At 40.5% G+C, this 61,268-nt stretch overlaps 8 protein-coding genes across 12 annotated transcripts; 2 read left to right on the top strand and 6 right to left on the bottom strand.

Moving 5' to 3' along the window:
- Positions 1–3,118: 3,118 nt before the first annotated feature.
- Positions 3,119–10,687, bottom strand: LOC108889386 (aminoacylase-1). The gene is made up of 15 exons (XM_018685812.2): positions 10,618–10,687; positions 10,085–10,231; positions 9,387–9,451; positions 9,149–9,253; positions 8,960–9,054; positions 8,701–8,777; positions 7,536–7,625; positions 6,810–6,866; positions 6,626–6,699; positions 6,475–6,524; positions 5,350–5,494; positions 4,781–4,849; positions 4,606–4,685; positions 3,868–3,928; positions 3,119–3,752 (listed from the first exon to the last, which is right to left on the bottom strand). The coding sequence occupies exons 2-15, from the start codon at positions 10,209–10,211 to the stop codon at positions 3,588–3,590; spliced, it is 1,260 nt and encodes a 419-aa protein (XP_018541328.1). The 5' UTR covers positions 10,212–10,231; positions 10,618–10,687; the 3' UTR covers positions 3,119–3,587.
- A 740-nt stretch (positions 10,688–11,427) lies between these two features.
- abhd14a (abhydrolase domain containing 14A) lies at positions 11,428–16,461 on the bottom strand. Of its 2 annotated transcripts, none has more exons than XM_018685816.2 (5): positions 16,327–16,461; positions 14,337–14,617; positions 13,962–14,077; positions 13,423–13,658; positions 11,428–12,378 (listed from the first exon to the last, which is right to left on the bottom strand). In XM_018685816.2, exons 2-5 carry the CDS (start codon positions 14,597–14,599, stop codon positions 12,196–12,198), a joined length of 798 nt encoding a protein of 265 aa, XP_018541332.1. In that variant the 5' UTR covers positions 14,600–14,617; positions 16,327–16,461; the 3' UTR covers positions 11,428–12,195. The 2 variants fall into 2 exon arrangements, with proteins under 2 accessions (XP_018541332.1, XP_018541331.1); XM_018685815.2 differs by lacking the exon at positions 16,327–16,461 and adding an exon at positions 15,447–15,805.
- Positions 16,462–16,723: 262 nt separating this feature from the next.
- hyal2b (hyaluronidase 2b) lies at positions 16,724–22,898 on the bottom strand. 2 transcript variants are annotated; one of them, XM_018685809.2, is made up of 4 exons: positions 22,721–22,898; positions 20,285–21,261; positions 19,777–19,866; positions 16,724–19,684 (listed from the first exon to the last, which is right to left on the bottom strand). In XM_018685809.2, the coding sequence occupies exons 2-4, from the start codon at positions 21,230–21,232 to the stop codon at positions 19,295–19,297; spliced, it is 1,428 nt and encodes a 475-aa protein (XP_018541325.1). In that variant the 5' UTR covers positions 21,233–21,261; positions 22,721–22,898; the 3' UTR covers positions 16,724–19,294. The 2 variants fall into 2 exon arrangements, with proteins under 2 accessions (XP_018541325.1, XP_018541326.1); XM_018685810.2 differs by lacking the exon at positions 22,721–22,898 and adding an exon at positions 21,785–21,981 and having other exon boundaries at positions 20,285–21,259.
- Positions 22,899–25,417: 2,519 nt separating this feature from the next.
- Positions 25,418–28,640, bottom strand: tusc2b (tumor suppressor 2, mitochondrial calcium regulator b). The gene is made up of 4 exons (XM_018685729.2): positions 28,491–28,640; positions 27,456–27,701; positions 26,350–26,470; positions 25,418–26,249 (listed from the first exon to the last, which is right to left on the bottom strand). The coding sequence occupies exons 2-4, from the start codon at positions 27,602–27,604 to the stop codon at positions 26,184–26,186; spliced, it is 336 nt and encodes a 111-aa protein (XP_018541245.1). The 5' UTR covers positions 27,605–27,701; positions 28,491–28,640; the 3' UTR covers positions 25,418–26,183.
- Positions 28,641–28,866: 226 nt separating this feature from the next.
- Positions 28,867–35,469, bottom strand: rassf1 (Ras association domain family member 1). Its single transcript, XM_018685732.2, has 7 exons — positions 35,269–35,469; positions 33,478–33,999; positions 31,924–32,048; positions 30,297–30,401; positions 29,865–30,153; positions 29,663–29,778; positions 28,867–29,557 (listed from the first exon to the last, which is right to left on the bottom strand). Exons 2-7 carry the CDS (start codon positions 33,767–33,769, stop codon positions 29,408–29,410), a joined length of 1,077 nt encoding a protein of 358 aa, XP_018541248.1. The 5' UTR covers positions 33,770–33,999; positions 35,269–35,469; the 3' UTR covers positions 28,867–29,407.
- A 2,132-nt stretch (positions 35,470–37,601) lies between these two features.
- Positions 37,602–39,851, top strand: LOC108889375 (transmembrane reductase CYB561D2). 2 transcript variants are annotated; one of them, XM_018685801.2, is made up of 4 exons: positions 37,602–37,753; positions 37,847–38,012; positions 38,107–38,144; positions 38,684–39,851. In XM_018685801.2, the coding sequence occupies exons 2-4, from the start codon at positions 37,877–37,879 to the stop codon at positions 39,185–39,187; spliced, it is 678 nt and encodes a 225-aa protein (XP_018541317.1). In that variant the 5' UTR covers positions 37,602–37,753; positions 37,847–37,876; the 3' UTR covers positions 39,188–39,851. The 2 variants fall into 2 exon arrangements, with proteins under 2 accessions (XP_018541317.1, XP_018541315.1); XM_018685799.2 differs by having other exon boundaries at positions 37,602–38,012.
- rad54l2 (RAD54 like 2) lies at positions 39,852–52,552 on the bottom strand. Its single transcript, XM_018685798.2, is given in 23 exon segments — positions 39,852–43,662; positions 43,869–43,961; positions 44,052–44,141; positions 44,259–44,443; positions 44,878–45,074; positions 45,597–45,772; positions 46,012–46,217; positions 46,313–46,412; positions 46,696–46,814; positions 47,225–47,343; positions 47,458–47,688; positions 47,836–48,013; positions 48,104–48,231; positions 48,233–48,447; positions 48,577–48,773; positions 48,873–49,006; positions 49,122–49,304; positions 49,406–49,638; positions 49,751–49,891; positions 50,019–50,155; positions 50,270–50,558; positions 50,786–50,984; positions 52,401–52,552. Coding segments are annotated over 22 exon segments (4,509 nt in total). The 5' UTR covers positions 50,934–50,984; positions 52,401–52,552; the 3' UTR covers positions 39,852–42,652.
- A 1,364-nt stretch (positions 52,553–53,916) lies between these two features.
- On the top strand, positions 53,917–60,737 carry bap1 (BRCA1 associated protein-1 (ubiquitin carboxy-terminal hydrolase)). Of its 2 annotated transcripts, none has more exons than XM_018685814.1 (17): positions 53,917–54,110; positions 54,421–54,450; positions 54,564–54,618; positions 54,768–54,900; positions 55,182–55,301; positions 55,677–55,738; positions 55,891–56,033; positions 56,219–56,297; positions 56,393–56,516; positions 56,861–56,999; positions 57,112–57,287; positions 57,507–57,640; positions 57,773–58,236; positions 58,489–58,715; positions 58,925–59,017; positions 59,112–59,184; positions 59,729–60,737. In XM_018685814.1, exons 1-17 carry the CDS (start codon positions 54,074–54,076, stop codon positions 59,860–59,862), a joined length of 2,223 nt encoding a protein of 740 aa, XP_018541330.1. In that variant the 5' UTR covers positions 53,917–54,073; the 3' UTR covers positions 59,863–60,737. The 2 variants fall into 2 exon arrangements, with proteins under 2 accessions (XP_018541330.1, XP_018541329.1); XM_018685813.1 differs by having other exon boundaries at positions 58,486–58,715.
- Positions 60,738–61,268: the final 531 nt, after the last annotated feature.

Below are 61,268 nucleotides of genomic sequence, written 5' to 3'. Positions count from 1 at the left end.
TTTCCTTCAATCAATAGACATTTCTCACAGACTTGTTAAGCACAGGTCTAACTACTAAAGTCAATGATGGCTGTCTTACATTAAGGTGTGACAGTGCCTCTGCGTTGGGGATGTGCAGCTTGGCTTGACATCTAAATGGAACAGAGGCATTGTGAATGTTATTTGTCACACTTGTGTGAAATAAGTCTATTAACTGTTTGTTTGTCACATTAGAAGTGTCTAGTGTGTGTCTGTCATGTCCAGTCTGAGCTGTGAATACAGATTAGAGCAACTGCAGAAGAGATGAAGGAAGCAGACAACACTCAGTTACATATTTATATCAAATTATCATAACATCACTGAAATCTATAGGTTAATACCATAATATTACTGTACTACACAGTGGCTCTGACAGTCACACACAATGATCTCTCCGCTGTGCAGGAACAAATGTAAATGCAAGACCTCATAATGATATAATACATGCTGTATTAGCCAAGCATTTTAGACACGCTCTATATAAGCAAAAAGGATTTAGAAATGTTGGGAAATAAATGATAGATTATAAAATGTGTACTGAAAATATGAGAAAACCAAGGAGCTGAAAAATAAAAAGCAAGTAAATATTTCAGGGACGGAGCTTTACGAACAGCTGTGCAGTCATGTAGCCTGACAAGTCATCACTCATCTAACATCAGGCATTTTCCCAGATGGGATTCCTAAAGATAAAATATCTACAAATGGTGGTGTTTCAGATGCAAAGATATAAGAAACCTCCACCACCAACAGCCCTCTTTAATCTACAGTGACGGTGTAGACTGTGGGTTTATCACAAACATTGTGTTTTTACTCCTTACATTTTCAGGTTATCTTTAGTTGAAATAAATATTCTGAGCTACTTAAAATACAATCAAGAAACACAGTGTAACAGAACGACAAAATGTATTGACGGCAGTATTGTGATCACTGAACTGCAGCCTCATATAGACTGCAATTAATTCCCACTAAGAGGAGAAACATGTGATTATTACAAGAGGGTCTGACAGCAATTACCACCAGAGGACAGTTGTAGTTGCAAAGCAGAGAGTAGAGAGACGTGTCATTCAGCTGGAAGATGTACAGTATGTACTGTATGTTCATACACTGCAGCATCTGTGAATATTAACATCTCTCCTCAGAAGCAGAGAGCTGAGACTCAAACACCGAGAAGCTGAAGATGTTAAAAAAAAAAAAAGCCACTTCAAGGACAGTGATATGGAGACTTCCCTGTCTATATATTGTACATTGTGATCTGTTTCATTTCATAGCTCATGAACGTTAGATACATGAGTCAGTTCCCTGTTGTTGTTGTCTTTGAGGGTTGTTTGTTTGAATATTAGAATAATAATCCTGGTAAGACCACAGCAGGGTGTGTGGGTGAGACTGCAGGAGTCAAGTTAAATGTACCCACGTGAGCAAACCCCCTGCTCAGGTCCTTGACTGAGACTTGAATCCCCACCTCACCCCGCCTTCGAATCGCTGTCATTGAATCTGATCCTGACCTCTGACCGAGGGAGCAATCATCGAGGGATCTTTCAATTTCCTGAGAAATAACCTCCATGTAAATGACTGACCCTGGCCTCAGCACAGAAAGACGTGGCTGCAGTGTAAGTATGTAAAATTCATGAAAAGCTTTCCTGAAATACTGGAACTTTTCTTTTAGATACTGTTAAACAGCACCTATGTGTTTCCGCTGCCAGGCGTTCAGATGCTCGACAGCTGACCCGACAGGAAGACTGCACCTATTCCTGCCCCCTCTGGGAGGAAGGATGTGGGTTCAGCTTTTAGTCGTCTCCCTGACGGCCCCATGTGTTAATACTGCTGTCATGTCCTGGGGAGAGAGAAGACTAATTACTGACTGCTCAGTCTCCCTGCCAGCCCCCCTTGGAGAGCCACACACTGTTAATTGGACGACAAATCCAAAGGGAGCTGAGCTGTGGATGAGACCGACCTTTACCTCATGTAAACAGCATTACAAATCAAAAGAATTCTTTTTATTTCTCATTTCCCTTAGTGCACAACATCCTTGTTTATGAATATTCTCCATTTTATAATGTTTTTACAAGCTCTCCTGAATAAATGTAAATAACATCTTGTTTGGGGGATTTGCTATAAGAACACAATTTTATCCAGGCGAGTTATGCAGTGACAGTGGCTTGTTGTGATGGGTTTTAAAATTCTCTATTAAAATGCTGGATATAGACATGACAACAAGATACAGCCATGCTACTAGCTCTGTGGAACTGCTCTTAGGCACAGCAGTGCTTGGAGCTAAATAAACGCTAATGTCAACAGCTCGCTGACAATGACATGTTTAGCAGGTATAGTGTTTTCCACAGTCACCATCTTACTTTGGTGTCTTAGGGTGCAAACATTTGCTAATGAGCATAGCACATATATAAAAGGTCAAGGGATTACTGAAGTTATTACAATTCAAGATAAATCTAGGAACTAAATTCTGTCTGATGTTGAGCCATTCAATAGCCGTTTGAGGAAAAGTCACACAGCATCCAGTAACTGGTCTTTCTGCTGTGGCTGATGAGTGTACATATGTACAAAATCCAGTGGCAATCCATCCCATTTCTGTTTGGATGTTTCAGTCTGGACCAAAGTGGCGGACTGACCGCCTGACACGGCCGTCCCTAGAGCCATGTGTGGCTAAAAATGTATTTTCTGTTGTATTTAGCCTCTTTGCTTCCTTTAGGGCACTTTGAGTAATACTAACTTTAATTCCATCTGGCTCATTGTTAACAGCTGAGACAAAGTGCATTTAGTACATAACAATGAAACTCACTGCAGTGTGTAGGCTGGACTCGCTGTACCAAATGGGGTGCTCTTTGTGATAAATTGAAGGCTGCACTGATGGGTTAAGTGTCTTAACTGATGTTTGGAAATTTTTATTGATGTAGTTATACTAAATTCTATTGCGTGCCCTTGAAGCAGATGGTTGGTTGGAGGTTGAATGCCTTTGCCGTAGGCAGTAAGAAATGTTTTTCCACAGCTCTAATCCTGCTTCTCATTTAAAGGTCTTTTTAATAGCATGTCAATGCGGCATCATACGCATCACAAACTCATGCAAAAGAGAATATGACCATGAAAGTAATGAACAAATATATTTATTCAATTCTAGTTTATTAAATAAAAGTCTATCTCTATAGTTTTAAAATCGAGCTAAATTTAAAAAGTGGCTTTTAACTGACATTTGATCTAAGAGTTTATCAATCAAAGTCATCTTCACATTTTAGTCAACTGATGCTTTCTTATGGAAAACATGGTTAACACTACATGTGATATTTCTTCAAGACTGCATACACACAGGCACACTCAATCAACAATGGTGACATATTATGTTGTTTAAAAAACTGCTGCAATACTGAGTAATGCAAAGCTTACTGCGCCTATATCCTGAGAATCATAAAAAAACAAAAAGATCAATAGTACCAAAGGCTAAGTGCTCAGTTTGGCTTAATGATATCGTTATTCTTTGGTAATCTCAGCAAAAATTTCAAGTTAAATATTCAGATCTTCGGTGAAATATGTTTTAGAGAGGATTAAAAACACGGGCTTGTCTAAGCCTCATCAGGAAAGGCAGGAACGCTGGCAAGAGCCGGGATGAGCCTCTCGTACACGCTGATGCCTTTCAGGAAGACTTGCTCATTCAGGTACTCGTTGTGATCGTGCAGCAGGATTGGTGTCCGGTTCATTGGGGAAAAGCCGATGGCAGGGATACCCACCTAGATTCATCAAACAAATACATCCAGCAATGTCAAATATCCTGACAAATGGATGAATGAAAAGGGAAAAAAAAGAACTGGTTCTACTGTGAACTCATCCTGTACTTATACTCACCGCTCGGATGAAACGGCTATCTGTGGCAGCTGGAAATATCTCTTTTTCCAGAGTCATATTCCTACAGCGGAGATACCAACATGAAACTGAGCTAACACACTGCAAGGACAGACTCAATACAGACCTATAGTAACTTCATTGTTTTATCAGCTGCAGCTATCTGGATAAACATTTCAAAAAATATCCTTAAACTGCTTCAACCTTTGTTAAATACGACCAGAGTCTTATATATTAACAGCACAAAACACAGCAGGTGAAAAAGGAAAAATCAGCTTTTCCTCAGATGCTGATCAGTAACTGTAGATGCAACGGTTCTTTCTGAACAAGAGAAGCGGATTGTGGGAGCTGTGTGAACATTTGCAGCTAAGGTGTGAAGACGCATGGAGTGAATATATTAAAAGGGTTGTGTAAGCAAAAATACAGGGTACAATGATCCACTAACAGAGTAGACAAATGGCCGCTCATCTCCTGTAAACAGATGTGAAGTTTCTATCGGTCAGAGACTAAAATTACTCAGCTAAACTGATCGAGAACATTTGACTTGTGATGAATTAGATACAGTGGTAAACAGAAATTGGGCCAAGATTGAGGTTAAATTTGACATACTCTAGCTATTACTTCCTCTTTAAGTGGATTGTGTCGTATTTGTAAAGCATCTGTTTACAGTTTTGTATTTGCCTCTGGATCTGCCTCTAACATGAAAAGCAGCTTATGTATCAGTGTGCACAGAGCACTCACATCGCCTTGCAGGCTGCACTGAAGGTGCTCCACCAAGGATCATTCTCCTCTGTCGATGTGACATTCTGATTCATGTGTTTCTGCAAAGAATGGCAGCTAATTTAGCCTATTTGACAACAGGAACAAAACAACAGCAGTTACACAACAGAGCACTTAAGTACTTGAGCGTACCGACCTGAGCAAATTCGTAGGTGACATCTTCTCCTGCTTCCTTACACCATTGTTTGATCTGTCTTTCAAACTCCTGGCAGAATAATAATAATTTAGAAGTTAGTTAGTGTTGACAGTGAGGAGGAGGACGTTTAACACTGTAGATCAGATGTCTGCATGAGTATATGAGCAACATAAAGTCAATCTCCACACACAAAATCAAGGTACAGTGTTCATTTAGGGCAGAAATGGAATATAATATTCATAATTATGTTTTAATTAGTGCATAATCACCTGAAACTAAGAATCATTGCGTTTTAGTGGCTTAGAATGACCCCTTCATGTCTACAGAGGAAGCCAGGTCTGCTTCCAGCCCACCACATCCCGCTGCTGTGTACTACAGTAGCCCAGAACAGACAAACCAAACACTGACTCTAGAGAGGACTTTTCGCAGTTTTTCGTTAACGGAAAACCACCACAATTGCTTCAAAAGGGGAGGGGTGCTCAGTTGGCTGCAATCTGCAACCTCACCACTAGATGCCACTAAATCCTACATACTAGTCGTTTCACAGACCGACGTCCGCACTTACGCACCTGTAGATTTACTGTAGGTGGTATTCTCAGGTCAAAGCTGACGTCCATTTCAGCTGGGATGACGTTGTAGGCCACGCCTCCTTTGACCATGGTCATATTCACTGTGGTGACATCACCGAGCGTGAAACACTCACTGGTGTTAAGTCTGAAATTCACAAGCAAGGCAGCAATGGAAACACTGCAATTTTAATGCAGTTACACTGCGATGAAATCTAAATCAGAACAGTACTTTTGCAAGGCCGACACTCAAAGCTTACATGACGTTTAACCAAAGACATTTACACCAAATTTGATTGATTTCTAATTACAGAATATAGAGGTAATATTGTAGAACTGCTATTTTAGTTCAAATTCAGCTAGTTATCTTTAGATTCTAATTTCTGTTGAAGTTTATAGAAAAAGCTTCCGAGCTACAAAGAAATGAAGGACCTTTAAAATAAAGTGTTACCATGTAAATGTATAATTACTAGATAAACCACATGTCCTGAACTGTAAGAGTCTAAGTAGTTAAAATCTCAGATCGTAATCAGCAGGCTTCAGGTTTCAGGTATTTGTGAATCATTGTTTAACACACAATCTGCATAATAACATTGATATTTCATTATCCCAATAAATGTGGTTGAACACAGGTGGCAGATTATTGCCACAACAGGGTAGGTCCATAAATCAGGGCTGCTTATGGTCTTCAGCTCTGAACACAAATGTGGCATTTTTACTGTAACATTGGTTCATGAAAGCATGTTAGTGGCATAACTCTTGGAGGAGGCAGCCATTAACAGACTCACAAGCCTCTGCTCTGTTGGAAAAGATTTCAAAATTTATGGCCCTTGTGAGCTGCTCTCACCATATTATTTATATCCACTGTATGAACAGAAGCATAGAGAGGCACATTCATTCATACTGGGAGTTCATGTAGGGAATCAAATGTTAAAGCTTGTATGTTTGGAAAGAAATTCATGCAAATGCAAAAAGCAGGTCTCCACCTCCAAAAAAATCTATCATGCCATAAACAATATGTAATGTTGTCTGTGTTATAATATATATTATTGTCTATGGTGTACATACTGATCAGCCACAACATTAAAACCAGTTACTGTGTTGGCTGGCTGGTGTATGTAAACTCACCTGTGCTTCTCCTTCTCTCTGAAGTCCAGGAATGAGTTTATGACTTGGCGCTACAAAGGAAAAGACAGTGTGTTCATTGACAGACTTTGTAATAATGAGTTTTTATGATTGAAGCAGTTTTATTAACTGGTAACACGTCACTGACGCTTACCAGCTTCTCAGCAGCTGTGTTCTCCACAAACCTTGACCCATGGCCTGGACTACCTGGGCAGTGGACCGTGATCCCTGAAAAGGATGACCGACTTTATCATCCTGCACAGTTTAAAGCACAGCTAAGATGAAATCTGAAAGTCCTGATCAGACTTGTCAATATCTTGTGTGTGCTTTATACTTACACCAGGGGTTCCTTTCTCCATAAAACACAGTGAACGGCTCACCAGGGTTAGCCAGACCTACAGATGCAAAGAGAACACACACAGACAAACAGAACACACTTAAAGATAACTATAGAGTTCAGAAGTTCGGAAACTTGAACTGGTAACAGCAGGATTTAATGTAAACATTTCTGTTTTAAAACAGGTTATTATGGGGCGCCATCAGGGTTAAAATACCAACCTCTCCCTCTTCTTCATTTCCTGTTGTCAATCCACTGTTTGTAATAAAGGCTTAAAATACCCAAATAAAGACCTGTTATATTTATCATCATGAAAGCAAATACAATGAATTAACATAAATTTCTGTCATATCATTAGTCTGTATTAATAATCTAGATGAGAGTGATGATGAATGGTGGCAGTGGAAGTGAAGTCATGTTTCCTCCTCTGAATCCTTCATTTCACCTCGAACAGCACTGTACCGAGGTCATTAAACAAAACACAAAATGGATGATTTTAAATAGATTTTTTGAAAAGTTTCATTGTGATCAGTAAGTTTAGCTTCACCAGGAACTTCACTGATTTTGTAGCATCAAGCTTAAGTGTTGATTTAGGTTTTGGTTAACTTTTAGAGAGGAGGTGGCCATGGATTACACTCAATAACTAAACACAGTTTCAAGTGACTGAGTGACCTTAAGTGTTCACGTTTTTATTCAGTAACTTTCTAACAGACAGTCATTTATTTACCTTCATCGAGGGCAAAGCCAATGTTTAATTTTTGGAACTCTGGGTGCTTCACAAATGTTTCCATTCCCTTGTGACCTCCAACTTCTTCATCTAAAGGGAAAAAAGAACATGCATATTTTATTTCTCAAAGTAATATTTTTGTTTGCCAAGTTTTTCCTTATTTGGCAACTGCGTGTAACTTCTGTGAAACAAGTGCACAGTTTTGAAGAACAGATTCTGTTCCAATTAAAAGCTGTGGAGATACACTGGCAACAATGTAAAGTCATCAAACTGGGTGTTGTTTCCAGTCTATTTCGGTTTGGCAGGAAAGCAAAATATGTTGTGTACCAGCAGCACTGTAAACACATAAAGACATACACAACATGGAAATAAAAGAAAAGGTTCTGTAATGTCTTTACCAACACTTACAAGTTGTAAAGGGACAAAATCAAAGTTCATATTTCACCTACACCACCTGCTGCTGTTTGATTATCAACTGACAGAGACTCAGTGTCATTCAAGCTGCCTCACATGTTGCTTTCTCCACACTTGAAGCAGAATTTCTCACCCATGCCGCTATGCAACATGGGGCACACCAACGGCACTCCCACTGATAAAGGTCCAAACGGTCCAATCCAAACAAATACTTGTCTTTGCTCACTTTGCCTGCTATTCACTTCTACTGAAGCCTGAACGAGAGAGGAATGAATTCAAGCACGAGTTTTGTGTTTCAAACTGATCTCCAGCTGGCTCCAGCTGACTTGAAGGACAGAGTTCATCTTTGTTCTCAACTATGACTGGGCGCTGAGAAACACTGATGCATTGTCTTAGGAAATGGAGAAGTTATTATTCTAGTGTGTTTTCTCACCAAGTTAAATACATTATCACCTCACCAGAAACAACTGTAGCCTCGCTCTTGTGTACTGTTTATAGTTTGTGATCCCTCTGATCAGTATTTATTTATTACCTGTGACAGCACATTGTTTTTCTAGGCTGCCTGCAGAGCAAATTCACTGAATGTGACTGTATCTCAACAGGTGTTGAAAAAAAGCAAACAGGAAAGTGAGGAAGGTGTCAGTCACACTTACACAGCCCCGAGAAGAGGTCCAAGCAAAATAAGTGAAAACACCTGTGTCGGTGTACCAATAAATTAGAAATGGAGGAGCGAAGCCATCAAATATCTTACCAGGGACAAACATTAAGTGGACAGTGCGCATTGGTTTCCATCCCTCTGCCTTCAGTCTTCTGACTGCCTGGATGTACCTACAGAAAGCAGAGTTGTGACAGAAATAAGAAGAGGAGTCTGAGCGGACAGTATACAAGTTGGATGAGTGGGTGTTTAAACAGGTGTTACTCATTGAGCATAGTTAAGAGTGAAGATCACAACAACACTAGAGCACAAATCCTGTTTAATAAAGCAAGTTATCAAGGCAGTTTATACCCACTGTATAGTTACACATTTCATGTCCTGTGATCCCCGGGCATAAATGTTGCCCTCTGCATCTTTGAAAGCACTGAAAGCATCGTATTTCCAATGTTCCTGGAGAAGAGATTGATATCATATCTATTTTTTTCATGTCTATCACAGGTAATAACAGGATTTTAACGCCATTAACAGAGACACGACGCCATACCTGGAACACAGGTACAACATCTGTGTGGGAATTCAGTAAGATGGATTTCAAGCTCGGGTTCGTCCCTTCCCACGTCATGATCGACACAACTCTGCCTGGACAAACCTGCAAGGAGAGAGAACGACAAATGGGAACGCTTGAACATTTCTCTGTTTGCTTCCACAAGAGGTATTGATCATTTCTGGGCTGTACTTTAGGTATGTAAACAAGTATTTACGACATGGACAGTGTCACACACCTCAATCTTTTTCATGGGCAGCTGGAGTTCTTCTGCTATTCTGTCCAGGAACCGGAGAGCAGCATCTATAAATGAATGAACAAATAGCAGAAAAGTCTGTTTAAGTACTAATAACTGAACACAACTTCTCATAATATCAGAATTCCTGCTGTTTTTAGTTGTAGCAGGCCACATGAGTAGAGTGGCCTACATTTCCTTCACCCACTTATTCTAACAATTGCTCTAAATTAAAGGTGGCTTCATACAGAGACACCTGAACAAACAACATTAAGAGTGAGGTGTGTCTTTCTGCTGACAAAACCTCACCTCATCTGCCATTATCTACAGACTAGTTCAGTGGGTCAGGAACCACACTTTCTGGTTTGAGGAGACAGCCTTAACTTTATTTCCCAGCTTCACACATAATTAAAAACATTTAATGTCTAACTGATGCAGATAAGAACTGGACTTTGGATAAATGTTCACACATAAGTTGATGCAATAGATACAGGCAAATAAATGTCATGCTCTGCTTCTCCACAGCTTTCAGGATTAGTTTTAAATATACCTACAGTGCATATTTAATGTAGGTGTGCAGAGTAGCATGAATACTGTGCATAAATAGTCCAACTTCCAACAAAACCCACAAAGATAAATGCCAAAAAAAAACCTAACAACGCATTTCTTGAATAAAATATTTTATAATGAACGTATCTCACCATAGTCAGGCTCTGGGTGGACGGTTTTGAGACGGAGGTAGTCTCTGAACAGACTCACAGAGGGGTCCTCTCCCTCAGGAGAGCTCTGTCCGCCCCCAACACCTGGACCATCTTTATCAGGCAGCATGGTGTAATTTCTTTACTCCTCTGAGGACACACAACCATTAAAACATCCAGTCAAGCGTAACAACCAACACATCGGGAGCGTTACCTGATTTTTGTGTCTTTTACGTGAGAGAGACGCTTTATTTAACATTATAGCTCTTGTTATGCGGTAGCTTTGTTGTCTCAGAGACCGTTAGGTAACATTAACGTCAGCTGTCCGTACCTGTGCTGCTACCACAGCCAGCTAGCCTGAGAGTTACCGCTTTAATTTCTCTCTCGCTGTTGTACCAGTTGGGTCTGAACCGCTGGTGAACAAGCTAAGGCTGAGGCGGAGTCAGACAGCTCGTATTAACACGAAAGCGCTCAACATTAATATCTTAAATAACGGTTTTGTTCTGTTATTTGGCAGGATTAATATCTGTACTCACCGTGTGCAGTCAACTGGTTCGTCAGGTAACGGGGTCAGCTGACTGCTGTTGACTGCGTCGGTTCCTGCCCTTCGAAATAAAAGCCCTGTCGCTGCAATGTTTTTTTTTTTTTTTTTTTTTTTTTTGTTTGTTTGTTGTTATTGTTGTTTTGTTTTTAAACTGTATTTAAAATGTTATTTCAACAAAAATATGCACGAGTTTGGGATCATTAAATGTGTGTAGTTTCACGGTAACACACAAATTATAAGATTAAATTTTATCATATTGTGCTATGTGATGGTGCCAGAGGAATTAATCTCTAAACTGTTAAAGATTTATCTCTTATTTTCAATAGTCAGTCATGCATCAGTGTTTATGTTCAATATAACTCCCTCCATTAGTCTCAGATTAGTTACAACCACTCATATGGACACAGTGAGCACATCCCTTAACTCTTACCATGTTTCTCTACATTAAACACAAAAGTCTAAACTAACATGAGGAAAAAAAACTGATCCTCTACTGAAGTAAATGTGGCAATAGCACAAATTAAAAGCACCTGACTTAAATTCCTGCATCAGTCTTGCATTCAAAATGTTGCTTAAAAGTAAACACTACACATTGACAATCAGAAAGTACTACTGCAGAGTGGTTTTTAACATTAATGTACTAATTAACAATTATTTATTCACTGGCCTGTAAGCAGTTTTAATTTAGCTCTCGGAGTGGGGCTAATTTAAAGTACTCCACCACAATGCATCATATTTTATGAGCTAACCTTCAAAGTACATCCCAACATAGCATTTTATGAACTGAAAAATACAAAACACACACATTTTACTTTTATTTTAAGCTATGCACATGTCTTACTGTAGGTTTGTTTTTTTTGCATGATTGTCCAAACTTATTGCAAATATATTACATATAACTTTATCATCATTATACAAATAAATGTGAGCTATTTTTTTTAGCATTTTAACATGGCCCATATTCTTTCATAAATGTTTTTTTTAATTACAGTGCATTATCAGTTCTGTTTGCTTTTATGGAGAACAGCATGTGTTTGCCTGGAAGCTGGAACGGTTACCAGATCTTTATATACAAATCTGTTTTGTCAAATGTGAAGCGAACAGAAGCTATTTAAACACAGGCACCTGCTACATTTGCATATTTACAGTAACCTATGTGTCACCTACAAAAATGGTAACTGTGAAGCAAACACATTCCATGTTTTACATGCAGAGAGAGACATGAAACACATGAAACAAAAACTCACCACTATACAAGTCTGACACTATTTTTAAAACAAGCTGAGCTGAACTAGTCTTGTGTTTTTTGGGGTGACACTATGGAAAATTGAAAAAATAATACTTTTATAATGGCAGCAACTGAAATATTGTATAATTAAAGGTCACTACAAGACTTTACATGCCATTTTCCATGTTATAAAACCTGCTCCCATGCCTAACAATCTTCAGGTACTAATGAGAATGATGCTGATCTTTTTAGCAAAACTGAGGACCAGTGTTCCTCTTTCTATTTTCCCCTTGTCTTTCTGTTGTTTCCATCTCTCTACCCCACCCTCCTCTGCTATGCATCTCATTTCAGTTTGCTGAGGAAGTCGATCAGTCCCTGGTGAAATTCTCTGGGTTTGTCCATGTAGCAGGCATGGCGAGCTCCTTCTAACTTGAGTACAAAGTGATGTGGAAGCTGTATGAGGTTCTTGTGGGACTGGGCACCCAGATTTGTGTCCAGAGCTCCAAACACAATCAGAGTGGGAGTCTGGAGTGAGAAGCACAAACGAATGACAAGTCAAAAGACAAGATAAGAGAAATTATCCAGCGTCAACAAGTTTTCACACCTGCACAGACCCGTGTCTCCCTTCTCACTTCTTGTGAAATTTGTTGTTGGCTCTTGTTTACCTGTTGCATAAAAGCAGCAATAATCCATATTCATTAAATTCTTACTGGCAAATGTTTCGTACTTGAACTTGATATATAAGTAAATGATTTATCAGTTGTTAGCATAAATGATTTAAAACTGAAACACATTTGCTTAATCAATTAGTCTATGGACAGAAAATGAATCTGCGACTACAGTGAGGATCAATTAATAATTAAGGTATTTTTTTCAACAAAAACGCTTCATCCCAGCTTTTAATTTGTGATGATTTGCTGCTTTCTGGCTCTCTTTTGTGTAAGTAAACTGAAAATCTTTATGTTTTAGACAAGAAAAGCTACATTTTTACAGCCATTTCCCAGATATTTTACAGACCTAACAATTAATCAAGAGAATAAATGACTGATCAATCGACAATGAAAACAATGGCTCGCTGCAGCTTTTCTGTTTCAGCAGTGCTTAACAGCCATGAAAACATGTATTGATCGTGCCTCACTTCGAGGGTGAGGTTTACTGACAAGACAAAATGGAAAAAAAAAGAAACCAGAGTATCACTGTGCATCAGATGATTTGTGGTAATTTAATTTACGAGATTTGATTGTGACTTTGTGGGTATTTGAATGTAACATGTTACATACACACAGGGCTCAGAGATTAGGCAGACCAGTGATTCAATAAGGCCTCACAGTTAATTTAGGTCCTAGGGCCCCCTAGTGGGCAAATCTGGTAGTGTGTTAGTGGCATGTATTCCCCATTAAAGGCACAGTTCGCCCAAAAATGTACGATTAATCCTGATATCATGAGGAACACAAGTGAAATTTGCCTACTTACACAAAAAACAGCTAATGGGACCATTTCATTATAATTGTTATTTCTGTTTTAATATATCAACCATTGTCACATCAGCATAATCTACATTTCCCTCACCTGGATATTTTGGTACTGCTGTGGAGTGTAACTTCGGGTACCAACTGGTGCTATGGGAATGAAGCCGTGCAACTGAGCGTTGTTCTTCATGAAGAAGGGGATGGAGTAATGTCCACTCATGGAAGGGCTCAAAAGCACAGCTGCTCTGACACCCAGAGACTCCATGAACCTTGACAGGAGGTCCACACGATTCTGGTCGGTCTTCAGAGCCTCTGAATCTGGAGACTTTCCATACCCTCCAGGAAGAAGAATAATAATTTGTCAAAGAAAAAAGATTAAGAGAGTTATTCTTAAAGCATGTTAAGATCCTAAGACATCACACACAACAGCCATTCACACCGGTGTGTGTATGTATATGTGTTGATTACGTCAGTTGTGCAAGTAAATAAAATGTTGTGCAGGTAGTTTATTTAATATATAAATTGTATCAAACCATACATATCAATAAGAAATTTACCTAACATAACCCTCCAGTTTTATAGCATTATGCAGTCACTAAAATGAGTGTTAATTATGTGCAACAAAGACTTCAGTTCTACCTGGCAGATCCATCGCTAAGGCCTGATATCCGTGAGTTGCCAGCAGGGCCATTGTACCGAGTTCTTCCCAGGTTTTGGATGTGAAGGCCTGGCCGTGCAGAAGGACCACTTGCAGCCTGCACAAAGAAATTGCTCTGTTTTCCCATGACTTCTTTTTCTCAAGATTTTACAACAAGAAGAGACAAGGTAAATATGGCAGGTTAGAGCTGAAGGTTAGCAGCACCTCCTGTCTTTACCTCTGTCAAATTGTTAAGTGATCATCCTGTCTGGGGTGTTCACTCTTCTAACTGGTTTGGAATTAACAGTTACACAAAATGACAAAGTCCATGTCAACCCAAATTATTCTAAGCAGGTCTCTTGTTTTTGTCAGCTCACCTCGGCAATATCTGCCGTCCTGCCCCGTCAACAGGTAAAGCCTCTCGGAAGAACAGTGGCGGGTCCCCGGGCAGCTGTCCGGTGCGAACTGACACGTTGATGGTTGGGAGTGGAGGGGGAGGAGTGGCCATCAGCCCCATTTTTTGAGCTTCAAGGGACGGCTCCATGCTGCCCTGGCGAATGGACGGCAGCAGCAGGTACAGCAGCAACGTGGCCAGCAACACCAGGCCCAGAACAACAAGACGATTGCGCAAGAAATTCATTTCGTCAAGATGAACGACCTGAAGAAAGTGAAAGTGCATTGTCTCAGATCCAATCATATAAATTCTGTTCATACAATATTCCAATTTGTTTGACTGTGAGTGTGCGTAAAAGCTGACAACCCAATCCAATAAGACCACTGTGGTTCAATTTGGAAACAATATTTGGTTTTGTAAGGAATATTAAAGGTTTTAAAAACTGTCTCTGACACAGCTGAAATACAAGGAACAGGAACACAGGTGATGTTGCCTCACCTCTAGATGTCAGCAGTGGACCTGATGGTTAAAATCTTATAACACATAGGAATGATGGTCAAAACTACAAAAATAAAACCCAGCTTCTCCTGGTTGGCAGTTTGGTGGTTATTTGATGGACAACATGTTGAATTGTGCAGCTTATAAATAAATATTAGCAGGTGAAGACTTCAGCAGACAGTTCATCTCATCTCTCATGTAAACAAGGCACCTAAACTGCCACACACCACCTAAGTCCCAGCAGCTGAAATGATTCCTGTTCACTACGCTTGAAACTTTAGATGGTTGATAATGTTAACCATGTTTTATCAGTGTATGGCTTCAAGTGGATGTGTAGGGAAACAGAATGAACCCAGAAAAAACTAAGAAATGTAATCAGTGAAGGGAAGGTTAACAGTGCAGGATGAAGGCTGACAAATCTGTAGTATAGCAGTGCAAAAAAACAGTGAGCTGATGGGTGTAATTTAGTCAAAACATGCGAGACAGCTAACATTAGCTCGATGTGTCGCTCTGGCACTGGCTGCATCTCTGTACAATGGGATGCTGCTGTATGAGACAGGATGCATTAACGATGCAGCACCAGAGGAAAACATACCGACACAGAGGAGGCAACTAAACACGATCACTGACACACTGGAGGACGATGCTGTCTGCTTCATCGTCACGTCTTCTGCATTGCTGGTCGCCAGAGATGGGGAAACGTTGCTGGAAGGCTCGGTTGCTGGTGGTGGCTAGCTTTCCAAACTGAGAGAAATTGCTGCCTAAAGCTAACAAAACATTTTTTTCTGATTAAAATTAACGCCCTGTATTTTCAGTGTTCCTTGAATAGCCGATCAACCTTAAGTGATGACTAGATATAAACTGTCCAACAAGAAAGTCGAGACATACAAAGAAAATCTGTTGAATATGTGTCCGCTCTATACTAAATCTACCACAGTCTACACCGTGTGTTCCCCGTCGGAGCACATTACGAGCTGCACAAAAAACATTGTACGTCATTTCCTTCTTAAGCTAAAAACGCAGACATCTGACAATAAATACGATAAAAACGTTTCCTTTAAAATATATTCCGTTAAATATTACATATATTATGTTAAAATAGCCTTTTATCTCAGTGTAAACTGGACCCGGATACTTTGTGTGATACTGTAAAAACGCGATGAAAAATCTGCAGCGCCGCTTATTAACTTTCCTCAATAATAAGTTTATTTACAAGTTGAATTTGTGCTGTTTGCTGTAGGAAAGGATTTGCAATTTTAAATAACTTTGTATATTAAGTGTATTTAATTCCACTTTTAGTATCTACCAGGTTACCCTGAAACTTCAGACTTCACAACTGCAATTCCATAAAAACACTGAAACAATGGGCCTCGGGCAGCAACATCTGTCTTATATCGTCTCTTAGTTTTCTTGTAGGAGAAGAAATAGAAAAAGACAAGTTCAGATACACCGATATTCTTAACCAGTGCTCTTACCCTGCTGTGCTGTATGATGAGTCCTGCCTGAGCTTTAATTGGAGGCGCGTGGCCGTTTGGTCATTAACGCCATCTAAACAGCAGGTAAGAGCACGTGTGCCGTGTGCAAATATGCCGACACAGCCCAAGAATAGGAGACAAATTTAGAACTTTTGGACACTTTGTGGAGATTCTTTTCCTTTCTTTTTAAAAATCAATTTCTCTCTTTCTTTGAAATGTACTTGCTTTGGCACTTGGAATCTTATATCCCGTTTTATTGCATACATTAATCTATAGTCCACAGTAAACTAGTAAAGTAAAGCAGCAGGTGTAGATAATACATTTTCGTTTACAGAAAAAAAAAGTTCATAGTAGACTGGAGTGTGCAGGAAAAAAATACAAAGAACGGGACCAAAAAAAAATTCAAATTCCTTTTTTAATATTGAAATTTTCTGATGTAAAATGTGAATATGAAATGTTTTTAAATACAAAACCCTTTGATTTTTCTCCAGTTTGGTCTCTGATAATAACATCAATACACTTTGGCAAAATAAGGCCTTTAAATTACGGTAAATTCCTCATTACTGACAGAACAAAGCTGTTTCTACAATGGGGAGGTGGAATGGTACAAAGCAAACAATCTGAACAAAGTTGTGGAATGAACAAGAAAACATTGAGTTAAATTCACACACAAACACACACATGCACAATGCGACCAGTACCTTTAAACAGTAATATCCATCAACACAGAAGCAGAATTTGAATGATATTGATTTAAAGATATTCTTCTTAGGATAAGTCTTTAAAGGGCCAGAAAAGTTTTTGAAAAGTTTTGTTTTATTTCAAGTTACTCAGATGTTATAGTACTTGTGACTGATTGGAGTGCATTCAAGTTTATTCTAAAGTTACTGGTGCACTGTATAATCTGTAGTTGATAAAGGAAGATTGTTAGTGCAAACTCAAAGTTCGAAACACTATCCCAGTGAAAATAATTGGCAGTATATATCTAACATACTTGTAAAAAGGCAAAAACAAAAGTATGGCTCCTTAAAGCGCTTCTTCCTTTATCTTTATATATCTCCTATTGAAATGTAAAGACAGATACTTGCCATTAACTTATCAGTCTAGTACTATGGGGAAAATCATTAGCATTACACACTCTTTGCTCCAACACATCATTAGAAACATTAAATCATTTTTAAAATGCAACTGAGTTAAAGGCCAGTGAAGGTTAACAATCATAGAAGCACACACGTCTGTTCCACATAAGATTCACAGCGAACACATTTCTAACATACATGACACATTAAATGGAAAAGACACCATAACATACTGTAATGTAGTGACTGTATACTTACAGGCCTCTGTATCCAGCAAAATAACACAATTTCAACTCATGTACATGAATTAAATCCAGATCCATCTCAGAAAATTAAAGTGCAGAATCTCAAGAAAAAGTTCAATGTACATAAAATGTTCTATTGCAATACTGGTTCTTCCAGTTTGTAAAAAAACACTAAAACCTATTCCTGCCTCCTCCTCTAATTTCAGGTATCTAATAGTCGTTTTGTGCACTGCCATATAGCATCAATACAGAAACTATTGTATAAATATGAGACTGCTTGGCTAGCTTTGGTCTAGCAAATACATTTACTTTACTAGTCTGAAGGTGTATCTACAGCATTTACTATCAGCAGTGTCATTGGCAGGAACCCGACACAAGTTGAAACGCAAGCGAGTCAAACTACAAACTTAAATACATTTAAAATGACTATTGTGTCAGAAAGACCGATCAACACTAGATTTCTGAGTGGATGTAGATTTGGGTGATATTCTACTAACAGTACATTACTTTGGTTTCTGTTACTGATCAGCCAATATAAATATATCTGGAACAAGCCTAAGTTGACCATGATCAGTTGGACTAATTATGTGTTTGTATATTTATACTGCCAGTATCTGATAATCCTTTTGTCTGTATTCAAGAAAATTAACAAAGATTAGGCAAAAGTTACATTAAGTGGATGCTGAAATTGAACTTTTTAAACACGACTCATTTTCACAGTGACATCCCTCTAAGACACCATTTGTATCAAAGAAATAGTAATGTCTGTCTTTTCTGTTTAACCTTTACCGACGTGTCTGTGCTTTCTTTTAAATACATTTTCCTTATTAATAAAAAAACTGGTAGGTATTATGGAGTTAATATAAAGCATAAAGCACTGTGCCCAGGAGAAGGCTGAGATGAACGCTACTGAAGGAACCTCAATAATCACAATCTGTAAACAAAAGAGAGCATGTTGTAGCCCTGTTAAGGCACATTTCTGAACTGAAACAGGTCCAGCCATGTTGTTTCTATAAGCCAAAGATAACTAAAGATTTAAGACTGCATATTTCATTATTTACCACCTCTTGGCATGATGCACTATTTATATGTCTGTCATAAAGCTGTGTCACAACGATATGACGATGCAGAATACCATGTTGTTGTAATGCACCAACAACTTGTCAATACTGTGTATCTCTGGGGAAACAAATGTACCTTTCTTCTACACTTTTACTTAAGTGTCATGTTGTTCCATCATCATGAAAAAGGTTAAGCAGTGTTTTGTTCATAAGGCATTTGTGGGGACAGTCTAACCCAGAGGTCAGGGCCTGCATGGAGCATGGCAAAGGCCTTTAAGAGATAATTAACAGATTGTAGTATTGATACTGATGGATGGACATTAGTTCCAGGAGGCAGCCATGAGGTGGGGGATCTCCCAGTGCAGCTTCTCAGACAAAAATATGCCTTCTAGATGGGTCTGTGTGCTGGGATAAAACTGTCCTGTCACACTGGGAGCTGTCTGATGACAGGACTGACTGCCTGCTGCTGTCAATGCATCACTATCACATGTTGCACAGTGACCTACCACCTTGTGTCGCAAAGTTTGAACTGTTCTTTTCAGGGCTGGCAGAAGCAGGGAATAGTTTGGGCTTCTCAGTTTCCTCAGTGTAGCAGAGTGAGGAGTCCTAGTGGGAGTAAGAGGCAAAGAGGCCAGGTTCCTAAGACAGAGGAGGCTCTATTCTGCCCTTTTTCTTTCTCAGCACAAGCCTCACCCCTGTACCCACTGTAGCACTGGCACTGGAAGTGTGTGCGGAAAACAGCCAGCTCGGCTTGGCCGGGCGCTCCTGTAACCTTCAGCTGGCCACCCTGACTGGTGATGGTGTGTGTTGAGGGGCTGAGGTGCAGGTACACATCAGTGTCCGATACTCTGCGAAGACAGCGGCCGTGGGATTTACACATTGTCTGACTGCACTGCTCCGCTGCCGTGGACACATTGAGCAGGTACCGGCCCAGCGGTCCCTGAAGATACCCATTTAGTTTGGAGCAGCTGGCCTAGAGGATAAGAAGAAAAAAAAACTGATGTTAACCCCAAACCACAGAACACTCAGCTATTCAACATCAAACAGAGAAGGTGCAGCACTTACAGTGCTGCTTCCATAGGAGCTGTCCCCCCAGAAGATTACACCTGCAGCTCCAAGTGCAACACTCTCACCGATGGTGGAGACGAGGTCTGTCTACAAAACATTTACACACACAGTTCAGTAGTGTGTATTACAATCAGCATAAAACAAAACTGAACGTAGTAACGTATTAATTGGATACATTAATGATTTCTGTAACATTTTTTTAAATTGCTTCAGTCACTATAAAAGTAAAAATACCCAACATGTTCGGACTACGTTCTCTCAATTATAGGGATTTACCCCTCCACTCCTGTCACTTTCAAATCACTGTAAATTTACTGGCTGTTTATCAACAAATAATTGGGAGGTTATTTTTGACATTTTAATATGTTAAATGAATCAACGATTAAGAAAAAAAGCATCAAGAGATTAGATCTGTGGTTAAATTTAGTATTTAAAATTACTAGGTAACAGATAATGAATGTATAAGCCTCTTGTGCTTGATGAACTGTTGCTTTAGCCAACTAACCTCAGATAGGAGGGTCATCTGACTGATGTAATTAGGTCTGGTATAAACAAAAACAGGGCGTGCTAATCCATCCCCAACAGATGCCAGGCGCATCGCCTCCTTCACCCTGTTTCGGACAAAGAGTCGCCCATAATTTGTAGAGGCTAGAACAGAACCCATGTATATAGACGGGAAGAATGCTGTACACTCCATCCACAACCAATTCAGCTGATCATTGCGGGACATTTCCACACCAGGGCAACGGCCTGTGTAGTCCTTTAAGCCATTCCTGTAGTCATGGTTGTAACAATCTGGAAACAGGTAGAAGCCCCAGAGCTGATTGGGCCTCAGATTCTTGGCCAGTTTTAGAGTCTCCAGCATAAATTTGCGAGCTGATAGCTCAAATTCCTGCTGTGCAACTTTTCCCACTTGTTCTGGGGGCCAGTTAGGATTCTTTTTGGCCACCAGTTCACGAGATTTATTCCGATAGATATCTTTACTGTCCCAATTTCGGATCCACAGTGGGCGCCACTCCTCCCAGTCAATAACAGCCAAACCTTTTGCATCTGGCTCACGTATATATTTCTGCACACCTTCAGGCATCTTTTCATAGTGCTGAGTGAGGCTGGCAAGCTGTGGAAGACCTCCATTCACTGCAATGCCCCGCTCATAATAAGGATACAACCCGAGGCGCTCCTTATAGAAAATTGTGAGATTCTGCCGGACAAAGCCCTCATTGGGGGATGCCACAATGTCAAACTGGCCAAGAGATAAAGTTACACCATGTCGCGGAGCACACTCCTGTGTTGGGGCATTCCAGACAAGAAGAACAGGCTTCTGGGAATATAATGGCCATCTTGTCTGCTTTACATCTGCTGAACACAACACTGTCCACAATGTAATAAGAGTCAGAAGCAACCAGGGCAGCTGGCCAGCTGTGGTGAAGAGAGAGTGAAATACAGGCTCCATGGTCACTGCCCCTCTTCTCTCCTCTTTCTCTAGAAAAGAAAATTAGAGCAGTATTGTTAAATTCAGCCAACATAATTCCATATATCTCCACAGATGATCCAGGGAACTGAGCACTTTGCTAAAGTAGAAACCTTTGAATAAATATTTTACTGGCTTTCAGGTGTAGTAAGGTGTTGTAAGTTTTAGGGAGAATCTATGAGTACCTGTGACATGAATTAAATAAATTATACGAACCGCTAGTTTGTTACCAGTGCTACCACATCTGGTTAAGTCGTCAGCTTTTCTGTATGATTAACGTTAATGTTTTGTATCATTTTGCTTCGGAAATCAGTTCTGGGAAGTAAATGTTAGTTAAATATAAAACAAAGAAAAACAAAGAAACGGAATCAACGACTTGAGACAGATAGCTGCTTTTCTCTCGAACTTCCGTAAACTTCTTCCACCCACGAACTAGATTAACGAAACTTCGCCAAATTAGGTGGAAGTTTCATTGAAACTGCCAAACGTGCTAAGGTAGCTAACGAGTTGTTCCTTCGTACTGTCCAGTCTGACCTGTTCCAGTGAAGCCGACGACACGGGTTTATTCCACTCATGTAACCGTCAGATAAATTACTTTTCCACAGCCCTGCCATGTGAAAAGTAACAGTTACAGTCCGTTCAATCCATGGTAATGACTTCTAACTTCACCAGCCAGGGCTAACACAGAAGTTACAGCTACAGTGATTGTGACGGCTGACGTTGAGCAACAACGGCGCTGTCCACTGGTTTACTGACTTGGGGGCGGATAATGAAATTTTAAAGACATAATTGTCTCATTTTGCATTTTGTATCAAAATAACTTGAGGATACACTAAAAAAGAAATATGAATTAACACTTAACAGAGATCATGATTCCATCTGACAGAAATTTGAAGGTAAATTATATTTCTGTGTCGCTTATCCCCCCCTAAATAAAGTAGACTGTTCCATAAGACTAGGAGAAGTTTTATTGATAAATCGAAGTCCACGACGTTAAATAGCTGCAGTGTACATGAATATCGCCAGTGTATTCAGTGCTTGCTTGAGTAAAATTACATAAGTGTTGTCTGCAAAATGTCCATTAAGTATCAAAAGTAAAAGTACTGCATAATACTTAGATGTACTCTATATGACAGCATTATTATTACTGATCATTAATGTATAGGTAGCTTTTTGCTGTTGTAGTTGTTTGAGGCAGTGCAAATTGTAACTATTTTATATGGTGTTGGGCATTTCAATCTGCTCAAAAACTCTTTCTCAGGATAAGCATAATTTTAGTATTTGGGCAAGAGAGTCACTTTGACAGGCTATTAATCTATACATTAATACAAGCTGTTGTAAAATGTTTGGGTGTTGACAGTATGTTTTTATGTTAACAAAACAAACTAGCATCATTCTTGAAAATATGATAATTTATTATTACATTTTTAAATTTGCCTTTTCAAGATGTGTATAAATATTGTCTCTTACCAGCAACCTCTTCCTCTTTACCCTCCAGGTGAAAATAGATCAAGAAACCTGTTGAAATTGTTCAGGACGTCTACAGGTCAAGTTTGTTATTCTATATACGTGTAGTCTGAGCTTTCTCTAACAGAGGAGATGAAGGCAGTCGTTTGGTCTGTGCTGAAACCTACCAATGACTTGTATTTTAATATCCAGGAGACTCCACCTCTGTATGACTTCTGCTTTATAAAGGTGTGTAAAACACTTCACCGTACTGCTGACCTTTCCTTTTGAACAGAGGGAGTTTCAAGGAGTGGCTCTTTTGCCCGGTTCTCTGACACAGTGAGAAATATTTAAAACATACTGTTTTTCGTTATGTTTTTGTTTTTTCATGTATTTTTTAAATTCTATTTCTTCTGGTCTCTGAGGGTTACCAAACATAATTATGTTTCATGCCTACGATGATAATTTAAGTGTCTTGTCTTATCTTATATAAAGTCCAGTGCATTGCTCTTATGTCATTGACAGGGCACATAAAACCATAAGTTCTACCTGTATTATTTGAACATACCGTACCTCAGGTGCTGGCTAGTGTAAAGTTCGCTAAGGTAAAAACAACCCACGCTTTTCAGAATAGCCATAAAGCCTTTAGAATCCATTACAAAGATTTTCTGAGTATCAACTGATTGATGTGTTTTTAAAAAAGAAAAATTTTGTGACAAGTTTGCTCTGAACATAATAGTGAGAGATGCCATAATAGCTTTTTTTGGTCATCAAATTGTCAGTAGAAGTTATCACTCCATATACAGTAAGATGTACAGGTCAACAATTACTAGAAATAATACTGAGCCACTTGGTGATTTAAGTTCATAGGAACTTAGTGTAGCTGCTTGTAAGTAAAGAACTGCTGCTTTGTTAGGTTGACTTGTTCATACAAGCAAAAATATATATTTTTTAAGAGCTGAAAACTGAAATCCTTTGCTAACCCTTTGTTGAATTAAATGGAGTCATCAACCTTGTGAGTTAATGTGTGACTTCAAGAATATCTTTTGTAGGATCTCTGTTTGAACCTATGACCCACTTGTATACCTGAAACAAAAACAAAAAAAACACATTAAGTTGCCCATACTGACAAAGCATGTATTTTCACTCATTGCCCCATCACCACCTTTGAACTTCAAATACACACTCACACCTTGTGACTCATGGATTTCTCCTCAGAAGACAGCTCTTCCAGAGTATGTGGGTATATGGGGTACTTTTGATTTCTCTACTTGTTTAGACATGGCAGGATGTAAGTATGTAAAATAACTCACACATTCTTGTTAATGAGGTAAAAAATTATAATGGTCCTTGTGAATAATACCTTACTTTGTAATTTCATGTCTTAAAATGTGCCCAGATGTTTGTCAGCAAAGCCAGACCATGGGTGGTTTGCTGAGTCAAAACATGTTCTTTCAACCCCAATACTGCAATTCACCTCATGGCTTTACATATTATTACAGCTTTGTGAAAGTCAACAACAGAAAGTTATTGTGCTGCCACGTCTCTCCCAGACTCAGCTGAAAAAAGGTACTTGCCCAGTTCATGGAAGCAATAAAGTGGAGTGGATTTTGGCACAGCCCTCTTTATCCTCTAGGGAGGATAATATCACAGACCACTTTATAGAAACCCCTTTCCCATGGAGACGGCACTGACGGCCTTCACTTCTCTCTTAACTTCATCCATACCTCATTAGCAGATGCACACACTACACCTCCAAACAATGGTTAGCCTTTGCAGTTTCCTCTGCAGGCGGCTAACTTGATCACAGGTGGAGGTCAGGAGCATTATTTCCACTACACGGGCGAACAGCTCCTGTCAGTTCATTTCAGTGATTACAACTTTAGAAAAAAAGCTGAAGCTGAATCATCTGTTGTCACAAAAGATTATTGGACAAATAAGTCTCATGAGCTCGCCAAATAATTGTTATATAAAGGCTCGGCCTGGAAAACCACATTTGATGCTGATGAAGAGAGATTTCCTCCAGAAAGTTTGGACTGCAAATTACTTGCTGTAACATAAACAAAACTCCAGATGGAGGCAGCATTAATATAGGCAAAAGAAGTTTGCCAGAAAGAGTCGTTCACACTCAGAAAACTTTGGAAACACCTTTCAAATATTTTGAATATTTGATCTGAGTAAATCCGATCACATTATTTTAAAAATCAAAACCAAACAGCAAAATATGATATATGTTTGGCAAAATTTTACAAATACATTAGTTATGAGTCACTTCAAAGCAACCAATTAGTTTCTTTAAGCATATCTAAACTTTCAGGCCTAAATCCTGAGACTTTCAGTCCAGCAATAACAGGTGGTTATACAATTTATGCTAAGGAGACCCCTTTAAAATAACACTCCCTGTAAGAGGACAAAACAAATGTGTGTATTCTCTCAGTTATGGTATGTGAATTCTCTCCTGGTTGCTAAACCACCTTAATTCCCAAGAAAAAATTCCCACAACATGACCTCTGTGTCCTCAGGCAGCTACAGCCTGGTGTATATTATTACTATAATCTTCACTTGCAACATAAATCCAGTTATTTTCACTGGAATTAGTGAAGTAATGGTTCTAAAGTACGTCCATATTTTCTTCTCCCTTGGATCTTGACGGCATTAAAGGCAGTTTAATAAGCTGTTCATCAACAATATATGAATATAGAAAAAAGAACCATAACACAGTTCAGCATTTCAAATTGTAATTAAAAAACAGTTATAATAAATTAAAAGTGAAACATAGTATGCCAAAGCAGCAAAGAAAACAACAGGATCTCTTATTAGACTCACTGCTGCTGTGTACATGTGTGGCTATGAGGTCACTGAAGCCAGTCCATCCAACATCATAATATGACATTAATCCACGTCTGTGGGCCACTGATTGTCAACTCCCTTGGTTGTTACTGACAAGCAGATCCTGTTCCATGCATAATAAAGCGAGTCAAGATGGTGTCAAAAAACGTAAGTGTGCTCTATATATATATATATATATATATATATATACACACACACACACACACACATATATATATATGTACTGTGACAGGAGAAAAAGCTGGTTACATTCTCCCCAAACTCCTAGAGTTTGGTGAATCATACCAGAAAACAATCTGCAGCAACAAATTCAGGACTGTCAAATTTCATCCCATGTCTGCACACACATTCACACATACATGCACACAAACCATGATCTGTAATCCGAGTAGGTTTTGCCAACTTGGCACCCCTTCTAGATCCCCACTGGTGACCTATTATTCTGTGTCTGCACACAAGCCAAAAACAGATCACATGCAGAGGCTCAGCACAACATGGCATCGGCCTGTCCACGTAAGGGCAACGAATATATCAAGAGATCATGTTATTTTAAAAGGTGGTTCAGGCTTCCAGCTGTAGGGGAAACCACAGGACGGAGTTGACACAGTGGCTAGTCTGAGACACTCCTCAGACATTGTCAGGCTTCACAGAGGACAATTGGGAAATCTACATGGATACACGGGTGGTCCAGTTTTATCATTCCCTAGAAGGACAGACAAGACAACAATTATTCATTGAACTACTCCTACAGAGAACTGGTGTTAGTGAGTAAAAATCCTTGTTTAGGTTTGTGATTTCCTCACCTGAGGTGTTAGGTTTTTGTGAATCCTCTTCAGTTTGGCTTTTTTACGTCCATTTTTTGTCACTATTGTCTCTTCATAGAACTCATGGGCTAAGTCGCCGTCTTCATCAAAGAACATAGAGCTGCAGCAGAGAGAAAAAATCACAAGTCAGTAAATAAAACAAAATTATGATGCTGAAATATTACAAGACTGAGCAGTTTTATATAACATTTTGAGCACATACTGCATTTGGTGTTACACAAAAATAGTGTTGGTCAAATCAAGGTAAGCCACAAAAATATAGCAACCACAACAAAAATAAAATGTGGTTTTAGAGCGTCAAGACCACAAGCCTGTGAGCAATAAAAAACACAACCAGCTGCTTAGATTGGTTATGCTTTGGTCATCCTGCCAGCTGTCTTCCTGTGGGTAAAATATCCAGTTCTTGAAAGTTGTATACGCTAAGCTAACAGGCCCACCATGAGTATGGAAATAACAGCTCAGTATGATATGAGGTATATAGAACGAGAGCTAAGACCACTACAGATCAGTTAGTGGCAGCAGACCACAGTATGCTTGTCTGCTGACTTTACTAAACAAACATATCACCTGATGTGAGAAATTCTGGTTTATGCTATAACTGTGGGGATGGGTCAGAACTGTTGGGTAAACAGAGTAAATTTATGGCTACATGTAACTGTGCAAGAATGTTTTCTGTGCAAACATGGGTATATCCTTTACTGTGAAGATAACCATGTCATACAATATTCTCGAGCTGTTCCCGAGAACATCAGCAATATTCATATTTCAACCCAGTAGTGCAACATTTTAGTGAGGTAGGGCAGGATATTTTAAGAATGTACTGTATGTAGGTATGTGACGCCACATCAGCAGGAACTGAGCAATATCATCACATCAAAATGGGAGAGAAACACATTTTGAACACAGCAGTACAGCAAGCTCAACCTAATCTCAAAATTATAAACTCCAAATTAGTAGCTGTATATAATATACAAAAAGGCAATATGATAATAGGAACACCACATTGTATCAGTCTGCTTTACTAGCAATTCTACACTTGAAAAAAATGTATGAAGGAGGCTTGATGATGCTGAGGCTACATTTACCTTCGTCTAGTAAACACAAAAGGTGTTGCACCCGGGAAACTTCGAACTCTCGCCAGTGACTGCTCGTTTCCATCTTTGGTTGAATCGTCCACACTACCTGAGCCAGAAAAAGGCCAAAATCCTTTGGATTTGGAGCCGCTACCACCCATCTTCAGCTGCAGCACATTATTTTCTTGGGTCACAGGACTGCCAGTGGTGCTACAGTGTTACTGTACCAGATGAAATGTAACCTTCAGGATATAACACCTATGGCAGGTAACACATGAAAGACAATATATTACAACAAAGGCAAAGATGATTTTACTTTCCATTTTGGATTTAGAAACACATTAAAAAGGTTATGCACAGCTTTTTTGTGGGTAACACACTACAAGAGGGCAAATGGTCTGTGCTACACGACAGCACCTAGAGCCAATGCAAAAAGCTACTGTAGATGTAGTGATCAAATGCCATTTATCCCAATTATACCTTCCTTACACACAACACAATAGAAGCCACATAGGAGGCAATGCTCAGACTGATGTCGAGTCCAGTTAGCCTACAATTCATGTCCTATGTCCATATGCCAGTATGTAGCAGGCCAGTGCCATGACAGTGCAGCCAGGCAACTATATATTAACACAGCCCTGCCAATAAACCTTCCGCTCTCCTGTGTCATACTGGTACATCAGGATAAAATGATATTTGACATTTAGAAAACTCTGGAGAACATTATTTAGCTCCACTGGGAGTCTACAGGGCTAGGTAACATTAGGTTATCTAGAGAGGGACAGCTAACTACGCTAGCTAACCTTGACCGACAAGACCATTAACAAACTGTCCCTACATGTGTGTTAGTTACAGTCGCTGTAATGTCACTTTATGTACTGGTTGCTAACGTTAACATTAGATAAAGACAATTAGCACTATGTTACTAGCATTAGCCAGGTCAACATGTTTCTGCTTTACAAAGCAACGTTTATTGACGTTGCCAAATGCTAACTTTAGCTGTTTTGATTGGCACCGCTTATCGTTTCGGCTTGGTTAAAATCATACCTAAAGTGGTCTGTTCGCAGCTGAGAATTTGTCTTTGACGAATTTGTCTTCGTGGGTTGCTAAATCTCTACAAGCTCAGACCTCATAAGACACTCACTGCTACGCTAGCTATGTAATGCTAACCATCGTTATCCTTCTGTGTTTCTCTCTGTCGGCCCGTAAAGGCACATTATGGGGAGGTGTCGCCCCCACATGGACAGGAGTGTGTACTGTACAAGAAAGGGCAGGAGCTAGAACAAGAGCAAAGTAGTGTGAATGTTCTGCCTGCCCCATGAACTAAACTCAGAATTTTATGTACATGGGGCTGTACTGTTTACCACACAAAACCTGATCAAATCTTGTAGTTAATGTAAAATGTACAACATTAAACATCCCATGATTTATTATCATCAGTTTATTAGATAATTAGAATATAAACACATCGTTTCACATTTTAACTTGTCCAGATCCATTTCACAGGTTCATTAAAGTGCTCAAAATGATAAAGGAAACTAAATGTTACATAAAATAACCATAAGATTAACCAGATAAATTACCAGAAAAATGGAAAATGTGTCTTTAATACCACTATGAATAATCTAATCAAGCAGCATAGTTGTTCAAGAAGGAACTGCAATGAATAAAGTCTGTGGTAAACCTTAGAAAAAAATTTATTCATTAATTTTTTTGTTCAATCCAGCTCACAACAGTGGCTAAACCTGCACAGAAAGTGGCATCACCTTTAGCTGGTTCACATTAAATGTAACAGCAGTATCCCTGCTTCTTAAACAGCCTCTATTCAAAACAGTGTCGTTCTCTGAGCTCTGTCCTTTCATTTTACATTGCTGTAAATTTTCTTATTGATCCATAATACTTTTCAAAGTGGCAGAGGCTTCTTCTTCATGTTTAAATAAAAGGATCAGCTGCATCACTCGGAGTCAACCAGGAGTCGTAATCTTCGCCATGGCCTGCTTCATCCTCTCTCTGGCAAGAGCGTAGCGCTTCACGATCTGCCGGACGTGCTCTTCTTCTTCGCGCTGCAGGATTCGCAGAAAGTTGCACAACTCAGGAAAGCTAAATGCATCCCACTGTGGAGGAGGGTAATTTCACATTTAGAGCAGTTGTGTATGTTGCAGTGAATATACTGAAGGCTTATCGCATGATCTCACTCTCAGAGCCAAATGGAAACTTACATTGACATCCCCCGTCTCATTTTCTTTCAAAACCAGACTCAGGACTTTTTCACTGGGGCCAGCACACAAGCGTAAGTAGAGTGGACATTCCTCATCAGATAGTTTACGCATGTACACTAAGTAAAGACAAAAAAAAATCTGAATTTAACACTTGATGATGCTCTTTTCTTGCAGTGTAAACACACAATATTAAGAGTGCTACCTTGACTTTGTCTCTCAGTGCGTTCGAACAGGGCAAACTTGCCCGGGTTGTCCACCACGGTGAACTTGTTGAGAAGCGCCTCGATGACTTCCCGTACCCGTGTTTGAGAGCTTATGTGCAGGTGTTTTGCAGTGTCTTTGGGGAGGTAGAAAGACGTCCGTCGTTTCATCCGCCTGGCCCGCTGATCCTCCTCTTGCGTCGAGCACAGGTTCTGAGGAGGAGGGAGGGAGATGGGACGAACCAACTGAAAGTGGACCTTGATGAAACCAGTGTATGACCCATCTTTATTCTGCAAGGTAGACAGATTTATAGCTTTAGACAGGGAAATGGTGAATGAATGAAATGATGTCATACAATATCAGCATGGTCTGTAAATTATCATATACAACTAGAATTAAAAACACAAGAGAAAAAGGTTTATCAGTCACTCACAGCCACCATGTAGAGATTGTTGTTGATCTGAGCATTATACTCCTTAACCTTCTGTTGAATCTCACCAACACTTAACTTCTGTTTACCAAAATCAATCTGTTCATCCTGAAAAATAAAGAGTGGGTTCAGTTCAGCAAACAGGCCACATGATGTCAGCAGAAAGCTTGATTTCAAACTGAGCTTTAAGGATAAAGAGACCGCGTCAGAGGAGAAATAAAAGTAAAGTCTTAATCTATCATTCTCAAAATGAAGCCATGCATGATTAAACATCATCACACAGAAAGTGCCTGGTGCCAGCAGGACTGATTAACTATTCCATAGTCTCACCGCTGACCCTCTGACCTTGTGAAAGAAAGATGTACATGCAGTAAAATACAGCTCCAGCTCTGATCCACTGTCCTCCTGACTGCAGAATGAGTCGCTCACTGTGCTTCCCCACGTCATCTCCAAGGTTCAGGTGAGCAGGAATTTTGAAGTTTTAGGGATTTCTGTCATCCCTGCTATCGTAGGAGGATCTCCAGATTTGTGTGTCTGAAATTTCTCAGCTCTCGTCTGTCTGGAGAGAAACTGATTCTGCTAACGGCTTTTTGACCCCAGTATTCTCATTTGCTCCTCCCTACAATAAAACTTCACAAAGACCAGCCCACTCCCAGTGAGGTCTGCTTAAATTATCCACGGAGAAAAATATTTCCTCATGATATTGCTGATGTGTGTGCTGTAAACACATCCAGAAATGCAGACATTTAGTCCTCACAAAAGCTGTGATATATGTACTTTAACACTCTCACAAAAAGAGGATCCCAAACAATGCGCTCTCTGGTTTTATTTCTGTTTTCCTGACAGCTGTGCTGCCGTTTTATTGATTTTTCATTTTCAAAATAAAATCAATAAAAAGCACACTTGTGACCTTGTTTTTTTGTTAGACATATCTGACTATATGACTGGTTTTCCACTTTCTAAACTGAGATTTATCCTGATTTTGCAGGACTAAACAAATGCATTTATAATTGGTGATAGGCTGCAGCAGAGTAGCTAGTTTATCAAAATAAAAGCGGTGAGATTGGGCTGTGCATCATGATGATAAAAGACATATTATTATCTGACAAGATAATCTATAACTCAAGCAAAAGTATATTCATGATTCACAGTAAAGCCAACTTTTAATTGGTTTGATAAGTTGTAGTAGTTCATGAACCTCAGTATTGTCAGTTTTATGTGGCTCCGTAATAAGGACAGCTGTTTTATTGTGAAGTTGTTAAGTTGTCCCCTCCCCTCAGCTCTCTCCTAAATTACTTTCTGTATGGATGCCTTGACAATGAAGAGGTAATAAAACCAGTATCTCTGAGGACATATGGCACACTGAAACACAGTGGACAGCAGCAGACAGTCTGGTAGTCTCCATCTGCTTTGACCTGCCCACCCACACAATACGAACAGAGGCAGGAGTGGGTTTGAATTGTGTTTTTTTTTCTGAAACTGTAATTTTTTGCTCGGTTGCACAGTTCAATCCTTGAATCACAATTTAAATGCATTTTTTTTTTCTGAAAATAAAACGGTCCCAGGAAGACAGCCAGCACTGCTCTCTGTGCAAATGTATTACTGAGAAAATGTGTGATTCGTCACTCACCACATTCGTGTCTGTCTCGATGGAGTCGACAGAGAAATCCTCAGGGTCTGCTAACAAACTTCCATCTGTGCTGCAGTCCAGCTGGATGAATGGTCGGCAGCGGTAGTGACAAGTATAATTGCACTCTGAGAGAGAGAGGGAGACCATTAAAGGGTGCAAACTTTGCATTCTCAGTTTTGACTTTGGCCAGTGGTCAAAGCTCGTGGTGCAGAGCCCTCTGCTCTGGATTTTGTTCACTAATCTCTTTGTGCTGAAAACTATCACCCAAATCACACTAACCTAGATGCAGTATCTGTTATATAAGCAACATACCAATATGTCTGTACATACAAATTAAAAATTACTCATGCTGGATATTTAATAGGTATATTAATCACAGGCCTCTATCACTCTGTCACCTGTTTGCTTCTGATAGTTACAACAGTTCATTTTTTCCTGAACTGGACCTCAACAAGCCACAGAAATACCAACAGTCAAATGATACAGAGAAACAAGGAGACTCCCAGGTGCTATCTGTACCAGCGTACAGTTTAAACATGACATTTGCCAGAGCTTCCTACAGATTAAGACAAACTCTGTGATTAAGTTTCTCATGGCTGGAAAAAATAACATGAACATCCTGCATTCTGGTGATGCTGGAAAATGTAATGTTCAGACTGTATCACAGCTCCATGAGCTTTGGATGGACATGGGGGTTACACAGCTGATTTAGTCTGTAATGTAAAGATATTTTTTAGCCACTTCTTGAAAGATTGACGACCAATTTTCACAGCAGTTCTCTTTACAAAGTAAGCAACCACAATGGTCCACCATGTCTATTATTAATCCCATTGGCAGGAACAGCCTAACACACTGTATGTCATCCTGTCTCATGTAAAGCAGATTTAGTGGCCGATTGCCTGTTTTTGCTTTTTAGGTCAATGCCTACAGTCAAAAACATGTTTATCATGTACACACCAAACTTAAAGCACAAGGCTGGTGCATTATATCTCCCCTGCTGGGATTTTGAAATGATACAAAAAGGGCAAAACCAACAATGTATTAGTCCATCTCTCAATATTTTCCAGCTTCTCCACCCTGTCTTCCTTCTAAAGGCTTTTAAAAATGTATGAATCATATTTAAATACAGTTAAATAAATTACAGCTACAACTGCACAACTGTGTTTTTTAGGAAATGTTACTCAGACTTGGGTAAATGGTGTAAATGTTAGAGACTGCTTTCAGCAGTGGATTTTTTTCTGAGGTAGAATTGATTCAAAATAAACTACAGTGTGTGTGAGTGTAGTAATGAAGGAATATGTCTCTCGGGGTGGGTCAGTGCAGGCCACAGTGTTGCCAACTGATGTGTTTTTAATTTTTTTGGACGACAGTGGAGCTATAAGGATCAGAGTATTAGGTTCTATCAGGCTTTGGCTACACAGATAATACTTTAAAGTAATTTATGATTGTCTTGAGTTTTGTTTTTTTCATGGGATTTGTTGACAGTAAGAAAAATATAGAATATTACCAGACTTATCTTTTAAACAAGTGAGAACATGAGCAGACTGTACTCACTGGTGCAGCGTAAACTCTGCTTATAAAGACCCCAGATGAACTCTCCACACAGGTCGCACCAGGTGAGATGAGCGTAACTGTGGGTCTGGAAGTCATGACCCACTCCGGCCTCTCCCGTCTGACACCCGGGCGCCTCGATGGTGACGCTGTCTCCGACCAGGCGAACGACATGGAAGGAGCAGGGCTGACCTGGGTTCACTGGTGGCGGATGCGTGCGGGCTGCAGGCGCAGCCAACTCAATGGGATCACTTACACTGAGGTCCTTCAGCTCGATCAGCTCACATTTAGACATCCTGACCTTGATACACACACTGACATGTCAAGTGAGCGTCTGCTGTCCATGAGCCGGTATGGGTGTACATACAGCTCTGAGAGGAGACAGCATTAACGCGTGCACCTTTGCATCCTTGTTGAGGATGTAAGTAGGATGAGATGTACAGTGTTTGGACCAAAAAAGAACCAGGTCCACTTCCAGCTTTGCTTGATGTGCAGAGGAACAAGCAGCCACCACGCCCTTAGGAGCTGCAAGACAGTTTGAAATCACACACAGTGGATTAGAAGTTTGTGTATAATACTCTCCTTATACAGGCATGGGTCAGTTTAATACACATGAACCTGACATGTTTAAATCATCATCAGCACAAGCAAAACAAATTCATAAAATCAGTGTCTGTGCTGTATTATGTTATGAGCTTTACAAACTGAAAAACAAAAGATTAACCTTTGTTATCTGATGCCAGGATTCAAATGATTATGTTAAAATGTGGGACGAGATGACGAGTATAATCCTGTGAAATCCTGGGACAACTCATACTGTTTTTCTGCTCCGACAGTAGAACAAAAGTGCATGTTTTAGATAAAACTCTGCCGCCAAAAAGTGGGTCAGAATCCTTATCATTTCATTCATTCAATTCAGGAAGCACAGAACTAACTTAATCATTTCAGAAATATATGGCAACAGAATGAAAGTAAAAAGTCAACAACCTTGATTACAGTATGTGCAGTATGTACGGTATGTGGGGCTACAACAGCTACAGGTGTTGAGTGACTGACAGGCAGTGGAGGAATGTAACTAAGTACATTTACTCTTGTGCTGCACACGTTTACTATCTGCATTTTATGCTACTTAATACTTTACTCCCTTATTTCTCATACAGCTGTAGTCATTTCTTTGATTAAGAATATACATAGAAGATATACAACCATCTTACTGAAACTGCCACCCGAGACAGATTTTGCCCACTGGATTTTCATGTGTACTGGTGTATTTTTACACTGTCGTTACTTTGACTTAAGTAAATAATCTGAATCCTTTTAGTGACAGAGATCACAGGCAGGGGTTGATACACTGACACTGTCTGAAAACAAAAACTTGAATACATTTGCTCCGGAGCGTCACCAGGAAGAAAATGTTCAAATGTTCACAGGTGAATCCGAAACTTAAGTCCTATTAGTTCCCGTGTGGAGCTGAATTGTGACTTGAATTTGAACAACCCGGGGCTCTCTCTGCCAAGTGGGTCACCACACGGCGCAGTTCTTCCCACAGGGCAACAAGAGCACATTGTAACCGGGGTCATCCATCCATATCCATGCAAAAACCAGGCATGTGTGGTTTGGGGCGATGCGATGAAAATTCAAATTTATTCACGAATTTGTCATTTGCTCCCGATCTGTGACGGGACAGCCCGGTTTAATCCTGCAGTCTGAAACGGGGCAACAAACTCGTTTGACAGCGACACCCGGACAAATGTTCGGTCTGACGGACAAACCGTTTTTAAAAAATGCTCTTACCTGGTTCAGTTCATCAGAGCCACTTGTCGTGGAGGAGATTTGAAGGGTGATCGCTGTTTGTTGTTGCATTAACACCGAACCGTCCCTCTCCAGACGCACGCACTTCAGTTTGCGCATGCACATTGTGATCGTGGGATTACCGTCTAATCCCGTACGTGTATTAAAGCATCCCGAGAGAGGCACCACGGGAGGAATCCCTGCTCTCTCACACAAGAAATATACTGTACGTGTACAGTCCAGGAGGAGGAATACAGAGAAACTTGACATCACACAGTATATTAAACACACTACAAACAGCTGGTGGGTTGCCAGGTTGTGAAACATCCCTTTGGTTTGTGTTTATCCTCCTTGAATGGTTGAAAAGGAAAAAAATAAAAATATGAATAGTTCATTTATTAATCATTGGATTAGCTGTCTATTTATAATCAAAACTAAAATTCATAATTTAATACCAAAAGTAAAAATCACAATCTGAAACATAGGAGGATTCAGATAGTGAATATATCAGTTTGGAATAAACTGTTTAATATCTGATTAGGATCCAGACATGCAGGTTGGAATCTGTACCACTCACTTGAAAGAAGAAAGCTAGATTTCACACTGGCAGGGAAAGAACATGGAGGTTATACAGATAAAGCTGCAGGTAAATCTAGAGAGAGGTCATGGGTCAGTTTCCCACATGTTCTACTATTTATATTACTAATAGAAATAATAATTTTAGTTTTCAGGATTTTGGCTCCAAAAGTGCCAAATCTGTGTTGAACAACAAAGACCTTTAAAGTAAAACTTTAAGCTATTCTTGCACTGACGCCAGCTGGACTCCATTAATGGAAGAAAAGTAGTAATACAACTGTGTAAAAATACTAAAATTACAAGTATAAGTCCTGAGGTATTATGGGGAAAATGTACTTGAAGTAAACATACTCATAATGCAGGAAAATTGCCAGTGTGAGTGTTGTATTTTTAGGCCTCTATACTGAAGATGTTATATGTTATATACTGTATTATTACTGATGTATACTTTCGGGTGGATACACTTTATACACAGAATCTTAATCAGAACACTCACTTGTTACTCAGATGAAGCATCTGAATATCACAGGTGATTAGCCTTACCTGATTACAGGCCACAATGGAAACCCACTTCCTAAGTCTAATTCCTCTGAGAGGAAAAAATAAACAGAGACACAGAGTCTAAATAAACAGTGACAGTGGGAGTGAGAGCAGGAAATAGATGGACAGGAAGAGAGAGAGGGATGTTCCTGAATGAGCATGTTTGTGCTCTTGTACTGTGAGCCCAGTGTGTGGTGGCCTTCCAGAGTCACAAGCTTATTAGAGAGTAATTGGAGCACAATAACCAATGAACAGCAGACAGTGAGTGTCCATTGAGTTGGAATGGGTGGTATTAGTCAGAGACATCACATCCATATATAGCTGCTTAACCCACAGCATGCACCCAGACTAGTTTGCCTACATGGATATGTGATTTTGAACCATTATCACTGCTATCATTATCTTTATTATAAATTTAGTTTTTAATGTTATTATTATTATCAAAAGCTGCATAATTTGAAATGATAGTTTTCCTCCTCGGATCTTAAGTTTAGACAGGTTGGTTCTACAGGTCAGAAAAGCCTTTTCTCCTCTCAGATGTAGGCTATCTGATGGGGAATCTTTCCAGAAACCATCCACGTCAGCCTGGACTCGGTGCGTTAAATGGGGCTAGAAAAAAGAGAAGACTTCCGGACATTCCGGTTTCAAAATAAAAGCCCAAACAAAGTTGCATTAAGTTTTAGATACACATTTAAACTGTGCTTGAATTCACAGAGTAAAGCTCATCTCCATTTTACAAGACAATACAGAAAAGAGGGTCCTCTTTTATTCAGTATCCAGTGAAGACAAAACATTATCCAGAGACTTACCAAGCTCCTGGTGAAGGTGCAGCCTCTTACACTCTAACAGGTCCCTGCATCACAGCAGTGTACACTCCATATTAGAGTATGACTGGCATCAAACTAATATGGAGGTCATAAATCCTGCAGGTATCTGTCAGATTTAAGTTAAAATTTTCCCACCTACAGCAGATGAAATGGTGAAGTCTGCACATTCATCATTCTGCACAGTGAAGGTCGGTGATGAAACAATCACTGAGTCACACATGTGTACACTTGATATCCATTCACATGTAAAGGGAGCTTTCAGTTCAGCAAATGGGAGTATTATGATCAGAGAAACGCATTTGCAGTATGGATGTGTTCTGGAGGAGTGCTGATGGTGGATCAATAAAACAACGCTTTATACTGAAAAATCTAACCGGAAGTGTGTGTTTTTTTTATGGCCGGAGGCGCTGTGACTGAGCGTGTTGTGTTGATAACTTGTGAGCAGATAATTCCTGATTCGTAAAGACACCGTTATGTTTCAGCTGTCTGATAATGAAGGCTCGTTTTATAATTCAGTCGTCTGTCTTTAAGTGAAGCAGGAGGAGGTCAGACTTCTTCATCCACCATCAGTTTCCGCTTCTGTTCAACTCAAACTTCGAGTTCACTGTAGGTAACAGTCCGGTTTGTGTCGGCTGCAGGTGAGAGACTCATATCAAGTCCACGTAAACATGGTTCATCTCAACAAAGAGTCTGAATCTGAGCCTCGGATCTACGGTTTTAGCAGAACAGCTTCCGCAGCGCTGACCCACTTTATCTGCATCGTCTTCAGTGTATTCATTGCACTTCTGTCTCGGCCGGGTTCAAGTGAGTCCTCCTACTGTTTACATTATGTTCATGTCACAGTCCCTTTGTGAAACACATACCATTTGTTCACTTGGTTTCCGTTGTTTTGTGTTAGGTTTGTTCTCCTGGCATCCTTTCTTCATGACTCTGGCTGTAAGTTGGAACTTTCAAAAGAAATATTTTCAATTCAAATAAGTTCAGAAGCCTCCCATTTTCATTAAAGAGCTTTAACAGTTGATACATTGATCTGCCCAGGGCTGTGGTTAATTATGTTAATAATTGAATAACCAATTACTCTATCAACTGTTAAAGAAATAAAGGAAAATGTTTCCAACTGTTTCTCAGAGCCTCAGTTGTTTTGTCTGAACAGTCCAAAAATGTTAAGATATTCAGTTTAAAGCAGAAAATCTGCTCATATTATAAGGTGGAACCAGATAATGTTTGTCATAATTGCTCGAAAATAACGAAAATGTCTAATTGGTTATCAAAAATTATTCTTACATGAAAAAAAAAGTAAAAAAATAAATGAAATGCCCAAAATTCACTACTTCCAGCTTCTCAAACATTTGATTCTAATGTCAGTTTGGGCTTTGGGACAGTTTATATTAATCAAATGAGCAATAAAATAATGGATAGATGCACAAATAAATTTGCTAATAGTTGACCTGGTTCATGTTCTTCTTTTCCTCCAGTTCTCCCTCTTCATGACAGAAGCCATACTCCTCTTCTCCCCCCACGGCTCCCCCATCAAAAGGTTTCCACACAAGACCAAAGGTCGTGTTCACTGGATCCTTCAGTGCCTTTGTTTTACCTGTGCAGTCCTGGGTCTGGCAGCCATCTCATACAACAAGCACCTGAACGGTAAACCCCACTTCACCTCGTGGCACGGTCTGCTGGGCCTGCTTACGGTCTGCGTGGTTGGGTTACAGTCTTTGGCAGCAGTGCCTCTCATCTATCACTCTCTGGCCAAAGGCTGGTCCCTGGCCAAGCTCAAACGTTACCACGCGGCGTCTGGACTCGTCACCTACCTGCTTGGCAGCGTCAGCCTGCTCCTCGGCCTCTGCTCCGCCTGGTTCACTGCTGCTGTCATGGAGTACGCCTGGTACCTGTCAGTACTCTGCCCCGCCCTCAGCGCCCTCATCATAATGAACCAAGTCACCAGTGCTTACATGGCTAAGAAACGGCTGCAGTCCTGACAGAGGACACAGTATCAACACTTTAACAAAACTGTCACTGAGTATTTATACGAGGTTTGCCTGAGAGATTTCATTTTTTTCTGTCTTGTCATTCCAAAAGGCAAAGAAACCCAATATGGAAATGAATTTTTTTCTTTTATTGCCTTTTTTACATAATGCACACAGGACTGTAGCTACAACTTACAACTTGACACTGAGGTCATCTCATCTGTACTTTAGGGTGGGGTTTAATGACTTTCATTTTACAGTTAAACACGTGTCACAAACTGAGCTTTTTGTGATAATTTAAGTAACTGAATAAAAATAAAGGGCTTTAATATTAAGTACTGAAACTGCAAACTGAGCTAAGTTGGTTTTGACAAAGTATTTAGATCATCATAAGAGATAAATATGTACAGAAAATTTAACTTAAATAAATAAGTAAATAAATAATATGACCAAAGGAGTAGGAGTAGGAGTCAAATATCTCTTATTGGTGAGGGGTTTTTGAATTCATGACCTCAGTATTTCTAAATCCTGGCTACAGCCCTGAATACATGTTGAATTTTTGTACTTCAGGTTTCTTATTATCCTGCCTTTGATCACTGGTTTAGCCACATGTTTTAATAAATCAGATATCTCATATTAAAGGTATGTGCTAAATTAAAAGCATTTGTAAATGATGCACACTGCAATAGAAGAGTGTTTTATTGTTAAAATAACATTGATAACACAGTCATATTCTGCTTCAATCTAGGCTGCATATACGAAATTCTTACTGGATCAGCCGTCAATGGGTCAAAGTGAACAAAAGGTTAAAAAAATGCAATTACAAAAAAAAAAACATATTTTCCATCATAAATAAATAAATTTCAGACACTTACATTGAAATAAGGGAAACAACTGCCAGGTGAGTGAACACCAATAAGAAGTTATAAAAAACATTTTTTAAAAACGAAAATATCCCCATGAAACATAAAAATGCACGTAATTAACAAGACTGGCAGACAGGGATTTTTTTGTTAATATACTGATGGTTCCCAAGATTCAAATGTGAAGTGTTTCCAACAGACTGAGAAGACTGAGAATAAAGACATGGGGTCAGTAAAATGTACCTTGTACAGTTCTCAGGCAGATATGATCCTTTTTCAAAGTGCCAGCTCTACCTTCAAATCTGAAACAAACCAAATCACAAGTTCCCAAGACATGCTCAAGAAAACTGGAGACGTCTGATGATAGAAATGAAGCATCTAGAATGACAGGGAAGGAGCCAGTAGCAAACAAAAAGTGAACAGTACTCAGATTGCGGGGGCAAAAGGTCCCCACAAGCAAACATCTCTAAAAAATGTGTCTTCATAGGGAATGATCTGTTGTCTCAGGTTATCCAGTGTTTTTTAAAGGCTAACAACCACTGCATCTAGCCTATGTTACCGACGGAGGAAAGGGACTTTCCTAAATCTAAATACCTTGAGGTGTCATCACAACACAGAAACACAAGGCTACAGAGAACAGCAAAGACCTAAACTCCCTAAAGCACCGCAGATCTACACTGACTGACACTACTGATAGAAGCTACTTACACTGCACTGCATTTAGGTGAAACGCTACCATATAATGGCACTGTCAGTTTGGTAAGGCCACCACACCACCTGACACGGTTCTGCCAAAGTCACTGGTGGTTGTAATGAAATGACATATGTATATCAGATCTGATGGTTGGTGGCTACATTGACTTAAGGTTTTACACACTCAGGCTGTACGAATGCAATGGTTTCTACAGTTTAGGTAATATTTGTTCTCAAAGAGTTTCTGAAAATGATCCATAAGAGAATTATGATCGTCAAAACTACACATAACATGTAGGTTGACTTGGTGCTCGTGTATCAACAGATGGTGGGGAAAACTGCAACAAAAGAGCGGTGACAAGCTTTTGGAAATGAGCTAGCAACACTGTATCTTGGTTAGCGCTCCTTTTGGCTTTCACACTTGGTGCTTTTAGTCGCGATGCTGAATCTGCCCTAAACTTGTGTTTTGAGTTTGACACCGACTGTCTACGTGCTCAGTAGTTCTTCCAACAGACTTGTAAAAAGGATATACTAAGATAAATGCTAAGACTCAAGACCCCTTTGTGTTATTTAAGGCTAAAAATGAAAGAACACAGTCCGAATCCATGTCCCAGCCCCTGTGTTATCAAAGGCTAACAGGAAAGTACATTCATTTTAGTTTTAAGGAGAAAAAAAAAGAAAATTATAAAGTTGAACAGAAATTTGTTTCCCCAGCATTTATGCCAGGGTGTGTTTGTCGTCATGATAGTCATTGTAATAATAAACCATCTCCCTATGACCAAAATCTACACACTGCACAGTATTGACTTGCAATATAAACAATGATAATGACTGCTATATACAAAGTATCAACATGTTCAGTTATAGTATCACACATATCTTTTCAACAGGGGATGCTACGATGTCTATCAAATTTCTAAAGACTAAAATATGCTCTGAAAGCCTAAAATTTCTTTCATTAAAGGTAAGTCTTGAAGGATTTTCTCTAAATATATTGTTCTGACAAATATTATCGCCATGTTCTGTAGCCACTGTAACTTACTGTGATAGCTTTTCAGTTTTGTTTGCTAGAAAAGGAAACTGAAAAGAACAAATTAGTGTTCAGCAGGCGAGTACGTCTGCCTCGTTTGACAGAAAGTAAAATTTCAATGCACTCAAGTGCTTCACAGCAATATATCATGAGAAAATCCAACATGAAGCAGTTTTAATCACATTATTCCATCTGAATTCGGAGGGAATAAAACTACCTGCACGGCGGCGGAGGCCTTCCTTACAAATGTAACATGAGAGGCTGTGCTTTGAGAGCCTCCCCCGAAAGTTACAGCTGGTCCCCGTACGACAACGTCTGTTCCCACTGCTCTGATGCTCCAGCTGAACAAGTCTGGGATATTCAGCATTAGGATTTGTTACTCTGACTCTGTAAAGTCATTAAGGTACAAGTTGATTCTCTCATTTGCAGGTGAGAGTCTGTGTGTGTGTGTGTGTGTGTGTGTGTGTGTGAGAAATTTAATGAGACCATTAGGAATGGGAATTTTATTTTACTGATGATCATGTAAATTAACGGAAACTGTTAAAATGGCACAAGGCTAAAACCACATATAACCTAATCACAGCCTTTGCCAAGTTCATTGTATGACTTCAGGATTAACATAAAATTTTTGGCTCCTGAAAAGTTATTTATTTTGCTTTTTTAAAAATGTGTCACTTGCACTCTGATGTGCTCACACATTTAGAATATAACAAGGTCTCCGGCCATAATTCATCAGTTTATGTGTTAGAGTAGATACTACAACGGAATTAATTAATTGAGTTCATCTGGTCATGTAAACATCTCATCATTCCCATCCCTAATGTACTTTATGTTAACACCATGGTTAACAAGATTGTGTGTGAAACTGCCTCTCCATGACTTCATGAGGCTCTACTGTCCTGTTACCTCTATAACATCGTCATCAGAGCTACTGCCGCCATTCTCCGCACTCTGATGTCTGTCCGGTTGGGTCAGAGCTGCCCCCAACAGGCTGGAGGTGGGATTGTTGTAATGAGAGAGGAAGCTGGATGTGGTAGAGGTGGAGTTGGGCGCGGGGAACCCCCCTGACCCAGGGAGGAGGGAGGTGGGGAACATCCTCGGCTCAGAGAGCAGCGACTGACTGTAGTTGAGGGGGAAGCCTGATGAAAGCAGGCCCGCCATGTTGGGGTTCATCAAATACGGAGGCAGGGAACCCGGCGCCAAGGAGGAAGAAGTTGCTGCCGAGGGCGTGGACGACATAGGGATTGTGGTGGAGGTGGAGGAGAAGACAGTGGACAGAGAGGACGAGGAGGGGGTGGGAAGGTGTCCATTCCCCGTGGCAGACTGTCTCAGTAGGTCTGAGCCTGCAGAGGGGAACATGGTCTGTAGGTCAGCCAGTGTTTGTCCAGGTGGCTGAAGGAATGATGACCCACCGCTGCCACCCATTAGAAGTGGGTGACTCATGTGCCCTAAGTTCCCCAGTAGGGAGGAAGAGTTCAAACCCACAGGAGGAAAACTGAGCCCGCTGGAGCCCATGGGCAGTCCAGGAAAACGTGCTGCAGCAGAAGTGCGTTTGCCTACGTTTCCCTGACTTTCAGTACTCTTGCGTTTGGTGCCATGCATCTCTAGTGCTGAGCTGAGGAGGTCGTCACTGAGTTGCCTGCTGAGATCACCAGTCTGACTGTTTTGTGAGCCGCCCCCGTCCCCTGCTGGCACAGACGACACATCCGGGGGAGACGGCAATTCATTCCCCATGCTGGCAGCTGCATCACCTGTGGATGAAGCGTAGCGGCTGAGTTCTCTGAGAATCTCAGAGCTTAAAGGAGAGGAGGGACGCTGTTCCCCGTTGGGAGAGCGCTGCTGTTGATCCACAGGGGATGAACAGCCATTACTGACTGGATGCATCAGTGAACCTTGGGTGTCTGCAGAAGGGAGAGAAAAATACAGTCATGAAATGTCAGAAGACATGTACATTGTCTCTGCCTATGAATAATTCATTCTTGAAAGGTCAAGAGATGTAATATAAGAGCACAAGAACTCCACCCTCAAAGTTCTATGAGATGTTGGTTGATACTTGTAATACAAAATTATGCAGAAGAAAGCATGAATAATAAATATGAATTTGTACCCCTTGAAGGAGCAGAGCCCCCAGCTGCTGGTCTACTGATCTTTCCAGAGCGAATAGCAAAAATTCTTCCGTCATTTGTCCTGATGTAGGTACCTGTGTTGAGAAAAAAGGAAAGTGTTGGAAGCGTTTACTGAAATGTTTTGTTTAGTACGCAGAGGGCAATTACTGTGTTTCTCCAACTACCTTTGGATCCTCTGATAACATGGATGCTTTCTCCTGCGCTAATTCGAGCTTGAACATCTGTTGCACTGTTGGCTCCTGGGATAACAATATCTGTAGGTCCAGACAAAATGGCTGATGTTAATGTCTGCTCATTACATTTCACAAGACAAAATTCATTTTTCTTCTTTCTTTCAGTGATTTAAGTTTTTTAAAAATCTTATACATTACCAGTTGTGGTGACAATCCTCTGCACGTAGACTCCTGCTTTCTGCAGGAAGTTGACGGGCAGGCTGCCAGCAGAGCTGGAGCCGGCCATGCCCATGCCGACCTGGCGAGGCATCATGGGGATTGGGGTCGACTGGATGGGCCTGACACTCGCCACCGGCTTGTCATCCGGCCTCGCCATGGGACGCCTAGAAATATGAGGCCAGAGCTCATGAGATAATCACACACACACATAACTCTAGCAGCAGTGTCTAGTGTGCTGGAAACCCATCAGAGAAAAGAAAAGAAACAAATATGTACAGCTACAGAATCTCAAACAACAACCTCAAACAAACCAACAAATTGGATGTTGATTTTATTTTCTGTTTTTGCCAATGAGCAAGACAGAGAATATTTCCAGATTTTCAAGGGGATTTGTGGTTTTCGATAATGAAAGAGAGATGAGTGTTTCCTACATAAGCACATGTGGTGGAGGAGAGTATCAGGAGAACTCTAAGTTAGATTGTAGCTAATTACAGTTGAGGATATGAGCTTTTAAAAAGGAACAGAGCTAAGCCATTAGCCACTACCCAAGCAATTAACTTAAAGGAATGTGTGATAAAACATGCAGTCTGAAACCCACCAGCCTCGCTGGTTAAATGCTGGTATGTTTGTGAGCGTCTGATCACTGGTTGGATAATAGGGGGCGTACGATGGGCGAGAGTAGGGTACGGAGGCTCGTTTCTCGTCCTCGTAGCTCTTCTTGGCGGCTCTTTTCTCTGCTTTGGTCAGTTTCGACTCCTTCCGGTCCACCAGCAGAGACTCATGTTGGAAAGGTTGCTATTGACACATATGGAAACAAGGGGAACTGAATTACAAACGCAGGATTTTCCCACACAAAGAAACATTTTGGTCCCTGACATACCAGAGGAAATGCACAACCCATATGGGATTCACAACATTAATAAAATAATCATATTCATTTCCTTTTCTTCTCCTGCTTACTTATTTTACATAAGCCCTTTTCTGACAGGATTCTGGTTTCACAAGGTCAGCTGGGGAAATGTGTAGATTTTCTGTGCAGTTTTCATCACATTCAAATTTGCCTCGTCTCTGTTTTTTTCTTCAGCCAATGTGCTCTCACACAGGTAAAGACTCTACTGTTATTTCACTGACTGTGAAATTCCCAGTAAAAAGAACCTTATTTTACAACAGCATGTTGAAATCCTTGATAAAAAAAAGAGATGAGCCTTCCTGGTCTTTTCTGGTAGTTTTTTTTTTTTTTTTAAATTAGAGCTTAGGGATTTAGAAGTTGGTGTGTTTGCACTGTGCACATGACTAATACCTATAATACAACTGTACCTTGGTGATGAGGTGTGGGTACAACTGACAGGCTTGGTATATCACAACCTCAAAGTTGTCCCGGGATCCCAGAGACATTTTGTCGATTTCTTGCTCCTCCTCCACAAAGTGCAGCAGTGACTCCACTTCTTTACGAGTAAAGTTCAGCACTGGGTTCAAGTCATCAACCACACGATCTATAAACACACACGGGCAAGATTTTAAGACTGGATAAATTCTGGTAGATATCAGTAATTACCAACAGGACCTGGATAAGAGTTTAGTAACAGCTGCATGACACAGTATAATCAATATGCTTCTTAGTATTATTATAGATATATCAAAATAAAGAAGCAACTTCTGAGTAAATCTTTCAAAAGTGTTCATCTAATGAGTAAATATTAATGGCTCTTGTTCACATGTAGAAATCTCTTACCAGACATGCCCTGTTTGGAGACCTGTCTGTCATAGATCTTCTTCTCCAAGGTGAAATCACAAACAAGGCGGTAAATGTAGCACGGTTTCCTTTGACCATACCGGTACACCCTACACACTGCCTGGGCATCATGACAGGGGTTCCAGGAGGCATCAAACACGACGACACGGTTGGCCCCAATTAGATTTACGCCTAAGCAGCCCGCTCTGAAAGGAACACAGAAAATGATTAAACTTACTGCTGGTGGGTGGGAAGGAAGTGTGAGAGAAATGATAAAAGAAGGGAGAGCGGAGACATGAACCTGGTGGACAGTAGGAAGACCCATGTTGCGTTGTTCTCTGGGTCATTGAACTGATTGATAAGTCGCTCTCTTTCGGAGGCAGATGTACTCCCATCCAGTCCTGCAGACAGATACACATCATCTCTTCACACCGAAGCATCTGAACACACTTTACCTTGCAGCATATGAAGTAGAGTGTATTATGGTAATATTTTTAATTGAATACCAAAGATAAGATAATGCTTAGAGATTTTTAAATTGTTAGCATTTCTATTGAATTATAGCAGCAGGACATTTATTTACATTTCAAAGACAATCACAGACAATCACAGCTTTGAGGTTTCAGTGTTGAAAACTACACTATTCTGCTGCTTTGAGAGGAGAGCACAGATTTGATGACTCACTGTAGTAATTGAGGTTGCGAACCCAGTTTTGGCTCTGGGTGTCAGAGGAGGCGACGCCTGTTGGCATGGGTCTCTTTGATAAGAAGTCCTCAATGACGCTCAGCGTTGACAAGCTTTGACTAGTGGGTTCACAGCAGAAACAGATAATAAGGGGTGAGAAAGGTAAATCTATAGGTTGCTCTGGTATGGAATAAATAACAGTTATTATGACATAAAATAGACCGATGACTGGTCCACTCACAGTCATGAGTTACAATCTAACCGTCAGATGTTTTCTAATAGTTACTGTACTGTTGTAAATACAGTACATATATGGCTACAAACAACCACCAATTTTGTTTCACTAAAAGCCATAATTATGGCTAATTGTAACATTCCTGCTGTTTGTAAAAAGCTCAGCTTGAAAATAGCCCTGAAAACTCCAAAAGTCTTATTAATCAGCCAAACAGCAAAGTCAGACTACCTCTTCTCTAAGCCGCTTAATGTCGGATTTGGGCTTAAAGCCACATACCCTGGATAGAGGACTTACCTAAACACCAAAATCTTGTCTCCTCTTCTCACACTCTCATCAATCAAATGAAAGAGCAGAACCATCTTAGCAGAGTTTTGGAGAACTCCTGTCTGGTAATTTGACATTATGTCCTTTGCCTGAAATAAATAAATGGGTGAAACAGCAGTTAAATATTTGTCACCTCAACATCAGAGAAATGAAGGAGCTGCTGAGTTTTTGAGGAAGTTGGTGCTAAAAGAAATCCACTATACCCATTCATATGTGATGACTTGGTTGGCTCTATCTTGGGAAGGATTGAGTGGTGGTAAGGTGTTGTTAACTTTGCTGTTACTTGAGTCGGCTACTTTTGCTTTGAGGCCAGCACCAGGTGCAGGGCAGCGCGGGTTACTAGCTGAAGTGATGTCATCCAGGTCCAGGTCTTGCTCATTGGCTTGATTCTCCTTCTGCAGGGCTTCATAAAGGACATCTGGATGATTCCAGATCTGAAGGAATCGAGGAAACAAGAATTCTTAATAACAATGACAGAAAAAACTAGTCTGACTCCTCAAGAATCAGGTGAGGCTTATTGTTTTCAATGTGTGGATTCAGTACTAGAGGTTTCTACATAACAGGCAGGAGAACAGACTCACCTTGCAGCATACACAGAAGGCTTTGAGTGGGTTTAGACCGAGCCAACCGCTGTTTCCTGCTTCTCTGAAGCGTTTCATAAACTCGGTATACAGCGCCCTCTGAATGGGAGAGAGTCGCACTAAGATGACATGCTCCTCCTTGGTGGGAAGTTGGTCCCGCAGCACATCATGACCCCGTCTGTAAACCAGAAAAGCACCACAACAAACATGAAAAGGTAAGTACTATCAAAACTAGTATGCTTCTTTTTTTAAATGATGTTCAGCTCACCTCTGGACAAATCCCTCCAGCAGGCTGTGCAACACGTGGCTGCGGTACCGCATGAGACGGACATCTTGAGGCGTGCTGTCCATGCACTGCCCGTTCAGAATGGGACGCTCAAACATGTTGCTGAACTCCTTGCCGCGTGCCTAAAAAGTCGGGCCTAACAAAGTCCACCATGCACCAGTACTCAATGAGGTTGTTCTGCAACGGGTATCCTGTCAGGACCACTCTGCGCCGGGAGCGGATGTTCTTCAGGGCCTGAGATGTGCTGGCATGGTAGTTCTTAATGCGATGACCCTCATCACAGATCACCACGTCTGGGCCAGGCCGTGCAATGGCCTTTTCAATACCTGGAAAGATAAAATAACAAGAGTGGAATGAGTGAATGATTCTGTAGATACACCCTACACAATAAATTTACATTTTCATTCATTGTCTTATTGTCATTTAAATTTCTTCTTCTTCTGATTTTTGCTGACCTTTCATGAGTTCCTGCTGTCTATCTTCCTCATCCAGGTCAATGATGATTGGTCCCGCGGGCTTTTTTGATTTCCTCTTCTTGCCCATAACGAAGCTCTTCTTCATGGACAGCAGGCGGTACATCTCATAACCCATGAGCAACACGCCGCCGTCTCTGGACCAGTCCTCCACGACCTTGGCCCTGGCCAGTGTCGTTCTGCAGGTCAAACAAGTTGGTAAGATTAACAGCTCAGATGTTTAACAGTGAATACCTAATCCTGCACACAAAACACACACAACATTTCACGTTACATACTTGTGCTCATCGTTGAGGATGTGAACTTTGAATGCACGGCCGGTGACGAGTATAGGGTCAGTGTCGGGGGAGAGGGCTTCTTGAGGTGGGAGCCAGAGGTTAAACTCGGTCAGCCAGTTCTGGAGTGTGTTCACCTTGTATAAAGGAAACAAAGATTTGGACAGTTAATTAAAAAAAATAAATAAAATGGTGACTCCAGGGAACATGGAAGGTGCAATCTAATACATCACTTTTTTTTTGATTACTCACAGGGACAATAGCCAGCACAGTGTGGGCCTCTGTATTCCTCAGCAGGATGTCAATGAAGGAAATGACCTGCAGTGTTTTGCCCAGTCCCATGCTGTGGGCAAGGATGCAGCCAAAGCCACTGCTTGTCTTATACCGCTCCAGAGACTCAATGAGGTTATCATAGAGAAACCGGATTCCCCCGATCTGTGAGATGACAGGAGGAATGTTTGTGAGACAACAAGCTGGACTGTGGGTGTTTGTTGCTGTTTTGAGATTTCATGAGAGAATGAGATAGTGGGACATACCTGGTGAGGTTTGACAGCTCTGGCCAGCTGTGGAGCAAGATAAATGTCTTTTTCCTCCGCAGGGTGGTTGATATTAACCAGCACTCGACCCTGGGCGTCAGGCAGGTTCAAAGCGTCGTTGATGTGCGCCCCGCTGCTCTCCTCTGAGCCGGCGGTGCCGTCAGCGTCCTCGTCTGCCGACTCGCTGCTTATCTGCAGGGCGTCCTCATCCCCAGAACTGAGCTCGATTACATCTGGGTCAGCATTGGTGAGGTAAACAATGTGTGAGAGTTCCTCGATTTTCATATTGTTGAATCACTTGGAAATAAGAGCATTATGGTTGCAGAGAATGATCATACATCTTACCATCTCTAATAGCAAGTGCAGGCAACTTGGGCTCCACTTTTTCATCTTCGTCACCGCTGCTGTCCAGACAGATCACATCTTGCTTGGTCAGCAGAGCAGGGACCAAGTGAGACACTTCTCCTAAAATTGAAGCAGTGTCTACTGTTGGAAAGATGGGAAAGGAGCAGGGATATTTAGGATAGAAGGTGCTACAAAACACACCAAACAGAAATATGACTGAATGCAGAAACATTCAAAGGTGAAGGTTCACTGATAGAGCAACAGTCACCTAGTTGAGAGTCTGGGACAGCTGGAGCTGGTGTAGGAAAGTCCTTCCTCTGCTGCTCAAGACGTTTCCGCCTCTCCATCTCCTCCTGCTGAGCAGCCTTGGTCCCAGCCTCCAGCTGATCCTCCTTCAGCAGCTTTCTGTAAGCACATGGGGAAAAAAGGTCAGCCTACAGTACAATATATTATTTGATTGACTTACTAGCACATTATATAATTTACCTGAAGGGAAATATAAACAGAAAACAGATGTACCTAATGTTTTTCCTCATGTGTGCAGGCTTAGATGGCTTGGAAGGTTTGGAGCCTTTTGAAGACTTGGAGGATTTGGTTAATTTAGAGGCTTTTTGTTTCTTGGTTTTGGTGGAAGGTGGCTTGCTCTGGCTTGAGTGCTCCGGGCTAGCTGGAAGCTGAGAGCGAGAGGCAGGTCTGGAGGGAGGCCCGGAGGACGGGCGGGATGCGGGTCGAGACGGAGGATCAGAGGAAGGCTCTCCGGAGGTAGCTGAGGTGGAGTCCCTGCCATCCTGGGCACTAGTGGGTCGATCTTGAGAGAGAAGAGACAGCATTTCAGTTGAAGTCTTTAAAGTCTACTTAAAAAGCACCAATATCTGATATATATATGCTATACTATATATTTACTCTCCTAGTTATGATGAGATGAAATTAAAACTAAACACTGTAAATACAAGTCTTTAATTTCAGACACAGTTAAGCAGTTGACAAATGAGACAATTTCATTCCTCTGTTTACAGCTGCTCATTTGTTACTCACCAACACTGTCATCTTCATCATCTCCATCATTTTCATCCTCATCTTCCTCCATTTCCTCATTATCCTCCTCTTCCTCATTGTCCAAATACTCCTCTTCACTGTTAAGGCTGGGCTCCAGGTCACTTTCTGAAATCGCCTCTTCAGACATGGCGTCTTACAGGGCTCTCAAAGTATGACCTACACACCTTCATCAGGAGCGCTAAACACACAGACACACATACACCATTGACAAGAGCGGAAAAAACATTAAGTGCTTTAAGTTCTATTGCTAGATTTTGCAGGTAAAAATGTCTTGGATTATTAAACTTGAAACATGTCAAATATTCTGCAGGCAGCGAGACCATTAGGCACTTTATAGACAGGGAGCAAAATCATTAAAGTCAATTCTGTAATGATCAGGTAGTCAGAGGAGATGTGTGGGAACTGGAGTGATATGACTGAATGTTTAAGCCCTTGAGGGCAGCATTTAGAATGAGCCGAAACTGCAAGGAAGACCATTTAAATGGGTATTACAGCTATTGCATTGAAGTCTGTGTCCCCATTGATTAGACTTTCCTCTTTATTTCTGCTGTGGTTAAGCAAAACCTAACCGCATTCTAAATTAATATCCAACTCCAGTCAGTAAGGGCAGTGCAAATGAATATACCACTGGCAGAGACACAAGAAGCAGCTATCCAAGTGTTAATACATGTTTCAGAACCTGACTGACTGAATACTTCTGAGATGATTCAAGGCTACCTTGTTAATTCTGTATATCTGTGAACACAAATTAGAGTCAGCATTAATAATAATAACTTGTAGGTTTTTGACTTGAGATTCTGACTCTATATTATACAGAGTGGTTATAAAAAATTATAACCAGATGGAGAATCTAGTCTTTATTTAAACAATGTGGTGAGGTCGAGGCTGACCTGAAAACAAAGCACGAAGAAGAAGACTTGTGGAGTACATACTGTACTCTACGTTGTACTGTACAATTAGGCAACTGTTATTAGGCTTGTGCGGTCTTCATATAATATGTTTACATCAGTTTGTAACACACATTAAATGCCAGACACATCTGGGTCCATAGATCAAATAGGTAAGCATCGCTCAATGCTGAATCTGATGAGAGTTTACGTTACACATGACATGACCCATGGGAAGGGTTTCCCTCAATGGCCGAGGATGCAGGCAGCTAACAAGTAGCACAAAGCTACCTCTGCAGCCAGTGCCTTATATTGTTATTATTGTGAGTTAACATGAACAACAGGCAGCTGTCGTTAGTTACTGGCTTACTGGACTCCTAACTGAACGCATATGAACACTATTGTTTCTCAGGCTGAGTCAGCACACCAATATGCTAGCTACTTACACAACAATAAACGCAATTTCAAACGCCAAAACCACGCAACCTCCTCTGTCCATCTGTAGCAGCAAAAACTGGATGTCTGGTTGTAACTGGAGCTAGAAGAAAAAGCAGCTTTCCCCTTACAAACCGACAGTTTTGTCGGCTATCGTAGGGAAGATAACAATCTAATATTGTGTAGGTGTAACGTTCACATTGCTAATGCTAGCCTAAATTACGGCTAGCTAAAACGCGTCAGTTCAACACTGGTCTGTAGTTGGAGCTCACCTGGTACGATGTGCGCTGTACTCTTCAAAGGACCTGGCTGTTAGCGCGTACAACGACCAGTCAATTAATATCTACAGTAAGTGCATGTAAATGAACTGATAAACGTTGCTAATTTCCAATAATTTTTTCCCCAGTGTGACCATAAATACCTTCCCCGGAGAGGTTACTCCAACTAAGGTTCCGGAGGTGAAAAAGCCCGTCAACCAAGAAAACTTCAAGAAAGTGCATTATAAAATAAAATGACTTATTTTTAACAGTCCTTTAAGTCTGCACTTCTTTCTGTTCCATGGTCTTTTAAAACAAACAAAAAAACAAACCTTCAACCACCTGTTCACGGATTGTACAAAATGAGATGATTGTAATATTGCTAATCTGGTTCAGTATTTAGCACAAAGTAATTAGTATAAATGTATAAATGATAAGGCACCAGAATACCTACAGGTGTTTTGAGTAGACCGTTTTTAAAATAGATGTTAAGACTTTTGATTTAAGGACAGGGAGAGAGGAGATATGGTTGAAGGCATTCAGTATTTAGAAAGATTTGCATAAATTGCAGTGTTGCAGCAGACACTTCACATGAATCGCACAAACAGTGAGTCAGTGACTAACAAACAATGCAAAAACAAAGGCAAAATTATATACATTAACCAAATACACTAAATAAAGGATGAGACCCATATGTCTACTATGTGCTGAATATACACTATACAATGTTGTTAATATCATATAATGCAAGTGCAGTTTTTCTGAATGTTTCATCTTATGGGCAGTTGTGTAGCAGAGGCACAGCAGTTTTTGTTGATATCAAGAATCACTATGGAAACAACTCATTTAAACTTTTGTGTTTTATCCTGTGTCATGCTTCAATTTTACGCACAGCTCTCAGTTTGCTTTGTATGCAGCTTGTGGTTTGTTTAGTATTGTCTCTATTGCACTGCTTCTGCTCCATGTTATGTTGAATCAATGGCTCTTTTTTTCTTTAAGTATATGAATAACTGTGTTAGAAATGTCACAAATCCAGACCTTGTTATAGTGAACTAGTTAAATTCTCAAAAGACAAAACTAAGCAGGTATTTCCTGCTTTCTAACAGTTTCATCTTTAATCCTGTACATTCATACATATTTACTATATGACACATTGAACATCTACAGTTACAGTTCATCTACAGTTTGTAAATATTAATATCATAGTTTGAACAGTTTGATTTTCTGGCATTAAATATGACTTTAATTTCGCAGTATATAACAGCTTCTCAAAAACACTGTGGTGCCGTCCTGAAGAAAAGTGGACGTAGGGCCACAAATGCTAATTTTACCTTTATGTAACAATTTGTCAGGTTATATCACACTCGCCATTATTTATAAAGTGCTGGATATAGTTTTACACTGATGTTTTAAAAACTAAAAAACAAAATTGTGTATTGATCATTTGATTGATTCATTCATTCATTCATGTTTTGCTTTTTTTGACTACAGGAAGCTGCTGGTAGGACAGCCGTCGTCTCTTGATGACGCGATTTGGAAGCGACCATCTTTGTCTATTGTGTTTATGTTGAGCTCTCCATAGTTATTTCGTGAATGGACGCAGCGTTACCGTCAAAGTTTTTTACCTCTCTTTACGACATGGATTGGAAAACATCTTAAATATTAGTCAGCTGCGCACACATGTAAAAATGAACAAAGGCTGGCTGGAGCTGGAGAGTGATCCAGGTGAGAAATGTCGCCAGACAACACCGCTAACTAACGTTAGCTTCCACATAGTACCAGAGGGACAGTGTAGCTTCATAAGCAGCGCGATTTATTAAACTCAGAGAACAACTTTAGTACAATACAAGATTAAAACATGGTTAGATAGGATGTTAATGTGTATTGTGGTGTTCAAATTGATGGAGCGATGAACCAAGGCGAAATATAATGAGGAGTAATGTTAGCTGCAACAATATTTCACTGGTCTTTCATTTGTTTTCCGGCTTGTTCTGTGTTAATTATTGAATCAGAAATAACATTTTTATAATTTCAGGGCTGTTCACTCTACTGGTGGAAGATTTTGGTGAGTAGCTCTAAACGTCTCGCAGTGCTGCGGTGTAAATGGCCAACACACCGATTTGGAGTCCTCGGGCGAGTAAAACTTAAAACGTTTCTTTGTGTGTGTGTGTGTGGTAGGTGTCAAAGGTGTCCAGGTAGAGGAAATCTATGATCTTCAAAGCAAGTGTCAAAGGTATGTAACCTGGAAGTCTGTTTGGTGAATGAGATGTAAATCAAGAATGTCGGTCAAATTCATCTCTGTAAGAACTTTCTGTTTCCTGCATCTTCTTGTACTTGTAGCAACAACATGTGAAAAATATTTGACATAAATGTATTTTTCAGTCCTGTCTATGGCTTCATCTTCCTGTTCAAGTGGATCGAGGAACGTCGATCCAGGAGAAAAGTTAACACGCTGGTGGATGAGACCTCTGTTATTGATGAGGAAATTGTAAATGATATGTTCTTTGCTCATCAGGTAAGTAAGTCCCTAGGTGATCATCAGTGTTGATGATCATTGTAGTTGTTGCTGTCATATATTGTCTTTGCGGTTAGTGAACAGAAACCACAGATCAGAAATGTAAGAGCCTGTAGTCATCCTTACATATATGAAACTGGAAACAAGTAGATGTGATAAGAAATTGTGCAGCTTCCAACCATTTAAAGTCTATACTTATGTGTTTATATCTTGCAATAATACAAAAAACCAAACTCTGAATTGGATTTGTTTGTTTTTTGTGCTGCCATGTTTGCATCTAGCTGATACCAAATTCATGTGCCACCCACGCCTTGTTGAGTGTGCTTCTGAACTGCAGTGGCGTTGAGCTTGGCACCACGCTTAGTCGCATGAAGGCTTTCACAAAAGGCTTTAGTCCAGAGGTAAGAGGTTTTTCAAACTCATTCTCGAATGTCTGTTATATTTAATGCAATTTAATGGTTTTTCTCAATCACAGCTTTCATTTTCATCAGCTTTTTTATTTTTTCTTGTTTTGTAACATATTAAGAGATCAGATCAGAATCTACTTTTCTCAAACACATTAAATTGATAAGAATCTCTCAATTTTTCTATAACTCTCCCTCCATCTCTGTCTCTCTCTCTCTCTTTCTCTCTCTCTCTCTCTCTCTCTCTCTCTCCCTCCCTCTCCCTCTCTCTGTCTCTCTCTGTCTGTCTCTCTCTCTCTCTCTGTCTGTCTCTCTCTCTCTCTCATCCTCCCTCTCTGTCATGTTTAATTTTCAATTTGTATGTATTTTCAGAGTAAAGGTTATGCAATAGGAAATGCCCCAGAGCTTGCCAGAGCACATAACAGCCATGCCAGGTAGGTTACTGTCAGTGATTCATTTTTTAGTGTTCAGGTGTCTCTGATTCTGTGAAAAAACATCTTCTGTGATTGGTCTGTCATACTGGGGGAGATGTCAGCCTTTGTGAATTCATCAGTTCCTCAAACTCTCTTTCCGTGTTTCTATGGAGACCGGAGCCCAGGCACCTGCCGGAAAAACAGAATGGGATCAGTGCAGTGCGGACCATGGAAGCCTTCCACTTTGTTAGCTATGTGCCCATCAAAGACCGCCTCTTTGAGCTCGATGGACTCAAGGCTTACCCCATTGACCATGGTACGATATGTGCTGATATGGAAATAGCCTGTTATCTGTTGGTTTCGTCTGCGTCTGTGACACTGAAAAAGTTTTAAAAACCATTGGTAGGATGTTTCTCTGCTGTGAGTTCTATTAATGTATTTACTGTTGTTTTGTAATGTACAAAAGTGCTACTTTAAGTGTAATAATACACCATGTTTTAGGGCCTTGGGGAGAGGAGGAGGAATGGACTGATAAAGCTCGGCGAGTTATCATGGAGAGGATTGGACTGGCCACTGCTGGGTGAGTCCTGAACCAATTAACTCAGGTAGTAGTGGTTCACCTTCTACATGCCACCCTCAAGGCTTCATTCTCTTCATTCTCTGCTCTTTTCACAGTGAGCCGTACCATGACATCCGCTTCAACCTGATGGCAGTGGTGCCTGACCGCAGAATGAAGTACGAGTCCAAACTGGAAATTCTAAAGAGGAATCGACAGACTGTTCTGGAGGGTTTACAGAAGGTCAGGAACTGCCACAAGTTTCATCGCAGGCAAATCACAGTGCCACAGCTCTAGGTGGCAGAGTGGCTGGTCAGGTTATCTGTGATACAGACATACACATGTATGTTGTGGTTAGATGGTAGTTGTAGTAGTTGTTAGATAGCTAATTCTGCACGTCAACACTGACACTTAATGTGATGTCTTCTAATATTCCTAATAATAGTGAGAGCATATTAAACTTCTATGTATTTATCCACACAGGATCTCCATAGTCATGTTCACTGGTATAGGTGAATATAGTGTGGAATAGCTTTTGTGTGTGTTTTTTTTGAGGGGCCAACTAAAATATGTTGTCGTGACTTCAGATGATCCGGCTCACTCAGCCAGAGCTCGTCCATGACAAGAAGCAGCAGGACTCCTCCTCTCCTGATGATGGTGCCACGACAATCAAGAAAGAGGCAGATACGGAGCCGGTTACATCCCAGGCTGACCAGGCTTCTTCAGGTACTTTACTTAGATTTATTTGCAGTGTCTTTCCTTTAATTTTGCCCTGGAACTTGTGTAGGAGTTTGTCATAAACATTAAACTGATATGAAGACATTGACTCTTGTTTTAGATTCAATAGATGAGTCAGGAGGTCAATCCAAGGAAGCTCCTAGTCCTTCAGGAAACACTAAAGTCATGGGCAAACCACCAGTCCCTGCTGGAGTTCCCCCACAAGTCACCAACCCCATCGTTCAGCGCCTGCCTGCCTTCCTGGACAACCACAACTACGCCAAGTCTCCAATGCAGGCATGTGTTTGCTTATAAATGGTTGTAGATGTTTAATCACTCTCTCTGTTGTTTTATCCTTCTTTATCACTCTTAAGCAGAAGGATGCAGAATGCCTCTTGTGCAAGGTGCTATTATTAAGAAAATTGAAACCCCTCTACTGTAAGACAAAGTCATGGTGTTCATGATGATGCATAAAATCAATTTATGGAATCTTATTTAACATTCTCTCATTGACAGGAGGAAGAGGATCTTGCTGCTGGAGTTGGTCGCTCTCGTATGCCGGGGCCTCCCCAGCAACCATACTCTGACGATGAAGATGACTATGAGGATGATGAGGAGGAAGTAACTGCTTCTGCAGGCACCTCAAACAGGTCAGTGATGTGATGAGGGTAGGTGTATAATTTCATCACATGTTACCTGTTCTGACCTGATAAAGCTTTTTCAGTGGATGCTTTTATAAATCTGGATTAGGCAATTTTTTAACATTTGCTTTTTCCCCCCAGGTTTAGGCGGAAAGGAAGTCTGCGCTCACGACCAGGACGGGGTGGGACCGGAATGGAAAGCCAGATTGCCCTGAGTGTCCTGGCTGAGAAACTGAAGAAAGAGGCCCAAAGGAAAGATGCCCTAAATACACCTCTTTCCGTACGCACAGAAGGCCGCACCGGAGGCATTTGCATCACATCTGCCTCGCAGCCCTCCCCCACACCCAGCAACGAGAGCACCGACACGGCCTCGGAGATTGGCAGCGCCTTCAATTCCCCGCTGCGCTCGCCCGCACGCTCCCAGGCTGCCACGCGCCCGTCCAGTCCAGTCGCATCCCATCTGTCCCGTGTGCTGTTCGGAGAAGATGAGATGCTGAGGCTAGACTCCAGACATAACCGCGCTGTAAGAGAACTGGGTCCCTCTGTCAGTGTAGCCTTGTTACACCTGCAGGAAGATGGAGTCATCTACACTCTCCCTCCATCTGGCGAGTACACAATGATCATTACTGTTGTCCATGTTATTTACAAAGGTGATTTGAAGGCCTCTGCTGAAGTAAGCATCTGAGCCTATCACTTGGTATTTAGAGCACAGTCAGAGCATATGAATCATTTTAGACAGTAGATGTAAACAGTTTGAGTTGACCGTAATGAGCATAACATACACTCTTTTTGTAATGGATTGCCTGTGTCCAGCTAATGTTGATAGATTGTTACTTTATTTGTTGCCTTTACAGTAGATTCAGCTGCTGATGGTACAAAGCGGCCTTGTACTCCTGAGAAGACAAAAGAGAAGGAGCAAGCGGGAGAGAAGGAAGGAGGGAAGGAGGGAGATGAGGGACCATCTGCGGAGGTGAAAGAAGAGGACAGCAAAGATGGAGCAGAGGTGAAACCCAGCAAGGAAAAGCTCAACGCTATGGAAACTGCTGCAGACAGCAAGCCCCCTGGGGATAAGTACTCACCAAAAGTAAGTCCAGAAAATCCTCCTGTGTTATAATGCACTGTAGCATGTACCTTGGTATGCTTCTCAGCCAGCCACCATTTCTTTTTGTATCACCGTACCCTCACATTTTTGTGCTTGTGCTGCCAATTAGGGAGCCGTTTTCTTGAGCTGTGTACTAAAAATACATAATAAACAAACACGCGAAGCACTTCATCTTATTCTGTCTCTTACAGGAGCTGCTTGCGCTGCTTAAGTGTGTTGAGGCTGACATCGCCAATTATGAGGTGTATCTGAAAGAAGAAGTGGAAAAGAGAAAGAAATACAAAGTAGGTTTTGTTTACCTGTAACAAATCTAGCATCCTTGGAGTGATGTGGATTGTATTGGCTTTTCATCAGAATCTTTTGTTTTCATTTGTTTAGATTGACGATCAGAGGAGGACCCATAATTATGACGAGTTCATCTGCACCTTTATATCAATGCTGGCCCAAGAAGGTAAATCTGATCACCATTTTTTTGCCATTTAAAAAAAAAAAAAAAAAACTTTTTTGAAGTTGCAAAATTCAATTCCTGCATTCTCAGTGGTTCTTCATTCACATCACACTTCATTTATGGATATTTTTGTGCTGAGCTAAACTATAGACTCACTTAAGAGTCGAGGCAATAAGGGGCGAAAAGGCACAGGACTGCCACAAGTGCATAGTTGTCTCATAGTAGTAGTAGTAAGGTAAGTCTTACTACTCCCTTTAGGAGTATGTTACACAGAGACAGTTAATAGAGCAGTTACCATTTTAACAGTTACAAATTACAAATACAAACAGACCCACACTTCTTCTCCTTACTGCCTTAACAAAACACACAGAAAAACACAGCAGCTATGACACTACTACACACAAGTATATTACATAACCTCGTGCATAGAGATGGAAGAAAGGGTGTTTGACAGCAACCTAGCTACATGCTAAAAATCTGTTGTTTTGTTAGCATTTTTATTCTTTCCTGGCTCCCTCATTCGCTCATGGCTGGCTATCCTCTGCAGGAATGCTGGCTAGCCTCGTGGAGCAAAACATTTCCGTGCGTCGACGGCAGGGAGTAAGTATCGGCCGGTTGCACAAACAGAGGAAGCCCGATCGCAGGAAACGTTCCCGGCCTTACAAAGCCAAACGCCAGTAATTACAAACAATCATAACTTCTGTAAGTAACGGAGAAAAATAAGTCGCTGCACTCCTGAAACTCTCTCATAAAGGCAGTTTAGTGTTGTATTTTAGTAAGAACCTCTTCTTCCTCATGAAATTGACCATGTATTTGGTCAGTCCTTTTATCCATTATGTATATACGTACCTCCATTTTAGTCTCAATGTAAATTTTCTTCTTGTGCCAATGCTGTCTACAGATTGTAAATATGAAAAAAGGCATGTCCCCAGTGATGCATCTGAATGCTTTTTACTGAAAGATCTTCTCGTCAGTCTTGTGGTCAGTACGGTTTGAGTCATTTGTTGGAGCATAGATTTCTCTAAAACGCCTCTGTATGTCACTAAATATACACTTTGGTAACCACAAGTCAAAATTTCTTCAGCTGTGTCTCTCTTTCGTGTTTTCACGGTGCCAATGAAGTATTGAATGTTTTGACAAAAAAAGGCCATGTGTTTTATTCATCCACAGCATTTCAGCTTCAGTATATGCAGTGCAGGTAATTCACTGTGTAACATAAAAAAAGCATCTTTTAATCACATTCTTCATGGACAATTTTAATCTCAAGAAGAGGAAGTCATGATGCATCAGGGTTTTTTTTCTTTTTTCAGTGGAATGTCTTTTGAACTGAGAGTCTCTAGTTGGTGTATGTGTTTCTCTCAAGGTCCTGCAAATGAAAAACAAGCTCTTGCGTTATTTTTGTACCTGAAATGGATCTCTGAGTGAGTGAATATAAATTTGGATGTGTGCAGTTGTGTGTTTTGTACATATGTATCTGTTAATTGGCTCACCTGTACGATGGGTTCAGTTGTTCTTTGTGCTTGCCAATTCATACAATAATAAAGTTGGTGAAAGTATCTTGCTATAATCCAGGTTTCTTTTACGTGTTTTGAGGTTTTTAAAGTGACCTGACCACAGTGATAGTAATTAAAGTAAATGGATAGATGTAGGACTCCACCTCACAGTGCAGCAGTGTTAATGTGTTTACAGATGTTAGTTACAGAAATCATGTTAAAAAATCCCAGTAGGTTGATTAGATTAGGTTTATTAGATAAACATTAAGTGTTTTATTGTAGTGACAGTTGGCGTACACTAGGGAGAGCAGTCATTCAGAGAGGAGTGGGGCCATCTCAGATTCATCTCAGGACTATACTCTGAGGAGATGTCATTCACAATAAAACAAACACTAGGTTTACTGCCGTAGGACTGTGTTGTGGCACCATGGCTTTGGTGTACCTATGTTTTCAGATTGGTATTTAGTACTCTTGGTGTTTTTGTATTGGCATCTGGCATTTTCTAGAGTAATCTCAGTTCTCATTACTGACAGTGTTTTGTTAAATACTGTGTAGCTATAGTTTGTTGTTTTGCTCAATAAAAGGAACCATGTT

Source organism: Lates calcarifer, linkage group LG12, assembly GCF_001640805.2.
Source record: "Lates calcarifer isolate ASB-BC8 linkage group LG12, TLL_Latcal_v3, whole genome shotgun sequence".
NCBI lineage: Eukaryota > Metazoa > Chordata > Actinopteri > Centropomidae > Lates > Lates calcarifer.
Note: the sequence above shows the minus strand (reverse complement) of the source record. Positions and strands in the feature narration are given on the sequence as shown.

Excerpts from the sequence above, each read along its gene's own strand:
- tusc2b (XM_018685729.2), bottom strand. The coding sequence starts at position 27,604 with ATGGGTGGTAGCGGCTCCAAATCCAAAGGATTTTGGCCTTTTTCTGGC. Across the intron at positions 26,471-27,455 it reads TTTGTGTTTACTAGACGAAG|CTCTATGTTCTTTGATGAAG; the intron begins GTAAATGTAGCC and ends TCTCTGCTGCAG. Across the intron at positions 26,250-26,349 it reads ACAAAAACCTAACACCTCAG|GGAATGATAAAACTGGACCA; the intron begins GTGAGGAAATCA and ends CTGTCCTTCTAG.
- LOC108889386 (XM_018685812.2), bottom strand. The coding sequence starts at position 10,211 with ATGCTGCCTGATAAAGATGGTCCAGGTGTTGGGGGCGGACAGAGCTCT. Across the intron at positions 6,867-7,535 it reads TGGCTTTGCCCTCGATGAAG|GTCTGGCTAACCCTGGTGAG; the intron begins GTAAATAAATGA and ends TTGCATCTGTAG. Across the intron at positions 4,850-5,349 it reads CACCTACAGTAAATCTACAG|GAGTTTGAAAGACAGATCAA; the intron begins GTGCGTAAGTGC and ends TTATTCTGCCAG.
- hyal2b (XM_018685809.2), bottom strand. The coding sequence starts at position 21,232 with ATGGAGCCTGTATTTCACTCTCTCTTCACCACAGCTGGCCAGCTGCCC. Across the intron at positions 19,867-20,284 it reads AGATGACCCTCCTATCTGAG|ACAGACCTCGTCTCCACCAT; the intron begins GTTAGTTGGCTA and ends AATGTTTTGTAG. Across the intron at positions 19,685-19,776 it reads GCTCCTATGGAAGCAGCACT|GCCAGCTGCTCCAAACTAAA; the intron begins GTAAGTGCTGCA and ends CTTATCCTCTAG.
- rassf1 (XM_018685732.2), bottom strand. The coding sequence starts at position 33,769 with ATGTCTAAATGTGAGCTGATCGAGCTGAAGGACCTCAGTGTAAGTGAT. Across the intron at positions 30,402-31,923 it reads TCGAGACAGACACGAATGTG|GATGAACAGATTGATTTTGG; the intron begins GTGAGTGACGAA and ends TTTATTTTTCAG. Across the intron at positions 29,558-29,662 it reads ATGAGACGGGGGATGTCAAT|TGGGATGCATTTAGCTTTCC; the intron begins GTAAGTTTCCAT and ends CCTCCTCCACAG.
- bap1 (XM_018685813.1), top strand. The coding sequence starts at position 54,074 with ATGAACAAAGGCTGGCTGGAGCTGGAGAGTGATCCAG. Across the intron at positions 55,302-55,676 it reads CAAAAGGCTTTAGTCCAGAG|AGTAAAGGTTATGCAATAGG; the intron begins GTAAGAGGTTTT and ends ATGTATTTTCAG. Across the intron at positions 55,739-55,890 it reads GCACATAACAGCCATGCCAG|ACCGGAGCCCAGGCACCTGC; the intron begins GTAGGTTACTGT and ends GTTTCTATGGAG.
- LOC108889375 (XM_018685801.2), top strand. The coding sequence starts at position 37,877 with ATGGTTCATCTCAACAAAGAGTCTGAATCTGAGCCTCGGATCTACGGT. Across the intron at positions 38,013-38,106 it reads TCTGTCTCGGCCGGGTTCAA|GTTTGTTCTCCTGGCATCCT; the intron begins GTGAGTCCTCCT and ends GTTTTGTGTTAG. Across the intron at positions 38,145-38,683 it reads CTTTCTTCATGACTCTGGCT|TTCTCCCTCTTCATGACAGA; the intron begins GTAAGTTGGAAC and ends CTTTTCCTCCAG.
- abhd14a (XM_018685816.2), bottom strand. The coding sequence starts at position 14,599 with ATGAATTTCTTGCGCAATCGTCTTGTTGTTCTGGGCCTGGTGTTGCTG. Across the intron at positions 13,659-13,961 it reads CTTAGCGATGGATCTGCCAG|GGTATGGAAAGTCTCCAGAT; the intron begins GTAGAACTGAAG and ends TTCTTCCTGGAG. Across the intron at positions 12,379-13,422 it reads AGCAGTACCAAAATATCCAG|ACTCCCACTCTGATTGTGTT; the intron begins GTGAGGGAAATG and ends TTCTCACTCCAG.